This window comes from Salvelinus alpinus, chromosome 5, assembly GCF_045679555.1.
Source record: "Salvelinus alpinus chromosome 5, SLU_Salpinus.1, whole genome shotgun sequence".
Taxonomy (NCBI): domain Eukaryota; kingdom Metazoa; phylum Chordata; class Actinopteri; order Salmoniformes; family Salmonidae; genus Salvelinus; species Salvelinus alpinus.
The window spans coordinates 6,423,186-6,495,274 of record NC_092090.1 but is presented as its reverse complement, the minus strand read 5'-3'; the positions used below and the strand labels follow the sequence as shown (position 1 = coordinate 6,495,274).

The 72,089-nt window shown below is 45.7% G+C and overlaps 1 protein-coding gene across 1 annotated transcript; it reads right to left on the bottom strand.

Moving 5' to 3' along the window:
• Positions 1-23,776: 23,776 nt before the first annotated feature.
• On the bottom strand, positions 23,777-53,888 carry atp6v0d1 (ATPase H+ transporting V0 subunit d1). Its single transcript, XM_071400427.1, has 8 exons — positions 53,620-53,888; positions 48,936-49,107; positions 37,554-37,732; positions 31,781-31,860; positions 30,913-30,990; positions 28,764-28,940; positions 26,343-26,420; positions 23,777-24,051 (listed from the first exon to the last, which is right to left on the bottom strand). Exons 1-8 carry the CDS (start codon positions 53,747-53,749, stop codon positions 23,890-23,892), a joined length of 1,056 nt encoding a protein of 351 aa, XP_071256528.1. The 5' UTR covers positions 53,750-53,888; the 3' UTR covers positions 23,777-23,889.
• Between the last annotated feature and the right edge of the window lie 18,201 nt (positions 53,889-72,089).

The window sequence follows — 72,089 nt, the reverse complement described above, 5'->3', positions numbered from 1 at the left end:
CCCTGTACCCTAGACACCCCCCTGAGAGACCCTGTACCCTAGACACCCACCTGAGAGACCCTGTACCCTAGACACCCCCCTGAGAGACCCTGTAACCTAGACACCCCCCTGAGAGACCCTGTACCCTAGTCACCCACCTGAGAGACCCTGTATCCTAGACACCCCCCTGAGAGACCCTGTACCCTAGACACCCACCTGAGAGACCCTGTACCCTAGACACCCCCCTGAGAGACCCTGTACCCTAGACACCCCCCTGAGAGACCCTGTACCCTAGACACCCCCCTGAGAGACCCTGTACCCTAGTCACCCACCTGAGAGACCCTGTATCCTAGACACCCACCTGAGAGACCCTGTAACCTAGACACCCCCCTGAGAGACCCTGTACCCTAGTCACCCACCTGAGAGACCCTGTATCCTAGACACCCCCCTGAGAGACCCTGTACCCTAGACACCCCCCTGAGAGACCCTGTACCCTAGACACCCACCTGAGACCCTGTACCCTAGACACCCACCTGAGAGACCCTGTACCCTAGACACCCCCCTGAGAGACCCTGTAACCTAGACACCCACCTGAGATACCCTAGACACCCCCCTGAGAGACCCTGTACCCTAGTCACCCACCTGAGAGACCCTGTACCCTAGTCACCCACCTGAGAGACCCTGTACCCTAGACACCCCCCTGAGAGACCCTGTACCCTAAACACCTCCCTGAGAGACCCTGTACCCTAGACACCCCCCTGAGAGACCCTGTACCCTAGACACCCCCCTGAGAGACCCTGTAACCTAGACACCCCCCTGAGAGACCCTGTACCCTAGTCACCCACCTGAGAGACCCTGTATCCTAGACACCCCCCTGAGAGACCCTGTACCCTAGACACCCACCTGAGAGACCCTGTACCCTAGACACCCACCTGAGAGACCCTGTACCCTAGACACCCACCTGAGAGACCCTGTACCCTAGACACCCCCCTGAGAGACCCTGTACCCTAGACACCCCCCTGAGAGACCCTGTACCCTAGTCACCCACCTGAGAGACCCTGTATCCTAGACACCCACCTGAGAGACCCTGTAACCTAGACACCCCCCTGAGAGACCCTGTACCCTAGTCACCCACCTGAGAGACCCTGTATCCTAGACACCCCCCTGAGAGACCCTGTACCCTAGACACCCCCCTGAGAGACCCTGTACCCTAGACACCCACCTGAGAGACCCTGTACCCTAGACACCCACCTGAGAGACCCTGTACCCTAGACACCCCCCTGAGAGACCCTGTAACCTAGACACCCACCTGAGATACCCTAGACACCCCCCTGAGAGACCCTGTACCCTAGTCACCCACCTGAGAGACCCTGTACCCTAGTCACCCACCTGAGAGACCCTGTACCCTAGACACCCCCCTGAGAGACCCTGTACCCTAAACACCCCCCTGAGAGACCCTGTACCCTAGACACCCCCCTGAGAGACCCTGTACCCTAGACACCCCCCTGAGAGACCCTGTAACCTAGACACCCCCCTGAGAGACCCTGTACCCTAGTCACCCACCTGAGAGACCCTGTACCCTAGACACCCACCTGAGAGACCCTGTACCCTAGTCACCCACCTGAGAGACCCTGTACCCTAGACACCCCCCTGAGAGACCCTGTACCCTAAACACCTCCCTGAGAGACCCTGTACCCTAGACACCCCCCTGAGAGACCCTGTACCCTAGACACCCCCCTGAGAGACCCTGTAACCTAGACACCCACCTGAGAGACCCTGTACCCTAGACACCCCCCTGAGAGACCCTGTACCCTAAACACCCCCCTGAGAGACCCTGTACCCTAGACACCCCCCTGAGAGACCCTGTACCCTAGACACCCCCCTGAGAGACCCTGTAACCTAGACACCCCCCTGAGAGACCCTGTACCCTAGTCACCCACCTGAGAGACCCTGTACCCTAGTCACCCACCTGAGAGACCCTGTACCCTAGTCACCCACCTGAGAGACCCTGTACCCTAGACACCCCCCTGAGAGACCCTGTACCCTAAACACCTCCCTGAGAGACCCTGTACCCTAGACACCCCCCTGAGAGACCCTGTACCCTAGACACCCCCCTGAGAGACCCTGTAACCTAGACACCCCCCTGAGAGACCCTGTACCCTAGTCACCCACCTGAGAGACCCTGTATCCTAGACACCCCCCTGAGAGACCCTGTACCCTAGACACCCACCTGAGAGACCCTGTACCCTAGACACCCACCTGAGAGACCCTGTACCCTAGACACCCACCTGAGAGACCCTGTACCCTAGACACCCCCCTGAGAGACCCTGTACCCTAGACACCCCCCTGAGAGACCCTGTACCCTAGTCACCCACCTGAGAGACCCTGTATCCTAGACACCCACCTGAGAGACCCTGTAACCTAGACACCCCCCTGAGAGACCCTGTACCCTAGTCACCCACCTGAGAGACCCTGTATCCTAGACACCCCCCTGAGAGACCCTGTACCCTAGACACCCACCTGAGAGACCCTGTACCCTAGACACCCACCTGAGAGACCCTGTACCCTAGACACCCACCTGAGAGACCCTGTACCCTAGACACCCCCCTGAGAGACCCTGTAACCTAGACACCCACCTGAGATACCCTAGACACCCCCCTGAGAGACCCTGTACCCTAGTCACCCACCTGAGAGACCCTGTACCCTAGTCACCCACCTGAGAGACCCTGTACCCTAGACACCCCCCTGAGAGACCCTGTACCCTAAACACCCCCCTGAGAGACCCTGTACCCTAGACACCCCCCTGAGAGACCCTGTACCCTAGACACCCCCCTGAGAGACCCTGTAACCTAGACACCCCCCTGAGAGACCCTGTACCCTAGTCACCCACCTGAGAGACCCTGTACCCTAGACACCCACCTGAGAGACCCTGTACCCTAGACACCCACCTGAGAGACCCTGTATCCTAGACACCCACCTGAGAGACCCTGTACCCTAGACACCCACCTGAGAGACCCTGTACCCTAGACACCCACCTGAGAGACCCATACACTAAGGAGAAGTCCTTATCTGATTTTATGGGCCAACTGTAAGTAGCCTATACGCAGCCAAGACAAAATGATGAATGTGGTCAGAGACCCACTAAAGCAGCATTGCTCCCTCAAGAGTCTGAGTCTGCCTGGCAGGGTTGGTCCAACAAAGCCAAAGCCCCCTTAAGGGTGATCACAATATACAAAGAATATCTCAAATCTGCTAATGAGAACCTCGATGACCTTGTACCTAGCCGGTGGGGATTCTGGGCCCCACCCAGGTCGTGGCAGTGCTGGCAACACTAGCTACAGTAACCCATGGGGAGGGGGGGTCAAACAGACAATCAGAGAGGGGGAAAATTATTATGGCCCCGGTGGCACAGAATGATCAAAACGTCTGACAACGGGGGGAACCAGTGTGTTCCAGGGGAGAGGAGTGTGTCTGAGATCCATCAGCTGGGACTTGACGTTGGTTAATAACTCAACTCTCTCCATTCTTGCTCCATGTTTCATGGCATTCGCACATCAAGTCCTTCTTGAGTTGGACTCAAGGGATGGAACAACTGTTGAACATCTGAGCTTGTGGTTTGTGGGGGAAGGGGGTGTGTGTGTGTGCATGTGTGTGTGTGTGCGTGTGTTTGTGTCCTACATGTGTTGCTAGGCAGTAATGATGTTAGGGTGAAATATAGCATGAATATAGGATGAAACGATATAGGATGAAAAAAAATGAAATAAAGAAAAGCCTTGAATGAGTAGGTGTGTATATAATGTATATATACAGTAGGTGTGTATATAATGTATATATACAGTAGGTGTGTATTTAATGTATATATACAGTAGGTGTGTATATAATGTATATATACAGTAGGTGTGTATTTAATGTATATATACAGTAGGTGTGTATATAATGTATATATACAGTAGGTGTGTATATAATGTATATATACAGTAGGTGTGTATTTAATGTATATATACAGTAGGTGTGTATATAATGTATATATACAGTAGGTGTGTATTTAATGTATATATACAGTAGGTGTGTATATAATGTATATATACAGTAGGTGTGTATATAATGTATATATACAGTAGGTGTGTATTTAATGTATATATACAGTAGGTGTGTATATAATGTATATATACAGTAGGTGTGTATTTAATGTATATATACAGTAGGTGTGTATATAATGTATATATACAGTAGGTGTGTATTTAATGTATATATACAGTAGGTGTGTATATAATGTATATATACAGTAGGTGTGTATTTAATGTATATATACAGTAGATGTGTATATAATGTATATATACAGTAGGTGTGTATATAATGTATATATACAGTAGGTGTGTATATAATGTATATATACAGTAGGTGTGTATATAATGTATATATACAGTAGGTGTGTATATAATGTATATATATACAGTAGGTGTGTATATAATGTATACATACAGTAGGTGTGTATATAATGTATATATATATGTATTATGGCCCCCAGCCCCCCAACTTCTAAAACTAACATTGCGCCCCTGGTGATATTAATTAACAATCCTCTTTATCTGAATATGCAAACCGTTCAAACAGATCATCAAGGTAGATGGATTATTTAAATCTCTTATTGGACCAGAAACACATTTGGTTCATTCCTCTATACGGTCCAGATAATGAGGATCCACGCTTCTTTGAAAATATATATAATATATAATATATATATATATAATATGTATAATATATATAATGTATATTATAATATATATAATATAAAAGATAATATGTATAATATATAATACATATAATATGTCTTATATATAATATATATCATATATAATATAATATGTATAATATATAATATATAATATGTATAATATATATCATATATAATATGTTTAATATATATCATATATAATATGTATAATATATAATATAATATATATAATATATAATATATATCATATATAATATATATATATGTCATGTCCTGACCTTAGTTCCTTTTTTATGTCTCTATTTTAGTTTGGTCAGGGCGTGAGTTGGGGTGGGCATCCTATGTTTTTCATTCTATTATTTGTATTTCTATGTGTTGGGCCGGGTATGGTTCCCAATCAGAGGCAGCTGTCTATCGTTGTCTCTGATTGAGAACCATACTTAGGTAGCCTTTTCTCACCTGGTGTTTGTGGGTAGTTGTTTTGTGTTGTCACCTTTCAGGACTGTTTCGATTTTCTTTTCTTTCATTCACTTTATTATTTTGTATTTTCGTGTTCAGTTGTAATAAATTATCATGGACACTTACCACGCTGTGTTTTGGTCCGATCTATCCTCTTCATCAGATGAAGAAGATCGTTACAGAACTACCCACCACCAACGGACCAAGCAGCGTGGTAAAGAGGAGCAGAGGGTTCAGGACTCCTGGACTTGGGAGGAGATATTGGACGGTAAGGGACCCTGGAGACAGGCTGGGGAATATCGCCGCCCGAAAGAAGAACTGGAGGCGGCGAAAGCGGAGAGGCGGCGATATGAGGCAAGGCAGCGCAGCAGGCACGAGAGGCAGCCCCAAAACATTTTTTTGGGGGGGGCACACGGGGTGATTGGCGGAGTCAGGCGATAGACCTGAGCCAACTCCCCGTGCTTACCGGAAGCAGCGTAGCACTGGTCAGGCACCGTGTTATGCGGTGAAGCGCACGGTGTCGCCAGTGCGCGCTCATAGCCCGGAGTGCTATAGGCCAGCCCCCCGCAAGTGCCATGCGAGAGTAGGCATCCAGCCAGGGCGGATTGTGCCAGCCCAGCGTGTTTGGTCTCCGGTGCGCCGTTTCGGCCCAGGGTATCCTGCGCCGGCTCTGCATACTGTGTCTCCGGGGCGCTGGGACGGTTCAGTTCGTCCTGCGCTCCGCCCGTGCCGGGTGAAAGTGGACATTGAGTCTAATGGAGAGGTGCGAGCGGTAAGCACCAGATCTCCAGTGCTCCCCCCAGAGCCCGGTTCGACCTGTGCCTGCACTCTGGAGGGGCCGGGCTAAAGTGGGCATCCAGCCTGGAGGAGTGGTGCCAAGGCCGTGCTCCAGGGCTCCAGTGCTCCCCCACAGCCCTGTCTATCCGATGCCTCCTCTACGCACCAGGCCTCCTGTAGGTCTCCCCAGCCTGGTGGGCCCTGTGGCAGCCCCACGCACCAGGCCTCCTGTAGGTCTCCCCAGCCTGGTGGGCCCTGTGGCAGCCCCACGCACCAGGCCTCCTGTAGGTCTCCCCAGCCTGGTGGGCCCTGTGGCAGCCCCACGCACCAGGCCTCCTGTAGGTCTCCCCAGCCTAGTGGGCCCTGTGGCAGCCCCACGCACCAGGCCTCCTGTAGGTCTCCCCAGCCTGGTGGGCCCTGTGGCAGCCCCACGCACCAGGCCTCCTGTAGGTCTCCCCAGCCTAGTGGGCCCTGTGGCAGCCCCACGCACCAGGCCTCCTGTAGGTCTCCCCAGCCTGGTGGGCCCTGTGGCAGCCCCACGCACCAGGCCTCCTGTAGGTCTCCCCAGCCTGGTGGGCCCTGTGGCAGCCCCACGCACCAGGCCTCCTGTAGGTCTCCCCAGCCTGGTGGGCCCTGTGGCAGCCCCACGCACCAGGCCTCCTGTAGGTCTCCCCAGCCTGGTGGGCCCTGTGGCAGCCCCACGCACCAGGCCTCCTGTAGGTCTCCCCAGCCTGGTGGGCCCTGTGGCAGCCCCACGCACCAGGCCTCCTGTAGGTCTCCCCAGCCTAGTGGGCCCTGTGGCAGCCCCACGCACCAGGCCTCCTGTAGGTCTCCCCAGCCTGGTGGGCCCTGTGGCAGCCCCACGCACCAGGCCTCCTGTAGGTCTCCCCAGCCTAGTGGGCCCTGTGGCAGCCCCACGCACCAGGCCTCCTGTAGGTCTCCCCAGCCTGGTGGGCCCTGTGGCAGCCCCACGCACCAGGCCTCCTGTAGGTCTCCCCAGCCTGGTGGGCCCTGTGGCAGCCCCACGCACCAGGCCTCCTGTAGGTCTCCCCAGCCTGGTGGGCCCTGTGGCAGCCCCACGCACCAGGCCTCCTGTAGGTCTCCCCAGCCTGGTGGGCCCTGTGGCAGCCCCACGCACCAGGCCTCCTGTAGGTCTCCCCAGCCTGGTGGGCCCTGTGGCAGCCCCACGCACCAGGCCTCCTGTAGGTCTCCCCAGCCTGGTGGGCCCTGTGGCAGCCCCACGCACCAGGCCTCCTGTAGGTCTCCCCAGCCTGGTGGGCCCTGTGGCAGCCCCACGCACCAGGCCTCCTGTAGGTCTCCCCAGCCTGGTGGGCCCTGTGGCAGCCCCACGCACCAGGCCTCCTGTAGGTCTCCCCAGCCTGGTGGGCCCTGTGGCAGCCCCACGCACCAGGCCTCCTGTAGGTCTCCCCAGCCTGGTGGGTCCTGTGGCAGCCCCACGCACCAGGCCTCCTGTAGGTCTCCCCAGCCTGGTGGGCCCTGTGGCAGCCCCACGCACCAGGCCTCCTGTAGGTCTCCCCAGCCTGGTGGGCCCTGTGGCAGCCCCACGCACCAGGCCTCCTGTAGGTCTCCCCAGCCTGGTGGGCCCTGTGGCAGCCCCACGCACCAGGCCTCCTGTAGGTCTCCCCAGCCTGGTGGGCCCTGTGGCAGCCCCACGCACCAGGCCTCCTGTAGGTCTCCCCAGCCTGGTGGGCCCTGTGGCAGCCCCACGCACCAGGCCTCCTGTAGGTCTCCCCAGCCTGGTGGGCCCTGTGGCAGCCCCACGCACCAAGCTGTCTCTGTGTCTCCTCCCTCCAGAGTCTCCCTCCAGCCCGGAGCCGCCAGAGTCTAATTAATTTTATCAAATCCTTTAATTTTATCAAAGCCTTTTAATTTGATCAAAGCCTTTAATTTGGTCAAAGCCTTTAATTCTATCAAACCTTTAATTTGGTCAAAGCCTTTAATTTGGTCAAAGCCTTTAATTCTATCAAAGCCTTTAATTTGGTCAAAGCCTTTAATTTTATCAAAGCCTTTAATTATATCAAAGCCTTTTAATTTACAATCTGTAGAAACTATGAGAATAGAAAGGTTCAGAACGGTTTGTGAAACAGCACAGTTGAAAAATATATGGCAAACAGAAATCAAAACTGGCATGAAGTAGAAACATATGTTTTGTTGTCCATTAGTTTACTCCAATTAGGGGAGGGGTGGTAGGGTTAGGGGGGGGGGGGGGGAATAATGACTGCCATAGCCCCCAAATAAAAAAGTAAACATTGACTGTTAATTACATTGTTTTCACATGGTTGGGGTCGCGAGAATTTTCTGAAATCAAAATGGGGTCGTGAGCCAAAAACGTTTGGGAACCTCTGTCCTATGTGGACAGCCCGAAGAACCCTTTTGGATCGCTTGTTTCCTGAGTGTAAAGAATACAGTTATATGGACAGGTAGGACCTGATCCTAGATCAGGACTCCTTCTCTGAGACGCTTTATGAATACGGGGCCTGACCAGACAGTTATATAGACAGGGAGGACCTGATCCTAGATCAGCACTTTATGAATATGGGGCCTGACCATACAGTTATATAGACAGGGAGGACCTGATCCTAGATCAGCTCTCCTTCTCTGAGACGCTTTATGAATACGGGGCCTGACCATTTAAGTATAAGCCTTCATTCAAGTAATAAGACAACATATCTAACAAATGACAATGCTTTATTACAATAACTGTTTGTGTGGCTCTACTGCACAGTGCAGTATGTCCCATCATTTTTAACCCATTTGTTCATCATTCTCTTGTCAGGGAATACGTGTTCATTCAGATGTGTTTCTTCTTTCAGAACATTCTCAGCATTCTAATGCTTTCTCAGAATTTTCAGAACATTCTCAGCATTCTAATGCCTTCTCAGAATTTTCAGAACATTCTCAGCATTCTAATGCATTCTCAGAATTTTCAGAACATTCTCAGCATTCTAAAGCTTTCTCAGAATTGTCAGAACATTCTCAGCATTCTAATGCATTCTCAGAATTTTCAGAACATTCTTCCTATACATTGTGATCGTCACATTCCTTTCATCATAGAATGTGGTGGAACACATGGAAACCATGTGACTGCTCTGCTACATGCAAAAAGAAAATCATCAAAGATGTCCAGACATGTTTTCCCAAATGTGAAAAAGACACATCCAAACTGCACCATTCAGACCAGGGTTCAAATACAATTAGATCTAATTTCAAATACTTGATCTGAGCTGGCCTGGCTTAATGGTACAAATCAGCCGGGCTAGATAATCTGGACCCTTTCTTTCTAAAATTATCTGCTGAAATTGTTGCCACCCCTATTACTAGCCTGTTCAACCTCTCTTTCGTGCCGTCTGAGATTCCCAAAGATTGGAAAGCAGGTGCGGTCATCCCCCTCTTCAAAGGGGGGGACACTCTTGACCCAAACTGCTACAGACCTATATCTATCCTACCCTGCCTTTCTAAGGTCTTCGAAAGCTAAGTCAACAAACAGATCACCGACCATTTCGAATCCCACCATACCGTCTCCGCTATGCAATCTGGTTTCAGAGCTGGTCATGGGTGCACCTCAGCCACGCTCAAGGTCCTAAACAATATCTTAACCGCCATCGATAAGAAACAATACTGTGCAGCCGTATTCATTGACCTGGCCAAGGCTTTCGACTCTGTCAATCACCACATCCTCATCGGCAGACTCGACTGCCTTGGTTTCTCAAATGATTGCCTTGCCTGGTTCACCAACTACTTCTCTGATAGAGTTCAGTGTGTCAAATCGGAGGGTCTGTTGTCCGGGCCTCTGGCAGTCTCTATGGGGGTGCCACAGGGTTCAATTCTTGGACCGACTCTCTTCTCTGTATACATCAATGATGTCGTTCTTGCTGCTGGTGAGTCTTTGATCCACCTCTACGCAGACGACACCATTCTGTATACTTCTGGCCCTTCTTTGGACACTGTGTTAACAACCCTCCAGGCGAGCTTCAATGCCATACAACTCTCCTTCCGTGGCCTCCAATTGCTCTTAAATACAAGTAAAACTAAATGCATGCTCTTCAACCGATCGCTGCCTGCACCTGCCCGCCTGTCCAACATCACTACTCTGGATGGCTCTGACTTAGAATATGTGGACAACTACAAATACCTAGGTGTCTGGTTAGACTGTAAACTCTCCTTCCAGACTCACATCAAACATCTCCAATCCAAAGTTAAATCTAGAATTGGCTTCCTATTCCGCAACAAAGCATCCTTCACTCATGCTGCCAAACATACCCTTGTAAAACTGGTGAAATAAAGGTGAAATAAAATAAAATAACTAAAAATGGACCAATAGAATAGTCCCCAAAAACAGTGAATACCACCCACCTGGAATGCCAGGTAGGCTAGAGCAAATTGGAATGCCAGGTAGGCAAGAGCAAATAGGAATGCCAGGTAGGCTAGAGCAAATTGGAATGCCAGGTAGGCTAGAGCAAATTGGAATGCCAGGTAGGCTAGAGCTAATTAGAATGCCAGGTAGGCTAGAGCAAATTAGAATGCCAGGTAGGCTAGAGCAAATTGGAATGCTAGGTAGGCTAGAGCAAATTAGAATGCCAGGTAGGCTAGAGCAAATTGGAATGCCAGGTAGGCTAGAGCAAATTGGAATGCCAGGTAGGCTAGAGCAAATTGGAATGCCAGGTAGGCTAGAGCAAATTGGAATGCCAGGTAGGCAAGAGCAAACAGGAATGCCAGGTAGGCTAGAGCAAATTGGAATGCCAGGTAGGCTAGAGCAAATTGGAATGCCAGGTAGGCTAGAGCTAATTAGAATGCCAGGTAGGCTAGAGCAAATTAGAATGCCAGGTAGGCTAGAGCAAATTGGAATGCTAGGTAGGCTAGAGCAAATTAGAATGCCAGGTAGGCTAGAGCAAATTGGAATGCCAGGTAGGCTAGAGCAAATTGGAATGCCAGGTAGGCTAGAGCAAATTGGAATGCCAGGTAGGCTAGAGCAAATTGGAATGCCAGGTAGGCTAGAGCTAATTAGAATGCCAGGGAGGCTAGAGCTAATTAGAATGCCAGGGAGGCTAGAGCAAATTGGAATGCCAGGTAGGCTAGAGCTAATTAGAATGCCAGGTAGGCTAGAGCAAATTGGAATGCCAGGTAGGCTAGAGCTAATTAGAATGCCAGGGAGGCTAGAGCTAATTAGAATGCCAGGTAGGCTAGAGCAAATTGGAATGCCAGGTAGGCTAGAGCAAATGATATTAGAACCCATGTCTGGTACCCTTTCATCAGATGAAGAGATGTCTCCCTCCAGGGTCTGATCACCTGAATGTAAATGTTCCTGCTCTTCTCAGACTGTCCAGAGGCCAAACGATAAACCTGTGCCAGCGAGACCCACACACAGGTACACTTAAAAGAAGCAATTCAAACTAGACTTCACAGCTTCAAACCGCTCATTCACCCGACATCAAATGAATTCTTAGTTACAGTGAGTTAAACATGTATCTATGTATAAGGCCCAATAAGGAATAGCAACATTCAACTACAGAACGCATGTCCCACATCATGTTTTACAATCATCCAAAGATCTATATTGGTCGATTAGAATGAAACAAAATGCAATGAGGATGCAGTTATGGCAAAGGATTCACTTTGAGTTAATGTCTCTATCAGTATTTCCTGCACAACGGCAAAAGAAAGCCCTAAAAAAGCATAACCCCAGAACTGCGAGGTTCCTTACAAGAGCCAGGCCTCTAGTTTATGTCAAACAGAGGCTGCATTTCCCAAATGGCACCCTATTCCCTATATAGTGCACTACTTTAGACCAGTGCCCTATGGAACCCTATTCCCTACATAGTGCACTACTTTAGACCAGAGCCCTATGGAACCCTATTCCCTATATAGTGCACTACTTTAGACCAGTGCCCTATGGAACCCTATTCCCTATATAGTGCACTACTTTAGACCAGAGCCCTATAGGGAATAAGGTGCCATTTGGGAGAGAGACAATCTCATTCTGTACCTGAGGAAATCAGATAGCGATGCAACGTCTGGAGCCAACAGGACCCTGAACAGCTTCTACCCCCAAGCCATAAGACTGATAACTATGCACAGATCTGGGGAAGGGTACCAAAACATTTCTAAAGCATTGAAGGTCCCCAAGAACACAGTGGCCTCCATCATTCTTAAATAGAAGAAGATTGGAACCACCAAGACTCTTCCTAGAGCTGGCTGTTCGACCAAACTGAGCAATCGGGGGAGAAGGGCCTTGGTCAGGGAGGTGACCAAGAACCCGATGGTCACTCTGACAGAGCTCCAGAGTTCCTCTGTGGAGATGGAGAACCTTCCAGAAAGACACCCGTCTCTGCAGCACTCCACCATTCAGGCCTTTATGGTAGAGTGGCCAGACGGAAGCCATTCCTCAGGGAAAGGCACATGACAGATTGCTTGGAGTTTGGCAAAAGGCACCTAAATGACTCTCATACCATGAGAAACAAGATTCTCTGGTCTGATTAAACCAAGATTGAACTATTTGGCCTGAATGCCAAGCGTCACTTCTGGAGGAAACCTGGCACCATCCCTACGGTGGGGATGTTTTGTCAGCTGCCGGGACTGGGAGACTAGTCAGGATCAAGAGAAAAAATGAACGGAGCAAAGTACAGAGAGATCCTTGTTGAAAACCTGTTCCAGAGTACTCAGGACCTCAGACTGGGGCGAAGGTTCACCTTCCAACAGGACAACGACACTAAGCACACAGCCAAGACAATGCAGGAGTGGCTTCGGGACAAGTCTCTGAATGTCCTTGACAGGGGTCAAGGACATTCAGTCCAGCCAGAGGCCGGACTTGAACCCGATCAAACATCTCCGGAGAGACCAGAAAATAGCTGTGCAGCAACGCTCCCCATCCAACCTGACAGAGCTTGAGAGGATCTGCAGAGAAGAATGGGAGAAACTCCCCAAATAAAGGTGTGCCAAGCTTGTAACGTCATACCCAAGACGATTCAAGGCTGTAATTGCTGCCAAAGGTGCTTCAACAAAGTTAAATACAAATGTAAACATTTCAGTTTATATTATTATATTACAGTTTAAATATTTCTAAAAACCTGTTTTTGCTTTGTCATTATGTGGTATTGTGATGTCATTATGGGGTATTGTGATGTAATTATGGGGTATTGTGATGTCATTATGGGGTATTGTGATGAGTTATGGGGTATTGTGTGTAAATTGATGATGGGGGAAAAAAAACAATTTGATCCATTTTAGAATAAGGCTGCAACATAACAAAATGTGGAAAAAGTCAAGGGGTCTGAATACTTTACGAAAGGCACTGTATCTACCTCAACTACCTCGTACCCCGGTACATGGCCTACCTCGTACCCCGGTGCATGGCCTACCTCGTACCCCGGTGCATGGCCTACCTCGTACCCCGGTGCATGGCCTACCTCGTACCCCGGTGCATGGCCTATCTCGTACCCCGGTGCATGGTCTACCTCGTACCCCTGTGCATGGCCTACCTCGTACCCCTGTGCATGGCCTACCTCGTACCCCTGTGCATGGCCTACCTCGTACCCCTGCGCATGGCCTACCTCGTACCCCTGCGCATGGCCTACCTCGTACCCCTGCGCATGGCCTACCTCGTACCCCTGCGCATGGCCTACCTCGTACCCCTGCGCATGGCCTACCTCGTACCCCTGTGCATGGCCTACCTCGTACTCCTGTAATTGGCCTACCTCGTACTCCTGTAATTGGCCTACCTCGTACCCCTGTGCATGGCCTACCTCGTACCCCTGTGCATGGCCTACCTCGTACCCCTGTGCATGGCCTACCTCGTACCCCTGTGCATGGCCTACCTCGTACCCCTGTGCATGGCCTACCTCGTACCCCTGTGCATGGCCTACCTCGTACCCCTGTGCATGGCCTACCTCGTACTCCTGTGCATGGCCTACCTCGTACCCCTATACATGGTCTACCTCGTACCCCGGTGCATGGCCTACCTCGTACCCATGTGCATGGCCTACCTCGTACCCCTGTGCATGGCCTACCTCGTACCCCTGTGCATGGCCTACCTCGTACCCCTGTGCATGGCCTACCTCGTACATGGACAAATTATTGTTACTCATTGTGTAATTATTCGGCAGGTAGCCTAGTGGTTAGAGCATTGGACTTGTAACCGAAAGCTTAAACGATCGAATCCCTGAGCTGACAAGGTAAAAATCTGTCGTTCTGCCCCTGAACAAGGCAGTTAACCCACTGTTCCTAGACCAGTTAACCCACTGTTCCTAGGCCGTCGTTAAAAATAATAATTTGTTCTTAACTGACTTGCCTAGTAAAATAAAAAATTCCTTGTGTTATCTTTCCATTTTTCTCTCTGCATTGATGGGAAGGGCCCGTCAGTAAGCATGTCACTGTTAGTCTACACCTGTTGTTTACGAAGCATGTGATAAACACAATTTAATTTAACTTCTTGTCGCCGACTCAAATGGCACCCTATAGGGTTCTGGTCAAATGTAGTACACTATGTCAGGAACAGGGTGCCATTTGGGATTCAATCATGCTCTCATACAATACCTGAGGACATCCGGACCTTCTGGACAATACCTGAGGACATCTGGACCTTCTGGACAATACCTGAGGACATATGGACCTTCTGGACAATACCTGAGGACATCTGGACCTTCTGGACAATACCTGAGGACATCCGGACCTTCTGGACAATACCTGAGGACATCTGGACCTTCTGGACAATACCTGAGGACATCTGGACCTTCTGGACAATACCTGAGGACATCTGGACCTTCTGGACAATACCTGAGGACATCTGGACCTTCTGGACAATACCTGAGGACATCTGGACCTTCTGGACAATACCTGAGGACATCCGGACCTTCTGGACAATACCTGAGGACATCTGGACAATACCTGAGGACATCCGGACCTTCTGGACAATACCTGAGGACATCCGGACCTTCTGGACAATACCTGAGGACATCCGGACCTTCTGGACAATACCTGAGGACATCCGGACCTTCTGGACAATACCTGAGGACATCCGGACCTTCTGGACAATACAGACCAGGCAGGTACCTTGTAGACAATACAGACCAGGCAGGTACCTTGTAGACAATACAGACCACTCAGGTACCTTGTAGACAATACAGACCAGGCAGGTACCTTGTAGACAATACAGACCAGGCAGGTACCTTGTAGACAATACAGACCAGTCAGGTACCTTGTAGACAATACAGACCAGTCAGGTACCTTGTAGACAATACAGACCAGGCAGGTACCTTGTAGACAATACAGACCAGACAGGTACCTTGTAGACAATACAGACCAGTCAGGTACCTTGTAGACAATACAGACCAGTCAGGTACCTTGTAGACAATACAGACCAGTCAGGTACCTTGTAGACAATACAGACCAGGCAGGTACCTTGTAGACAATACAGACAAGGCAGGTACCTTGTAGACAATACAGACCAGACAGGTACCTTGTAGACAATAAAGACCAGTCAGGTACCTTGTAGACAATACAGACCAGGCAGGTACCTTGTAGACAATACAGACCAGTCAGGTACCTTGTAGACAATACAGACCAGGCAGGTACCTTGTAGACAATACAGACCAGGCAGGTACCTTGTAGACAATACAGACCAGGCAGGTACCTTGTAGACAATACAGACCAGACAGGTACCTTGTAGACAATACAGACCAGTCATTTATCTATCACTTTAGGAAAGAATGTCACATGGGATGAAGCTGGAGAGAGGGAAGCAGGTACGGGGAGTCAAACATTTAATAAATAACGGACATGTAACGAGACAGGAACAGCATCAGCAAACTAATACTAAAGACAAAAACAATACAATGCAGCAGCGGGGAACAGAGCAGGGAACTGACACATACAGGGGAGGAAAAGAGCAGGTGATAAGTGAATCCAGGTGAGAGTCCAGCAGTGAGGAACAGAGCAGGGAACTGACACATACAGGGGAGGAAAAGAACAGGTGATAAGTGAGTCCAGGTGAGAGTCCAGCAGTGAGGAACAGAGCAGGGAACTGACACATACAGGGGAGGAAAAGAACAGGTGATAAGTGAGTACAGGTGAGAGTCCAGCAGTGAGGAACAGAGCAGGGAACTGACACATACAGGGGAGGTAATAAACAGATGATAAGTGAGTCCAGGTGAGAGTCCAGCAGTGAGGAACAGAGCAGGGAACTGACACATACAGGGGAGGTAATAAACAGATGATAAGTGAGTCCAGGTGAGTCCAATATCGCTGACGCGCGTTACGAGGGAAGGCAGGTGTGCGTAATAGATGGCAGGAGTACGTGATGCAGGGCTGCCTGGCGCCCTCAAGCAGCCAGGGGAGGGAAGAGCGGGAACAGACTTGGCAAAGGAAGGAGTTCCCAGCCCGCTTTGAAATCTTTTTTTTCTCTATTCGTTCCCAGAATCCTTCAATAGAAGTTTTTTATTTATAAAGATGAGTAATTCTTGTTGTTTCTATGCCAGATCAACACCTGTTGTTAGAAAGGAGGTTTCATTCAGTCTTGAAGCATGGTGTACCTTATGTTGAGTTGCGGTAGGCTACTTCAGTAAGGGAGGTTTTCCGTCTAGTTAACATTGCCATCTGGTGGCAAGCTTATGATGGTACCAGTCTTCTATAATAGTCTAATGATGGTACCAGTCTGTTCTAGTCTTCTATAATAGTCTTATGATGGTACCAGTCTGTTCTAGTCTTATGATGGTACCAGTCTGTTCTAGTCTTCTATAATAGCCTTATGATGGTACCAGTCTGTTCTAGTCTTATGATGGTACCAGTCTGTTCTAGTCTTATGATGGTACCAGTCAGTTCTAGTCTTCTATAATAGCCTTATGATGGTACCAGTCAGTTCTAGTCTTATGATGGTACCAGTCTGTTCTAGTCTTCTATAATAGTCTTATGATGGTACCAGTCTGTTCTAGTCTTATGATGGTACCAGTCTGTTCTAGTCTTCTATAATAGTCTTATGATGGTACCAGTCTGTTGTAGTCTTCTATAATAGCCTTATGATGGTACCAGTCTGTTCTAGTCTTCTATAATAGTCTTATGATGGTACCAGTCTGTTCTAGCCTTATGATGGTACCAGTCTGTTCTAGTCTTCTATAATAGCCTTATGATGGTACCAGTCTGTTGTAGTCTTCTATAATAGTCTTATGATGGTACCAGTCTGTTCTGGTCTTATGATGGTACCAGTCTGTTCTAGTCTTCTATAATAGTCTTATGATGGTACCAGTCTGTTCTAGTCTTATGATGGTACCAGTCTGTTCTAGTCTTATGATGGTACCAGTTTTCTATAATAGTCTTATGATGGTACCAGTCTGTTCTAGTCTTCTATAATAGCCTTATGATGGTACCAGTCTGTTCTAGTCTTCTATAATAGCCTTATGATGGTACCAGTCTGTTCTAGTCTTCTATAATAGCCTTATGATGGTACCAGTCTGTTCTAGTCTTATGATGGTACCAGTCTGTTGTAGTCTTCTATAATAGTCTTATGATGGTACCAGTCTGTTCTAGTCTTCTATAATAGTCTTATGATGGTACCAGTCTGTTCTAGTCTTCTATAATAGTCTTATGATGGTAACAGTCTGTTCTGGTCTTATGATGGTACCAGTCTGTTCTAGTCTTCTATAATAGTATTATGATGGTACCAGTCTGTTCTAGTCTTATGATGGTACCAGTCTGTTGTAGTCTTCTATAATAGTCTTATGATGGTACCAGTCTGTTCTAGCCTTATGATGGTACCAGTCTGTTCTAGTCTTATGATGGTACCAGTCTGTTCTAGTCTTATGATGGTACCAGTCTGTTGTAGTCTTCTATAATAGTCTTATGATGGTACCAGTCTGTTCTAGCCTTATGATGGTACCAGTCTGTTCTAGCCTTATGATGGTACCAGTCTGTTCTAGTCTTATGATGGTACCAGTCTGTTGTAGTCTTCTATAATAGTCTTATGATGGTACCAGTCTGTTCTAGTCGTCTATAATAGTCTTATGATGGTAACAGTCTGTTCTGGTCTTATGATGGTACCAGTCTGTTCTAGTCTTATGATGGTACCAGTCTGTTCTAGTCTTATGATGGTACCAGTCTGTTCTAGTCTTCTATAATAGCCTTATGATGATACCAGTCTGTTCTAGTCTTCTATAATAGTATTATGATGGTACCAGTCTGTTCTAGTCTTATGATGGTACCAGTCTGTTGTAGTCTTATGATGGTACCAGTCTGTTCTAGTCTTATGATGGTACCAGTCTGTTCTAGTCTTCTATAATAGCCTTATGATGATACCAGTCTGTTCTAGTCTTCTATAATAGTCTTATGATGGTACCAGTCTGTTCTAGCCTTATGATGGTACCAGTCTGTTCTAGTCTTATGATGGTACCAGTCTGTTCTAGTCTTCTATAATAGTATTATGATGGTACCAGTCTGTTCTAGTCTTATGATGGTACCAGTCTGTTGTAGTCTTCTATAATAGTCTTATGATGGTACCAGTCTGTTCTAGCCTTATGATGGTACCAGTCTGTTCTAGCCTTATGATGGTACCAGTCTGTTCTAGTCTTATGATGGTACCAGTCTGTTCTAGTCTTCTATAATAGTCTTATGATGGTACCAGTCTGTTCTAGCCTTATGATGGTACCAGTCTGTTCTAGTCTTCTATAATAGTCTTATGATGGTACCAGTCTGTTCTAGCCTTATGATGGTACCAGTCTGTTCTAGTCTTCTATAATAGTATTATGATGGTACCAGTCTGTTCTAGTCTTATGATGGTACCAGTCTGTTCTAGTCTTCTATAATAGTCTTATGATGGTACCAGTCTGTTCTAGCCTTATGATGGTACCAGTCTGTTCTAGTCTTATGATGGTACCAGTCTGTTCTAGTCTTCTATACTTGCCTTCATTGAGTGTCATCACAATATCTCCACCATGACACTACTGCTGGAATTCTGAAAAATACAAGAGGCAGAATCTCTTTGATTCCTCATGTCCTCTCACCTTCTACTCGAAACCCACCGGATAGAAGGCGAGGAGAGAAGTCAAGGAATCAAGGAAACACAACAGACAGCGTTCCATATAAGAACTCAATACCGGCATCCATCTGGCTCCCATCACCACTGTAGTAGGGGACAATAACATCTGAACAGCCATAGTCAACCATCACACTGTATTTTCCATTTAAGCAGGGTCTGTATTGTGACACACTACTACAAATACAGTATCTCATGTGTGTAGGCTTTTAGGAAAATAAACCAGTTTACTAAAGATGACCTAAAGCCCAGGTTGTCTTTACTAGTACACGGTAGTGAATACTAGTTGATTAAAGATGACCTAAAGCCCAGGTTATCTTTACTAGTACACGGTAGTGAATACTAGTTGATTAAAGATGACCTAAAGCCCAGGTTATCTGTTTTTACTAGTACACGGTAGTGAATAACTAGTTGATTAAAGATGACCTAAAGCCCAGGTTATCTGTTTTTACTAGTACACGGTAGTGAATAACTAGTTGATTAAAGATGACCTAAAGCCCAGGTTATCTTTTTTTACTAGTACACGGTAGTGAATAACTAGTTGATTAAAGATGACCTAAAGCCCAGGTTATCTTTACTAGTACACGGTAGTGAATACTAGTTGATTAAAGATGACCTAAAGCCCAGGTTATCTTTACTAGTACACGGTAGTGAATACTAGTTGATTAAAGATGACCTAAAGCCCAGGTTATCTTTACTAGTACACGGTAGTGAATACTAGTTGATTAAAGATGACCTAAAGCCCAGGTTATCTTTACTAGTACACGGTAGTGAATACTAGTTGATTAAAGATGACCTAAAGCCCAGGTTATCTTTACTAGTACACGGTAGTGAATACTAGTTGATTAAAGATGACCTAAAGCCCAGGTTATCTTTACTAGTACACGGTAGTGAATACTAGTTGATTAAAGATGACCTAAAGCCCAGGTTATCTGTTTTTACTAGTACACGGTAGTGAATAACTAGTTGATTAAAGATGACCTAAAGCCCAGGTTATCTTTTTTTACTAGTACACGGTAGTGAATAACTAGTTGATTAAAGATGACCTAAAGCCCAGGTTGTCTTTACTAGTACACGGTAGTGAATACTAGTTGATTAAAGATGACCTAAAGCCCAGGTTATCTTTACTAGTACACGGTAGTGAATACTAGTTGATTAAAGATGACCTAAAGCCCAGGTTGTCTTTACTAGTACACGGTAGTGAATAACTAGTTGATTAAAGATGACCTAAAGCCCAGGTTGTCTTTACTAGTACACGGTAGTGAATACTAGTTGATTAAAGATGACCTAAAGCCCAGGTTGTCTTTACTAGTACACGGTAGTGAATACTAGTTGATTAAAGATGACCTAAAGCCCAGGTTATCTTTACTAGTACACGGTAGTGAATAACTAGTTGATTAAAGATGACCTAAAGCCCAGGTTATCTTTACTAGTACACGGTAGTGAATAACTAGTTGATTAAAGATGACCTAAAGCCCAGGTTGTCTTTACTAGTACACGGTAGTGAATACTAGTTGATTAAAGATGACCTAAAGCCCAGGTTGTCTTTACTAGTACACGGTAGTGAATAACTAGTTGATTAAAGATGACCTAAAGCCCAGGTTGTCTTTACTAGTACACGGTAGTGAAGACTAGTTGATTAAAGATGACCTAAAGCCCAGGTTGTCTTTACTAGTACACGGTAGTGAATACTAGTTGATTAAAGATGACCTAAAGCCCAGGTTATCTTTACTAGTACACGGTAGTGAATAACTAGTTGATTAAAGATGACCTAAAGCCCAGGTTATCTTTACTAGTACACGGTAGTGAATAACTAGTTGATTAAAGATGACCTAAAGCCCAGGTTGTCTTTACTAGTACACGGTAGTGAATACTAGTTGATTAAAGATGACCTAAAGCCCAGGTTATCTTTACTAGTACACGGTAGTGAATACTAGTTGATTAAAGATGACCTAAAGCCCAGGTTGTCTTTACTAGTACACGGTAGTGAATAACTAGTTGATTAAAGATGACCTAAAGCCCAGGTTGTCTTTACTAGTACACGGTAGTGAATACTAGTTGATTAAAGATGACCTAAAGCCCAGGTTGTCTTTACTAGTACACGGTAGTGAATACTAGTTGATTAAAGATGACCTAAAGCCCAGGTTGTCTTTACTAGTACACGGTAGTGAATACTAGTTGATTAAAGATGACCTAAAGCCCAGGTTGTCTTTACTAGTACACGGTAGTGAATAACTAGTTGATTAAAGATGACCTAAAGCCCAGGTTGTCTTTACTAGTACACGGTAGTGAATACTAGTTGATTAAAGATGACCTAAAGCCCAGGTTGTCTTTACTAGTACACGGTAGTGAATACTAGTTGATTAAAGATGACCTAAAGCCCAGGTTGTCTTTACTAGTACACGGTAGTGAATACTAGTTGATTAAAGATGACCTAAAGCCCAGGTTATCTTTACTAGTACACGGTAGTGAATACTAGTTGATTAAAGATGACCTAAAGCCCAGGTTATCTTTACTAGTACACAGTAGTGAATACTAGTTGATTAAAGATGACCTAAAGCCCAGGTTATCTTTACTAGTACACGGTAGTGAATAACTAGTTGATTAAAGATGACCTAAAGCCCAGGTTATCTTTACTAGTACACGGTAGTGAATACTAGTTGATTAAAGATGACCTAAAGCCCAGGTTATCTGTTTTTACTAGTACACGGTAGTGAATACTAGTTGATTAAAGATGACCTAAAGCCCAGGTTATCTGTTTTTACTAGTACACGGTAGTGAATAACTAGTTGATTAAAGATGACCTAAAGCCCAGGTTATCTTTACTAGTACACGGTAGTGAATACTAGTTGATTAAAGATGACCTAAAGCCCAGGTTATCTTTACTAGTACACGGTAGTGAATACTAGTTGATTAAAGATGACCTAAAGCCCAGGTTATCTTTACTAGTACACGGTAGTGAATACTAGTTGATTAAAGATGACCTAAAGCCCAGGTTATCTTTTTTTACTAGTACACGGTAGTGAATAACTAGTTGATTAAAGATGACCTAAAGCCCAGGTTATCTTTACTAGTACACGGTAGTGAATACTAGTTGATTAAAGATGACCTAAAGCCCAGGTTATCTTTACTAGTACACGGTAGTGAATACTAGTTGATTAAAGATGACCTAAAGCCCAGGTTATCTTTACTAGTACACGGTAGTGAATACTAGTTGATTAAAGATGACCTAAAGCCCAGGTTATCTTTACTAGTACACGGTAGTGAATACTAGTTGATTAAAGATGACCTAAAGCCCAGGTTATCTTTACTAGTACACGGTAGTGAATACTAGTTGATTAAAGATGACCTAAAGCCCAGGTTATCTTTACTAGTACACGGTAGTGAATACTAGTTGATTAAAGATGACCTAAAGCCCAGGTTATCTTTACTAGTACACGGTAGTGAATACTAGTTGATTAAAGATGACCTAAAGCCCAGGTTATCTTTACTAGTACACGGTAGAGAATAACTAGTTGTACAGGCTTCTCTTTCTTTTTGCACTGAAACCAATTTGTTTCCATATAGTATTTATTACATTTATAAACACATTTCACAAATAAGACACAGAACTCATTTTAAACAGGACCGTGACAGCGAGACATGGATGTTTACATCATGCCCCCAAAAAATAATAATACAAATCATTAAAATAATTCTGAAATATATATAAATCCTTGTATAGTTTTAAACATGACATATTCGCTTCTCTTTTCTTCAATATATAATCACATAACATCTATTTCAACCCAGGATGTAATTTGCAGTAGTACCTGGACTGTTCAGGTCCAGTCATCTCATTTACAATAGGACATCATTCCTACACACGTATTATTTATAAACACATAATCCACACACACGTATCATTATCAGAGAATAACAGAACATGTATCAGGAGGGTGAAAATTATTTCAGTAAACTCTGCTTCTCCATCTATGGATATTATACATGACAGTATCTGGGGGTGTCACAAATGGAACCCTATATAGTGCACTACTTTTGACCAAAACCATATAGATCCCTGGTCAAACTAAGTGTACTACTTAGTGGATAGGGGTCCATGGTCAAACTAAGTGTACTACTTAGTGAATAGGGTTCCATGGTCAAACTAAGTGTACTACTTAGTGAATAGGGTTCCATGGTCAAACTAAGTGTACTACTTAGTGAATAGGGTTCCATGGTCAAACTAAGTGTACTACTTAGTGAATAGGGGTCCATGGTCAAACTAAGTGTACTACTTAGTGAATAGGGTTCCATGGTCAAACTAAGTGTACTACTTAGTGAATAGGGGTCCATGGTCAAACTAAGTGTACTACTTAGTGAATAGGGGGTCCATGGTCAAACTAAGTGTACTACTTAGTGAATAGGGGGTCCATGGTCAAACTAAGTGTACTACTTAGTGAATAGGGGGTCCATGGTCAAACTAAGTGTACTACTTAGTGAATAGGGTTCCATGGTTAAACTAAGAGCACTACTTAGTGAATAGGGGGTCCATGGTCAAACTAAGTGTACTACTTAGTGAATAGGGGGTCCATGGTCAAACTAAGTGTACTACTCAGTGAATAGGGGGTCCATGGTCAAACTAAGTGTACTACAGTAACTGATCCACAGTAACTGTGGATCAGACAGAAGCGACTGTACAGTAACTGTGGATCAGAGAGAAGCTGTGGAAGGATGGATACGTGGGATTAGAAGACAGAGATGAAGAAGTGTGTGTGTGTGTGTTCAGATCAGAATGTAGGGAAGTACTGGTGTGTGTGTGTGTGTGTGTGTGTGTGTGTGTGTGTGTGTGTGTGTGTGTGTGTGTGTGTGTGCGTGTGTGTTCAGATCAGAATGTAGGGAGGTACTGGTGTGTGTGTTCAGATCAGAAGATGGGGATGTAGTTGTCTATCTTGGCGCGGTGCCTCTGTGCGATACACTCAGCGATCCACACGATGTTCCTACACTCCTGCTCCTTCAGCTTGACGTAGGCATAGAACACACTGAAGTGGAATTGGTTCAGGAACGCCAGCTTGTTCAGCTTCACCTGCAGGACACAGCACATCAGGGTGGTGGGTTAACGATCGGGGGTGGTGGGTTAACGAGGACACAGCACATCAGGGTGGTGGGTTAACGAGGACATCGGGGGTCACGTGGGTTAACGAGGACACCGGGGGGGGGTGGAGGATTAACGAGGACACCGGGGACTGGTTATTGAGGTTATCACTAAGCACAGAAGTCCTATATATGTACTGTAAAAATGTCAGAACACGCCATCTACTATTCAATCAAATCCTGACATATCAGGACTAAAATGATCTGGAAAGAAGAGGACTTATTTTAGTTCAACACCACGTGGTGTAATATGTGAAACAACTAGTGATCCCTGAAGACTGGGTTCAACACCACGTGGTGAAATATGTGAAACAACCAGCGATCCCTGAAGACTGGGTTCAACACCACGTGGTGTAATATGTGAAACTAGCGATCCCTGAAGACTGGGTTCAACACCACGTGGTGTAATATGTGAAACAACTAGTGATCCCTGAAGACTGGGTTCAACACCACGTGGTGAAATATGTGAAACAACTAGTGATCCCTGAAGACTGGGTTCAACACCACGTGGTGTAATATGTGAAACAACTAGTGATCCCTGAAGACTGGGTTCAACACCACGTGGTGTAATATGTGAAACAACTAGTGATCCCTGAAGACTGGGTTCAACACCACGTGGTGTAATATGTGAAACAACTAGTGATCCCTGAAGACTGGGTTCAACACCACGTGGTGTAATATGTGAAACAACCAGCGATCCCTGAAGACTGGGTTCAACACCACGTGGTGTAATATGTGAAACAACTAGCGATCCCTGAAGACTGGGTTCAACACCACGTGGTGTAATATGTGAAACAACCAGCGATCCCTGAAGACTGGGTTCAACACCACGTGGTGTAATATGTGAAACAACTAGTGATCCCTGAAGACTGGGTTCAACACCACGTGGTGTAATATGTGAAACAACTAGTGATCCCTGAAGACTGGGTTCAACACCACGTGGTGTAATATGTGAACTAGTGATCCCTGAAGACTGGGTTCAACACCACGTGGTGTAATATGTAACCTAGTGATCCCTAAAGACTGGGTTCAACACCACGTGGTGTAATATGTGGAACAACCAGCGATCCCTGAAGACTGGGTTCAACACCACGTGGTGTAATATGTGAAACAACTAGTGATCCCTGAAGACTGGGTTCAACACCACGTGGTGTAATATGTGAAACAACTAGTGATCCCTGAAGACTGGGTTCAACACCACGTGGTGTAATATGTGAAACAACCAGTGATCCCTGAAGACTGGGTTCAACACCACGTGATGTAATATGTGAAACAACCAGCGATCCCTGAAGACTGGGTTCAACACCACGTGGTGTAATATGTGAAACAACTAGTGATCCCTGAAGACTGGGTTCAACACCACGTGGTGTAATATGTGGAACAACTAGCGATCCCTGAAGACTGGGTTCAACACCACGTGGTGTAATATGTGGAACATCCAGCGATCCCTGAAGACTGGGTTCAACACCACGTGGTGTAATATGTGAAACAACTAGCGATCCCCGAAGACTGGGTTCAACACCACGTGGTGTAATATGTGAAACAACTAGCGATCCCCGAAGACTGGGTTCAACACCACGTGGTGTAATATGTGAAACAACCAGTGATCCCTGAAGACTGGGTTCAACACCACGTGGTGTAATATGTGAAACAACCAGTGATCCCTGAAGACTAGGTTCAACACCACGTGGTGTAATATGTGGAACATCCAGCGATCCCTGAAGACTGGGTTCAACACCACGTGGTGTAATATGTGAAACAACTAGCGATCCCCGAAGACTGGGTTCAACACCACGTGGTGTAATATGTGAAACAACCAGTGATCCCTGAAGACTGGGTTCAACACCACGTGGTGTAATATGTGAACTAGCGATCCCTGAAGACTGGGTTCAACACCACGTGGTGTAATATGTGGAACAACTAGCGATCCCTGAAGACTGGGTTGAGAAACAAGGGACTATAGTTCAGCCCATTCTAAAAACCAATGACAATATGAACAAAGCCAACAAACCCCCCCCTAAAAACTAGTCTACACCTTCAAAAGCCTGATTCATACTGTATGCTCATACCTTACACCCCCCCCCCCCACCCGGGCCTTGGGGGGGGTTCAGTTAATACTATGATGAGGGGAGTGTGTGTGTGCTCTGTTTGTGTGTGTGTGTGTGTGTGCTCTGTGTGTGTGTGTGTGTGTGTGTGTGTGTGTGTAGGAGTCGCGCTGCTCACCTCATGCTCAAAGAACCTGTCCTCCAGTGTCTTGTCCCCTGGGTTGCTGCCGGCTCCCTCAAACAGGAGCTTGTATTCCTGAGGAGAGAGGGAGAGGAGTTAGCTGGTCTGAGCTGGGTCACCATATGTTTGGACTATCAGAAGGAGGATGACTAAGAGAGGGTAGATGTATTCCTGAGGAGAGAGGAAGAGGAGTTAGCTGGTCTGAGCTGGGTCACCATATGTTTAGACTATCAGAAGGAGGATGACTAAGAGAGGGTAGATGTATTCCTGAGGAGAGAGGAAGAGGAGTTAGCTGGTCTGAGCTGGGTCACCATATGTTTGGACTATCAAAAGGAGGATGATTTAAGAGGGTGGATGTAATGCTGGGGGATTGAGAGCATTTTTCATTGGTCCTCTGCTTCAGATCAACGGTTCTACAAACTTATACCATGTCCTTATAGCAGGTGACCTCTCTAAATACAGTCACAGAACACAGTCAGTCACAGAACACAGTCACAGAATAGAAAGAGACTTGGTGAAGGTGCTCAGTATCACGCCCGGTTCTACAAACTGATACCATGTCCTTCTCTAAATACAGTCACAGAACACAGATATGTCTGGTCAGGTTAGACTTAGTATGAAACCTGGCCTCAGAAGTGGAAAAACAAAAGTGTGAGTCTTTAGGCCAAGCACTGGTGTAATACTGGGTGGTGTAACACCGGGTGGTGTATTACCGGGTGGTGTATTACCGGGTGGTGTGATAGTGACATTAGTATCCAGTAGGCAGACTCCCACGTTGGCTAGGCTAGCCAGTGGGAAGCTTTGACTTGCTGTGGAAGCCCTTTATGATCTGGAATACCTGACATTATGTCAACTTTTATTTTGTCTGATATTAAGGACCAGTAACTGACAGGGTGTTAGCCAGCAGGCTAGGCTAGTAGAAGCAGTAGTAAGGCCCAGTAAATGATAGGGTGGTAGCCAGCAGGCTAGGCTAGTAGTAGCAGTAGTAATGACCAGTAACTGACCGGGTAGTAGGCTAGTAGTAGCAGTAGTACGGCCCAGTAACTGACAGGGTGTTAGCCAGCAGGCTAGGCTAGTAGAAGCAGTAGTACGGCCCAGTAAATGATAGGGTGGTAGCCAGCAGGCTAGGCTAGTAGTAGCAGTAGTAATGACCAGTAACTGACCGGGTAGTAGGCTAGTAGTAGCAGTAGTACGGCCCAGTAACTGACAGGGTGGTAGCCAGCTGGCTAGGCTAGTAGTAGCAGTAGTAAGGCCCAGTAAATGATAGGGTGGTAGCCAGCAGGCTAGGCTAGTAGTAGCAGTAGTAATGACCAGTAACTGACCGGGTAGTAGGCTAGTAGTAGCAGTAGTACGGCCCAGTAACTGACAGGGTGGTAGCCAGCTGGCTAGGCTAGTAGTAGCAGTAGTAAGGCCCAGTAAATGATAGGGTGGTAGCCAGCTGGCTAGGCTAGTAGTAGTAGTAATGGTAGTATAACTGACAGGGTAGTAGTAATGGTAGTATAACTGACAGGGTAGTAGTAATGGTAGTATAACTGACAGGGTAGTAGTAATGGTAGTATAACTGACAGGGTAGTAGTAATGGTAGTATAACTGACAGGGTAGTAGTAATGGTAGTATAACTGACAGGGTAGTAGTAATGTTAGTATAACTGACAGGGTAGTAGTAATGGTAGTATAACTGACAGGGTAGTAGTAATGGTAGTATAACTGACAGGGTAGTAGTAATGGTAGTATAACTGACAGGGTAGTAGTAATGGTAGTATAACTGACAGGGTAGTAGTAATGGTAGTATAACTGACAGGGTAGTAGTAATGGTAGTATAACTGACAGGGTAGTAGTAATGGTAGTATAACTGACAGGGTAGTAGTAATGTTAGTATAACTTACAGGGTAGTAGCAATAGTAGTATAACTTACAGGGTAGTAGTAATGGTAGTATAACTTACAGGGTAGTAGTAATGGTAGTATAACTTACAGGGTAGTAGTAATGGTAGTATAACTTACAGGGTAGTAGTATAACTTACAGGGTAGTACTAATGGTAGTATAACTTACAGGGTAGTAGTAATGGTAGTATAACTTACAGGGTAGTAGTAATGGTAGTATAACTTACAGGGTAGTAGTAATGGTAGTATAACTTACAGGGTAGTAGCAATAGTAGTATAACTTACAGGGTAGTAGTAATGGTAGTATAACTTACAGGGTAGTAGTAATGGTAGTATAACTTACAGGGTAGTAGTAATGGTAGTATAACTTACAGGGTAGTAGTATAACTTACAGGGTAGTACTAATGGTAGTATAACTTACAGGGTAGTAGTAATGGTAGTATAACTTACAGGGTAGTAGTAATGGTAGTATAACTTACAGGGTAGTAGTAATGGTAGTATAACTTACAGGGTAGTAGCAATAGTAGTATAACTTACAGGGTAGTAGTCGGCCACAGCTTTGACCTGTTCGTAGTCGTCAGCGCGGGCAAGCTGAGCCAGCCCCTCAGGGTACAGCTTGCCACAGTGGGGGAACAGCTTGGCACGGTCCTCCTTAGACAGTTCGGTACCAAATGAGTTGATGGTGATGATGAAGGCCCTCCTGTCCGCCTCAAACTGGACACAGACAGGGAGGGGAAATAGGAAACTGATTAATTGACAGGTGACAGATTAATATACTAGAATACACTTCAAGGTGTGGGTACAATTTTTCTTTCAATTGGATGGTCCAGTATAAATGACTAAAGAGAACCACGGTGCATTTTGAAAGTGTTCAGACCCCTGGACTTTTTCCACATTTGTTACGTTACAGCCTTATTCTAACATGGATTAAATGGTTTTCTTTTCTCATCACTACGCACACACACACACAATATCCCTAATGATAAAGCAAAAACAAGTTGACATTTGCAAATATATATAAAAAATAAAAACATTTTACTCAGTACTTTGTTGAAGCACCTTTGGCAGCTATTACACCCTCCAGTCTTCTTGGGAATGACGATACAAGCTTGGCATATCTGTATTCTGAGAGTTTTTATTTTGATTTAACTAGGCAAGTCAGTTAAGGACAAATTCTTATTTACAATGATGGCCTACACCCGGCCAAACCCGGACGACGCTGGGCCAATTGTGCACCGCCCTATGGGACTCCCAATCACGGCCGGTTGTGATACAGCCTGGAATCGAACCAGGGTGTCTGTAGTGACGCCTCAAGCACTGAGATGCAGTGCCTTAGACTGCTGCGTCACTCGGGAGCCTAGAGTTTCTCCCATTCTTCTCTGCAGATCCTCTCAAGCTCTGTCAGGTTGGATGGGGAGCGTTGCCACACAGCTATTTTTAGGTCTCTCCAGAGATGTTTGATCGGGTTCAAGTCCGGGCTCTGGCTGGATCACTCAAGGACATTCAGAGACTTGTCCCGAAGCCACTCCTGCGTTGTCTTGGCTGTGTGCTTAGGGTCATTGTCCTGTTGGAAGGTGAACCTTCGTCCCAGTCTGATGTCCCGAGCGGGTTTTCATCAAGGATCTCTGTACTTTTCTCCGATCATCTTTCCCGCAATCCTGACTAGTCTCCCAGTCCCTGCCGCTGAAAAACATCCCCACAGCATGATGCTGCCACCACCATGCTTCACTGTAGAGATGGTGCCAGGTTTCCTCCAGACGTGACACATGGTATTCAGGCCAAAGAGTTCAATCTTGGTTTCATCAGACCAAAGAATCTTGTTTCTCATGGTCTGAGAGTCCTCTAGGTGTCTTTTGGGAAACTCCAAGCGGGCTGTCATGTGCCTTTCCCTGAGGAATGGCTTCCGTCTGGCCACTCTACCATAAAGGCCTGAATGGTGGAGTGCTGCAGAGATGGGTTGTCCTTCTGGAAGGTTCTCCATCTCCACAGAGAAGGTCTGGAGCTCTGTCAGAGTGACCAACGGGTTCTTGGTCACCTCCCTGACCAAGGCCCTTCTCCCCCGATTGCTCAGTTTGGCCGAACAGCCAGCTCTAGGAAGAGTCTTGGTGGTTCCAAACTTCTTCCATTTAAGAATGATGGAGGTCACTGTGTTCTTGGGGACCGTCAACGCAGCAGAAATGTTTTGGTACCCTTGCCCTGATCTGTGCCTCGACACAATCCTGTCTTAGAGCTCTACGGACAATTCCTTTGACCTCATGGCTTGGTTTTTGCTCTGACATGCACTGTCAACTGTGGGACCTTATATAGACAGGTGTGTGCCTTTCCAAATCATGTCCAATCAAATGAATTTTGCACAGGTGTACTCCAATCAATTTGTAGAAACATCTCAAGGATGATCAACGGAAACAGGATGCACCTGAGCTCAATTTCAGGTCTCATAGCAAAGGGTCCCAAAATTTCTAAAAGCCTGTTTTTGCTTTGTCATTATGGGGTATTGTGATGTCATTATGGGGTATTGTGATGTCATTATGGGGTATCGTGTGTAGATGAATGAGTTTCTTTTGTAATCCATTTTAGAACAAGGCTGTAACGTAACAAAAATGTGGAAAAAGTCAAGGGGTCTGAATACTTTCCCGAAGACACTGTATATCAAGTTAACCTTCTAATAAGGGACACGCTCACAGACCTCTAGAATAGGGCACATGGTGTCACCAGTGGTTCCTCCCAGAGTGGAGCAGAACTTGTAGAAAGCCTCCAGATAAGCCTGGAAATGGAGACACGGATAAAGTCAATGACTATCTTCTGATGCATGTTGTTGTTTAACATTGTGAATTAAAAATGTGAATGAAATCCCTTGCCCGCTTATACAGAGTATTACAGGTGAATGGAATCCCTTGCCCGCTTATACAGAGTATTAAGTTTGAATGAAATCCCTTGCTCACCTTATACAGAGTATTACGGGTGAATGAAATCCCTCGCTCACCTTATTACAGAGTATTACGGGGAATGAAATCCCTTGCTCACCTTATACAGAGTATTACGGGTGAATGGAATCCCTTGCCCGCTTATACAGAGTATTAAGGTTGAATGAAATCCCTTGCTCACCTTATACAGACTATTACGGGTGAATGAAATCCCTCGCTCACCTTATTACAGAGTATTACGGGGAATGAAATCCCTTGCTCACCTTATACAGAGTATTACGGTTGAATGAAATCCCTTGCTCACCTTATACAGAGTATTACGGGTGAATGAAATCCCTTGCCCGCTTATACAGAGTATTATGGGTGAATGAAATCCCTTGCCCGCCGTATACAGAGTATTACGGTTGAATGAAATACTTTGCTCACCTTATACAGAGTATTAAGTGTGAATGAAATCCCTTGCTCACCGTATACAGAGTATTAATGGTGAATGAAATCCCTTGCTCACCTTATACAGAGTATTACGGGTGAATGAAATCCCTTGCTCACCTTATACAGAGTATTACGGGTGAATGAAATCCCTTGCCCGCTTATACAGAGTATTACGGTTGAATGAAACCCCTTGCTCACCTTATACAGAGTATTACGAATGATCTCGATGTTCATCTCATCCAGATCCTGCTCAGATATGCAGTCTTGGAAGAAAGCAGCTGAAGAAATGATCAGACGTTAAAACAGGATTTAGAGGATGACACTTTATGAGTTGAGTTTTAGCGCCATCTAGTGTTCGCTACAGGATATAAAAACCCTCCGGTCTGTTGTTCAAAGACTCTTCTTCCTTGCATTCTCAATTCCATGAGTTTCATTAGTAAAACCACCCAGGATGGGTAACAGTTCCATTAGTAAAACCACCCAGGATGGGGAACAGTTCCATTAGTAAAACCACCCAGGATGGGGGAACAGTTCCATTAGTAAACCACCCAGGATGGGGGAACAGTTCCATTAGTAAAACCACCCAGGATGGGTAACAGTTCCATTAGTAAACCACCCAGGATGGGGAACAGTTCCATTAGTAAAACCACCCAGGATGGGGAACAGTTCCATTAGTAAACCACCCAGGATGGGGGAACAGTTCCATTAGTAAAACCACCCAGGATGGGTAACAGTTCCATTAGTAAAACCACCCAGGATGGGGGAACAGTTCCATTAGTAAAACCACCCAGGATGGGGGAACAGTTCCATTAGTAAACCACCCAGGATGGGGAACAGTTCCATTAGTAAAACCACCCAGGATGGGGGAACAGTTCCATTAGTAAAACCACCCAGGATGGGGGAACAGTTCCATTAGTAAACCACCCAGGATGGGGGAACAGTTCCATTAGTAAAACCACCCAGGATGGGTAACAGTTCCATTAGTAAAACCACCCAGGATGGGGAACAGTTCCATTAGTAAAACCACCCAAGATGGGGAACAGTTCCATTAGTAAAACCACCCAGGATGGGGAACAGTTCCATTAGTAAAACCACCCAGGATGGGGGAACAGTTCCATTAGTAAAACCACCCAGGATGGGGGAACAGTTCCATTAGTAAAACCACCCAGGATGGGGGAACAGTTCCATTAGTAAACCACCCAGGATGGGGGAACAGTTCCATTAGTAAACCACCCAGGATGGGGGAACAGTTCCATTAGTAAAACCACCCAGGATGGGGAACAGTTCCATTAGTAAAACCACCCAGGATGGGGGAACAGTTCCATTAGTAAACCACCCAGGATGGGGGAACAGTTCCAATAGTAAACCACCCAGGATGGGGAACAGTTCCATTAGTAAAACCACCCAGGATGGGGAACAGTTCCATTAGTAAAACCACCCAGGATGGGGAACAGTTCCATTAGTAAACCACCCAGGATGGGGAACAGTTCCATTAGTAAAACCACCCAGGATGGGGGAACAGTTCCATTAGTAAAACCACCCAGGATGGGGGAACAGTTCCATTAGTAAACCACCCAGGACGGGTAACAGTTCCATTAGTAAAACCACCCAGGATGGGGAACAGTTCCATTAGTAAACCACCCAGGATGGGGAACAGTTCCATTAGTAAAACCACCCAGGATGGGGAACAGTTCCATTAGTAAACCACCCAGGATGGGGGAACAGTTCCATTAGTAAAACCACCCAGGAGGGGGAACAGTTCCAATAGTAAAACCACCCAGGATGGGGGAACAGTTCCATTAGTAAACCACCCAGGATGGGGAACAGTTCCATTAGTAAACCACCCAGGATGGGGAACAGTTCCATTAGTAAACCACCCAGGATGGGGAACAGTTCCATTAGTAAACCACCCAGGATGGGGAACAGTTCCATTAGTAAACCACCCAGGATGGGGGAACAGTTCCATTAGTAAACCACCCAGGATGGGGGAACAGTTCCATTAGTAAAACCACCCAGGATGGGGGAACAGTTCCATTAGTAAAACCACCCAGGATGGGGGAACAGTTCCATTAGTAAAACCACCCAGGATGGGGAACAGTTCCATTAGTAAACCACCCAGGATGGGGGAACAGTTCCATTAGTAAACCACCCAGGATGGGGAACATTTCCATTAGTAAACCACCCAGGATGGGGAACAGTTCCATTAGTAAAACCACCCAGGATGGGGAACAGTTCCATTAGTAAAACCACCCAGGATGGGGAACAGTTCCATTAGTAAAACCACCCAGGATGGGGGAACAGTTCCATTAGTAAAGCACCCAGGATGGGGGAACAGTTCCATTAGTAAAGCACCCAGGATGGGGGAACAGTTCCATTAGTAAAGCACCCAGGATGGGGGAACAGTTCCATTAGTAAAACCACCCAGGATGGGGGAACAGTTCCATTAGTAAAACCACCCAGGATGGGGGAACAGTTCCATTAGTAAAACCACCCAGGATGGGGGAACAGTTCCATTAGTAAAACCACCCAGGATGGGGGAACAGTTCCATTAGTAAACCACCCAGGATGGGGGAACAGTTCCATTAGTAAACCACCCAGGATGGGGGAACAGTTCCATTAGTAAACCACCCAGGATGGGGGAACAGTTCCATTAGTAAACCACCCAGGATGGGGAACAGTTCCATTAGTAAAACCACCCAGGATGGGGGAACAGTTCCATTAGTAAAACCACCCAGGATGGGGGAACAGTTCCATTAGTAAACCACCCAGGATGGGGGAACAGTTCCAATAGTAAACCACCCAGGGTGGGAAACAGTTCCAATAGTAAAACCACCCAGGATGGGGGAACAGTTCCATTAGTAAAACCACCCAGGATGGGGAACAGTTCCATTAGTAAAACCACCCAGGATGGGGGAACAGTTCCAATAGTAAACCACCCAGGATGGGGAACAGTTCCAATAGTAAACCACCCAGGATGGGGAACAGTTCCAATAGTAAACCACCCAGGATGGGGAACAGTTCCAATAGTAAACCACCCAGGATGGGGGAACAGTTCCAATAGTAAACCACCCAGGATGGGGGAACAGTTCCATTAGTAAACCACCCAGGATGGGTAACAGTTCCATTAGTAAACCACCCAGGAGGGGGAACAGTTCCATTAGTAAAACCACCCAGGAGGGGGAACAGTTCCATTAGTAAACCACCCAGGATGGGGGAACAGTTCCATTAGTAAACCACCCAGGATGGGGGAACAGTTCCATTAGTAAACCACCCAGGATGGGGGAACAGTTCCATTAGTAAACCACCCAGGATGGGGAACAGTTCCATTAGTAAACCACCCAGGATGGGGAACAGTTCCATTAGTAAACCACCCAGGATGGGGAACAGTTCCATTAGTAAACCACCCAGGATGGGGAACAGTTCCATTAGTAAACCACCCAGGATGGGGAACAGTTCCATTAGTAAACCACCCAGGATGGGGAACAGTTCCATTAGTAAACCACCCAGGATGGGGAACAGTTCCATTAGTAAACCACCCAGGATGGGGAACAGTTCCATTAGTAAACCACCCAGGATGGGGAACAGTTCCATTAGTAAACCACCCAGGATGGGGAACAGTTCCATTAGTAAACCACCCAGGATGGGGAACAGTTCCATTAGTAAACCACCCAGGATGGGGAACAGTTCCATTAGTAAACCACCCAGGATGGGGAACAGTTCCATTAGTAAACCACCCAGGATGGGGAACAGTTCCATTAGTAAACCACCCAGGATGGGGGAACAGTTCCATTAGTAAAACCACCCAGGATGGGTAACAGTTCCATTAGTAAAACCACCCAGGATGGGTAACAGTTCCATTAGTAAAACCACCCAGGATGGGGAACAGTTCCATTAGTAAAACCACCCAGGATGGGGGAACAGTTCCATTAGTAAAACCACCCAGGATGGGGGAACAGTTCCATTAGTAAAACCACCCAGGATGGGGGAACAGTTCCATTAGTAAAGCACCCAGGATGGGGGAACAGTTCCATTAGTAAAACCACCCAGGATGGGGGAACAGTTCCATTAGTAAAACCACCCAGGATGGGGGAACAGTTCCATTAGTAAAACCACCCAGGATGGGGGAACAGTTCCATTAGTAAACCACCCAGGATGGGGGAACAGTTCCATTAGTAAACCACCCAGGATGGGGGAACAGTTCCATTAGTAAACCACCCAGGATGGGGAACAGTTCCATTAGTAAAACCACCCAGGATGGGGGAACAGTTCCATTAGTAAAACCACCCAGGATGGGGGAACAGTTCCATTAGTAAACCACCCAGGATGGGGGAACATTTCCAATAGTAAACCACCCAGGATGGGGAACAGTTCCATTAGTAAAACCACCCAGGATGGGGGAACAGTTCCATTAGTAAACCACCCAGGATGGGGAACAGTTCCATTAGTAAAACCACCCAGGATGGGGGAACAGTTCCATTAGTAAACCACCCAGGATGGGGAACAGTTCCATTAGTAAAACCACCCAGGATGGGGGAACAGTTCCATTAGTAAACCACCCAGGATGGGTGAACAGTTCCATTAGTAAAACCACCCAGGATGGGGAACAGTTCCATTAGTAAACCACCCAGGATGGGGAACAGTTCCATTAGTAAAACCACCCAGGATGGGGAACAGTTCCATTAGTAAACCACCCAGGATGGGGGAACAGTTCCATTAGTAAAACCACCCAGGAGGGGGAACAGTTCCAATAGTAAAACCACCCAGGATGGGGGAACAGTTCCATTAGTAAACCACCCAGGATGGGGAACAGTTCCATTAGTAAACCACCCAGGATGGGGAACAGTTCCATTAGTAAACCACCCAGGATGGGGAACAGTTCCATTAGTAAACCACCCAGGATGGGGAACAGTTCCATTAGTAAACCACCCAGGATGGGGGAACAGTTCCAATAGTAAACCACCCAGGATGGGGAACAGTTCCATTAGTAAAACCACCCAGGATGGGGGAACAGTTCCATTAGTAAACCACCCAGGATGGGGGAACAGTTCCATTAGTAAACCACCCAGGATGGGGAACAGTTCCATTAGTAAAACCACCCAGGATGGGGGAACAGTTCCATTAGTAAACCACCCAGGATGGGGGAACAGTTCCATTAGTAAACCACCCAGGATGGGTGAACGGTTCCATTAGTAAACCACCCAGGATGGGTGAACGGTTCCATTAGTAAACCACCCAGGATGGGGAACAGTTCCATTAGTAAACCACCCAGGATGGGGAACAGTTCCATTAGTAAACCACCCAGGATGGGGAACAGTTCCATTAGTAAACCACCCAGGATGGGGAACAGTTCCATTAGTAAAACCACCCAGGATGGGGAACAGTTCCATTAGTAAACCACCCAGGATGGGGGAACAGTTCCATTAGTAAACCACCCAGGATGGGAACAGTTCCATTAGTAAACCACCCAGGATGGGGAACAGTTCCATTAGTAAACCACCCAGGATGGGGGAACAGTTCCATTAGTAAACCACCCAGGATGGGGGAACAGTTCCATTAGTAAACCACCCAGGATGGGGAACAGTTCCATTAGTAAACCCACCCAGGATGGGGGAACAGTTCCATTAGTAAACCCACCCAGGATGGGGGAACAGTTCCATTAGTAAAACCACCCAGGAGGGGGAACAGTTCCATTAGTAAAACCACCCAGGATGGGGAACAGTTCCATTAGTAAAACCACCCAGGATGGGGAACAGTTCCATTAGTAAAACCGCCCAGGATGGGGAACAGTTCCATTAGTAAACCACCCAGGAGAGGGAACAGTTCCATTAGTAAACCACCCAGGATGGGGAACAGTTCCATTAGTAAACCACCCAGTATGGGGAACATAGGGAATAGGGCTCTGGTCTATAGTAGTAAACTATATAGGGAATACGGTGCCATTTGGCATGCAGCAGTCACAGTCCTGCCTTACCCAGAGGGGTGTCGACCAGGATGGCGTTGTAAAGTTCTGCTGGAGTCTGGGCGATGTTGACTGCCTCCATCTGTTCAAAGCTGCCCAGCGGGTGGCACTTAGGCACCAGCTCAGAGATGGACCGCTGGTGCAGGGTGCCCGTGATCAGCAGGATCACATTGTCTATCATGTAGCTGTACCTGTGAAGATGGGAGGAGAGAGAGTGTGTTTCAGTGATGACTTGGGTAGTTAAGAGCATAGCAAATAGTACATTTCATTTTGCAAGATGGTGAGAGCCGGTGCGAGGGTTCTCTCTCATGGTTCTCATAACACACCTGCTGGACATAACAGACCCAAACCTCATGTCTTCATCAATACTGTAATAACACCTGCTGGGCATAACAGACCCGAGCCTCATGTCTTCATCAATACTGTAATAACACCTGCTGGGCATAACAGATCCAAACCTCATGTCTTCATCAATACTGTAATAACACCTGCAGGACATAACAGACCCAAACCTCATGTCTTCATCAATACTGTAATAACACCTGCAGGACATTACAGACCCAAACCTCATGTCTTCATCAATACTGTAATAACACCTGCAGGACATTACAGACCCAAACCTTATGTCTTCATCAATACTGTAATAACACACCTGCAGGACATAACAGACCCAAACCTCATGTCTTCATCAATACTGTAATAACACACCTGCAGGACATTACAGACCCAAACCTCATGTCTTCATCAATACTGTAATAACACCTGCAGGACATAACAGACCCAAACCTCATGTCTTCATCAATACTGTAATAACACACCTGCTGGACATAACAGACCCAAACCTCATGTCTTCATCAATACTGTAATAACACCTGCTGGACATTACAGACCCAAACCTCATGTCTTCATCAATACTGTACTAACACCTGCTGGACATAACAGACCCAAACCTCATGTCTTCATCAATACTGTAATAACGCACCTCCAGGACATTACAGACCCAAACCTCATGTCTTCATCAATACTGTAATAACACCTGCAGGACATTACAGACCCAAACCTCATGTCTTCATCAATACTGTAATAACACCTGCTGGACATTACAGACCCAAACCTCATGTCTTCATCAATACTGTAATAACACACCTGCAGGACATTACAGACCCAAACCTCATGTCTTCATCAATACTGTAATAACACCTGCAGGACATAACAGACCCAAACCTCATGTCTTCATCAATACTGTAATAACGCACCTCCAGGACATTACAGACCCAAACCTCATGTCTTCATCAATACTGTAATAACACCTGCTGGACATAACAGACCCAAACCTCATGTCTTCATCAATACTGTAATAACACACCTGCTGGACATAACAGACCCAAACCTCATGTCTTCATCAATACTGTAATAACACACCTGCAGGACATTACAGACCCAAACCTCATGTCTTCATCAATACTGTAATAACACACCTGCTGGACATTACAGACCCAAACCTCATGTCTTCATCAATACTGTAATAACACCTGCAGGACATAACAGACCCAAACCTCATGTCTTCATCAATACTGTAATAACACCTGCAGGACATTACAGACCCAAACCTCATGTCTTCATCAATACTGTAATAACACACCTGCAGGACATAACAGACCCAAACCTCATGTCTTCATCAATACTGTAATAACACCTGCTGGACATTACAGACCCAAACCTCATGTCTTCATCAATACTGTAATAACACACCTGCTGGACATAACAGACCCAAACCTCATGTCTTCATCAATACTGTAATAACACACCTGCTGGACATAACAGACCCAAACCTCATGTCTTCATCAATACTGTAATAACACCTGCAGGACATTACAGACCCAAACCTCATGTCTTCATCAATACTGTAATAACACCTGCAGGACATTACAGACCCAAACCTCATATCTTCATCAATACTGTAATAACACCTGCTGGACATAACAGACCCAAACCTCATGTCTTCATCAATACTGTAATAACACCTGCAGGACATAACAGACCCAAACCTCATGTCTTCATCAATACTGTAATAACACACCTGCAGGACATTACAGACCCAAACCTCATGTCTTCATCAATACTGTAATAACACCTGCAGGACATAACAGACCCAAACCTCATGTCTTCATCAATACTGTAATAACACCTGCAGGACATAACAGACCCAAACCTCATGTCTTCATCAATACTGTAATAACACCTGCAGGACATTACAGACCCAAACCTCATGTCTTCATCAATACTGTAATAACACCTGCAGGACATTACAGACCCAAACCTCATGTCTTCATCAATACTGTAATAACACCTGCAGGACATAACAGACCCAAACCTCATGTCTTCATCAATACTGTAATAACACCTGCAGGACATTACAGACCCAAACCTCATGTCTTCATCAATACTGTAATAACACCTGCAGGACATAACAGACCCAAACCTCATGTCTTCATCAATACTGTAATAACACACCTGCAGGACATTACAGACCCAAACCTCATGTCTTCATCAATACTGTAATAACACCTGCTGGACATAACAGACCCAAACCTCATGTCTTCATCAATACTGTAATAACACACCTGCTGGACATAACAGACCCAAACCTCATGTCTTCATCAATACTGTAATAACACCTGCAGGACATTACAGACCCAAACCTCATGTCTTCATCAATACTGTAATAACACCTGCAGGACATAACAGACCCAAACCTCATGTCTTCATCAATACTGTAATAAGACACTTGCTGGACATAACAGACCCAAACCTCATGTCTTCATCAATACTGTAATAACACACCTGCAGGACATTACAGACCCAAACCTCATGTCTTCATCAATACTGTAATAACACACCTGCAGGACATAACAGACCCAAACCTCATGTCTTCATCAATACTGTAATAACACACCTGCAGGACATTACAGACCCAAACCTCATGTCTTCATCAATACTGTAATAACACCTGCAGGACATAACAGACCCAAACCTCATGTCTTCATCAATACTGTAATAACACCTGCTGGACATTACAGACCCAAACCTCATGTCTTCATCAATACTGTAATAACACCTGCTGGGCATAACAGACCCGAGCCTCATGTCTTCATCAATACTGTAATAACACCTGCTGGACATAACAGATCCAAACCTCATGTCTTCATCAATACTGTAATAACACACCTGCAGGACATAACAGACCCAAACCTCATGTCTTCATCAATACTGTAATAACACACCTGCAGGACATAACAGACCCAAACCTCATGTCTTCATCAATACTGTAATAACACACCTGCAGGACATAACAGACCCAAACCTCATGTCTTCATCAATACTGTAATAACACACCTGCAGGACATTACAGACCCAAACCTCATGTCTTCATCAATACTGTAATAACACCTGCAGGACATTACAGACCCAAACCTCATGTCTTCATCAATACTGTAATAACACCTGCAGGACATTACAGACCCAAACCTCATGTCTTCATCAATACTGTAATAACACCTGCAGGACATAACAGACCCAAACCTCATGTCTTCATCAATACTGTAATAACACACCTGCAGGACATAACAGACCCAAACCTCATGTCTTCATCAATACTGTAATAACACACCTGCAGGACATTACAGACCCAAACCTCATGTCTTCATCAATACTGTAATAACACACCTGCAGGACATTACAGACCCAAACCTCATGTCTTCATCAATACTGTAATAACACACCTGCAGGACATTACAGACCCAAACCTCATGTCTTCATCAATACTGTAATAGCACACCTGCAGGACATTACAGACCCAAACCTCATGTCTTCATCAATACTGTAATAACACACCTGCAGGACATTACAGACCCAAACCTCATGTCTTCATCAATACTGTAATAACACACCTGCAGGACATTACAGACCCAAACCTCATGTCTTCATCAATACTGTACTAACACCTGCTGGACATAACAGACCCAAACCTCATGTCTTCATCAATACTGTAATAACATACCTGCTGGACATAACAGACCCAAACCTCATGTCTTCATCAATACTGTAATAACACACCTGCAGGACATAACAGACCCAAACCTCATGTCTTCATCAATACTGTAATAACGCACCTCCAGGACATTACAAACCCAAACCTCATGTCTTCATCAATACTGTAATAACACCTGCAGGACATTACAGACCCAAACCTCATGTCTTCATCAATACTGTAATAACACCTGCTGGACATTACAGACCCAAACCTCATGTCTTCATCAATACTGTAATAACACCTGCAGGACATAACAGACCCAAACCTCATGTCTTCATCAATACTGTAATAACACCTGCTGGGCATAACAGACCCAAACCTCATGTCTTCATCAATACTGTAATAACACCTGCTGGACATAACAGACCCAAACCTCATGTCTTCATCAATACTGTAATAACACACCTGCAGGACATTACAGACCCAAACCTCATGTCTTCATCAATACTGTAATAAGACACTTGCTGGACATAACAGACCCAAACCTCATGTCTTCATCAATACTGTAATAACACCTGCTGGGCATTACAGACCCAAACCTCATGTCTTCATCAATACTGTAATAACACACCTGCAGGACATAACAGACCCAAACCTCATGTCTTCATCAATACTGTAATAACACACCTGCAGGACATTACAGACCCAAACCTCATGTCTTCATCAATACTGTAATAACACCTGCAGGACATAACAGACCCAAACCTCATGTCTTCATCAATACTGTAATAACACACCTGCTGGACATAACAGACCCAAACCTCATGTCTTCATCAATACTGTAATAACACACCTGCAGGACATTACAGACCCAAACCTCATGTCTTCATCAATACTGTAATAACACACCTGCAGGACATTACAGACCCAAACCTCATGTCTTCATCAATACTGTAATAGCACACCTGCAGGACATTACAGACCCAAACCTCATGTCTTCATCAATACTGTAATAACACACCTGCAGGACATTACAGACCCAAACCTCATGTCTTCATCAATACTGTAATAACACACCTGCAGGACATTACAGACCCAAACCTCATGTCTTCATCAATACTGTAATAACACACCTGCAGGACATTACAGACCCAAACCTCATGTCTTCATCAATACTGTAATAACACACCTGCAGGACATTACAGACCCAAACCTCATGTCTTCATCAATACTGTAATAACACACCTGCAGGACATTACAGACCCAAACCTCATGTCTTCATCAATACTGTAATAACACACCTGCAGGACATTACAGACCCAAACCTCATGTCTTCATCAATACTGTAATAACACACCTGCAGGACATTACAGACCCAAACCTCATGTCTTCATCAATACTGTAATAACACACCTGCAGGACATTACAGACCCAAACCTCATGTCTTCATCAATACTGTAATAACACACCTGCAGGACATTACAGACCCAAACCTCATGTCTTCATCAATACTGTAATAACACACCTGCAGGACATTACAGACCCAAATCTCATGTCTTCATCAATACTGTAATAACACACCTGCAGGACATTACAGACCCAAACCTCATGTCTTCATCAATACTGTAATAACACACCTGCAGGACATTACAGACCCAAACCTCATGTCTTCATCAATACTGTAATAACACACCTGCAGGACATTACAGACCCAAACCTCATGTCTTCATCAATACTGTAATAACACACCTGCAGGACATTACAGACCCAAACCTCATGTCTTCATCAATACTGTAATAACACACTTGCAGGACATTACAGACCCAAACCTCATGTCTTCATCAATACTGTAATAACACACCTGCAGGACATTACAGACCCAAACCTCATGTCTTCATCAATACTGTAATAACACACCTGCAGGACATTACAGACCCAAACCTCATGTCTTCATCAATACTGTAATAACACACCTGCAGGACATTACAGACCCAAATCTCATGTCTTCATCAATACTGTAATAACACACCTGCAGGACATTACAGACCCAAACCTCATGTCTTCATCAATACTGTAATAACACCTGCTGGACATAACAGACCCAAACCTCATGTCTTCATCAATACTGTAATAACACCTGCAGGACATAACAGACCCAAACCTCATGTCTTCATCAATACTGTAATAACACCTGCAGGACATAACAGACCCAAACCTCATGTCTTCATCAATACTGTAATAACACCTGCAGGACATAACAGACCCAAACCTCATGTCTTCATCAATACTGTAATAACACACCTGCTGGACATAACAGACCCAAACCTCATGTCTTCATCAATACTGTAATAACACCTGCTGGACATTACAGACCCACACCTCATGTCTTCATCAATACTGTACTAACACCTGCTGGACATAACAGACCCAAACCTCATGTCTTCATCAATACTGTAATAACACCTGCTGGACATTACAGACCCAAACCTCATGTCTTCATCAATACTGTAATAACACACCTGCAGGACATTACAGACCCAAACCTCATGTCTTCATCAATACTGTAATAACACACCTGCAGGACATTACAGACCCAAACCTCATGTCTTCATCAATACTGTAATAACACACCTGCAGGACATTACAGACCCAAACCTCATGTCTTCATCAATACTGTAATAACACCTGCTGGACATTACAGACCCAAACCTCATGTCTTCATCAATACTGTAATAACACCTGCAGGACATAACAGACCCAAACCTCATGTCTTCATCAATACTGTAATAACACACCTGCAGGACATTACAGACCCAAACCTCATGTCTTCATCAATACTGTAATAACACCTGCTGGACATTACAGACCCAAACCTCATGTCTTCATCAATACTGTAATAACACCTGCAGGACATAACAGACCCAAACCTCATGTCTTCATCAATACTGTAATAACACACCTGCAGGACATTACAGACCCAAATCTCATGTCTTCATCAATACTGTAATAACACACCTGCAGGACATTACAGACCCAAACCTCATGTCTTCATCAATACTGTAATAACACACCTGCAGGACATTACAGACCCAAACCTCATGTCTTCATCAATACTGTAATAGCACACCTGCAGGACATTACAGACCCAAACCTCATGTCTTCATCAATACTGTAATAACACACCTGCAGGACATTACAGACCCAAACCTCATGTCTTCATCAATACTGTAATAACACACCTGCAGGACATTACAGACCCAAACCTCATGTCTTCATCAATACTGTAATAACACACCTGCAGGACATTACAGACCCAAACCTCATGTCTTCATCAATACTGTAATAACACACCTGCAGGACATTACAGACCCAAACCTCATGTCTTCATCAATACTGTAATAACACACCTGCAGGACATTACAGACCCAAACCTCATGTCTTCATCAATACTGTAATAACACACCTGCAGGACATTACAGACCCAAACCTCATGTCTTCATCAATACTGTAATAACACACCTGCAGGACATTACAGACCCAAACCTCATGTCTTCATCAATACTGTAATAACACACCTGCAGGACATTACAGACCCAAACCTCATGTCTTCATCAATACTGTAATAACACACCTGCAGGACATTACAGACCCAAACCTCATGTCTTCATCAATACTGTAATAACACACCTGCAGGACATTACAGACCCAAACCTCATGTCTTCATCAATACTGTAATAACACACTTGCAGGACATTACAGACCCAAACCTCATGTCTTCATCAATACTGTAATAACACACCTGCAGGACATTACAGACCCAAACCTCATGTCTTCATCAATACTGTAATAACACACCTGCAGGACATTACAGACCCAAACCTCATGTCTTCATCAATACTGTAATAACACACCTGCAGGACATTACAGACCCAAATCTCATGTCTTCATCAATACTGTAATAACACACCTGCAGGACATTACAGACCCAAACCTCATGTCTTCATCAATACTGTAATAACACCTGCTGGACATAACAGACCCAAACCTCATGTCTTCATCAATACTGTAATAACACCTGCAGGACATAACAGACCCAAACCTCATGTCTTCATCAATACTGTAATAACACCTGCAGGACATAACAGACCCAAACCTCATGTCTTCATCAATACTGTAATAACACACCTGCAGGACATAACAGACCCAAACCTCATGTCTTCATCAATACTGTAATAACACCTGCAGGACATAACAGACCCAAACCTCATGTCTTCATCAATACTGTAATAACACCTGCAGGACATTACAGACCCAAACCTCATGTCTTCATCAATACTGTAATAACACCTGCAGGACATAACAGACCCAAACCTCATGTCTTCATCAATACTGTAATAACACCTGCAGGACATTACAGACCCAAACCTCATGTCTTCATCAATACTGTAATAACACCTGCAGGACATAACAGACCCAAACCTCATGTCTTCATCAATACTGTAATAACACCTGCTGGACATTACAGACCCACACCTCATGTCTTCATCAATACTGTACTAACACCTGCTGGACATAACAGACCCAAACCTCATGTCTTCATCAATACTGTAATAACACCTGCTGGACATTACAGACCCAAACCTCATGTCTTCATCAATACTGTAATAACACACCTGCAGGACATTACAGACCCAAACCTCATGTCTTCATCAATACTGTAATAACACACCTGCAGGACATTACAGACCCAAACCTCATGTCTTCATCAATACTGTAATAACACACCTGCAGGACATTACAGACCCAAACCTCATGTCTTCATCAATACTGTAATAACACCTGCTGGACATTACAGACCCAAACCTCATGTCTTCATCAATACTGTAATAACACCTGCTGGACATTACAGACCCAAACCTCATGTCTTCATCAATACTGTAATAACACACCTGCAGGACATAACAGACCCAAACCTCATGTCTTCATCAATACTGTAATAACACACCTGCAGGACATTACAGACCCAAACCTCATGTCTTCATCAATACTGTAATAACACCTGCAGGACATAACAGACCCAAACCTCATGTCTTCATCAATACTGTAATAACACCTGCAGGACATAACAGACCCAAACCTCATGTCTTCATCAATACTGTAATAACACCTGCAGGACATTACAGACCCAAACCTCATGTCTTCATCAATACTGTAATAACACACCTGCAGGACATAACAGACCCAAACCTCATGTCTTCATCAATACTGTAATAACACACCTGCAGGACATTACAGACCCAAACCTCATGTCTTCATCAATACTGTAATAACACACCTGCAGGACATTACAGACCCAAACCTCATGTCTTCATCAATACTGTAATAGCACACCTGCAGGACATTACAGACCCAAACCTCATGTCTTCATCAATACTGTAATAACACACCTGCAGGACATTACAGACCCAAACCTCATGTCTTCATCAATACTGTAATAACACACCTGCAGGACATTACAGACCCAAACCTCATGTCTTCATCAATACTGTAATAACACACCTGCAGGACATTACAGACCCAAACCTCATGTCTTCATCAATACTGTAATAACACACCTGCAGGACATTACAGACCCAAACCTCATGTCTTCATCAATACTGTAATAACACACCTGCAGGACATTACAGACCCAAATCTCATGTCTTCATCAATACTGTAATAACACACCTGCAGGACATTACAGACCCAAACCTCATGTCTTCATCAATACTGTAATAACACACCTGCAGGACATTACAGACCCAAACCTCATGTCTTCATCAATACTGTAATAACACACCTGCAGGACATTACAGACCCAAACCTCATGTCTTCATCAATACTGTAATAACACACCTGCAGGACATTACAGACCCAAACCTCATGTCTTCATCAATACTGTAATAACACACCTGCAGGACATTACAGACCCAAACCTCATGTCTTCATCAATACTGTAATAACACACCTGCAGGACATTACAGACCCAAACCTCATGTCTTCATCAATACTGTAATAACACACCTGCAGGACATTACAGACCCAAATCTCATGTCTTCATCAATACTGTAATAACACACCTGCAGGACATTACAGACCCAAACCTCATGTCTTCATCAATACTGTAATAACACACCTGCAGGACATTACAGACCCAAACCTCATGTCTTCATCAATACTGTAATAACACACCTGCAGGACATTACAGACCCAAACCTCATGTCTTCATCAATACTGTAATAACACACCTGCAGGACATTACAGACCCAAACCTCATGTCTTCATCAATACTGTAATAACACACCTGCAGGACATTACAGACCCAAATCTCATGTCTTCATCAATACTGTAATAACACACCTGCAGGACATTACAGACCCAAACCTCATGTCTTCATCAATACTGTAATAACACACCTGCAGGACATTACAGACCCAAACCTCATGTCTTCATCAATACTGTAATAACACACCTGCAGGACATTACAGACCCAAACCTCATGTCTTCATCAATACTGTAATAACACACCTGCAGGACATTACAGACCCAAACCTCATGTCTTCATCAATACTGTAATAACACACCTGCAGGACATTACAGACCCAAACCTCATGTCTTCATCAATACTGTAATAACACACCTGCAGGACATTACAGACCCAAACCTCATGTCTTCATCAATACTGTAATAACACACCTGCAGGACATTACAGACCCAAACCTCATGTCTTCATCAATACTGTAATAACACACTTGCAGGACATTACAGACCCAAACCTCATGTCTTCATCAATACTGTAATAACACCTGCTGGACATAAGAGACCCAACAGGTGCAAGCAGATAGTCAGAGACTGGCGAATAGGGAGTCAATGCATTTAGCAGATAGATAGATACTGTTAATTTTGTATTGTTTATTTCACTTTTGTATGATATCTACCTCACTTGCTTTGGCAATGTTAACACATGTTTCCCATGCCAATAAAGCCCATTGAATTGAATTGAATTGAATAGATAGATAGATAGATAGATAGATAGATAGATAGATAGATAGATAGATAGATAGATAGAAGAGTATGAAACATGGACCATTCAGATGTCACAACTGAAGAGAGATGGGAGACAGACAAATACAGTTCGACTAATAGCTGATTGTTTCAGGTAATAATAAAGACAAGGTGATATTCTAATCCTAAATCCCCCCCCCCCCCCAAAATGCATGGGAAAGATAGGCTCAATTTAATTAGTCAAAATGGGCACTCATCTTGCCCCTTCATTTGAGATAGAGGCTGGCAAGACGCCAGAGAGCCTGTGAATGACTTACGTGATGAAGTCCATGAAGCTTGCCAGCGGTTCATAGGACTGGTTCCTCATGTGACGAAACTCCACCACCATCTTCTCTTTGAGCTTGTCGTCGATGACGGACACGGTGAGGGGCGATGGCTCGTTGGCCAGGAAGCTGCCATAGTCCGTGCTCTGCAGATGGAGCTTCAGGTCTGCATGGGGGGGGGGGGGGGGGGACACACACGACGTCTTCAGATACTAGGTAACAGCGGCTTTCAACAGACAATAATAACACAGGACAAGTACAAGCTCATATTAATGCCGCTGTGAGAGGGCATGATGCTAATGGTACATTAGAGACCCATGAACAAGGGACGAGGCTAGCTAGCTATGTGTCTAGAATGCCTCCATTTTACATGATGTGAAAGCTAATTAGAGACCCTTACACAAGGGAAGAGGCTAGCTAGCTGTGTCTAGAATGCTTCCATTTTACATGATGTGAAAGCTAATTAGAGACCCTTACACAAGGGAAGAGGCTAGCTAGCTGTGTGTCTAGAATGCTTCCATTTTACATGATGTGAAAGCTAATTAGAGACCCTTACACAAGGGAAGAGGCTAGCTAGCTGTGTGTCTAGAATGCCTCCATTTTACATGGTGTGAAAGCTAATTAGAGACCCTTACACAAGGGAAGAGGCTAGCTAGCTACGTGTCTAGAATGCCTCCATTTTACATGGTGTGAAAGCTAATTAGAGACCCTTACACAAGGGAAGAGGCTAGCTAGCTGTGTCTAGAATGCTTCCATTTTACATGATGTGAAAGCTAATTAGAGACCCTTACACAAGGGAAGAGGCTAGCTAGCTGTGTGTCTAGAATGCTTCCATTTTACATGATGTGAAAGCTAATTAGAGACCCTTACACAAGGGAAGAGGCTAGCTAGCTACGTGTCTAGAATGATTCCATTTTACATGATGTGAAAGCTAATTAGAGACCCTTACACAAGGGAAGAGGCTAGCTAGCTATGTGTCTAGAATGCCTCCATTTTACATGATGTGAAAGCTAATTGAGCAATACTCTGAGCAATAGTTTCAGTTCCTCATAGAAATCCCTCTGTTGATCAACCTGATGTGATTTATTTAACCTTTTATGTCGGCAGCCTGGTAATGAAGAATTCATGAATCGCTGCTAATGGTTCTTGCTAACGGTTCTTAAAAAAAAAAAAAAACTCATGCTACTAGCTTGTTAATACACTGCACAAAGAAATAAAGGGAACACTTAAACAACACAATGTAACTCCAAGTCAATCACACTTCTGTGAAATCAAACTGTCCACTTAGGAAGCAACACTGATTGACAATAAATGTCACATGCTGTTGTGCAAATGGAATAGACAAAAGGTGGAAATTATAGGCAATTAGCAAGACACCCCCAATAAAGGAGTGGTTCTGCAGGTGGTGACCACAGACCACTTCTCAGTTCCTATGCTTCCTGGCTGATGTTTTGGTCACTTTTGAATGCTGGCGGTGCTTTCACTCTAGTGGTAGCATGAGACGGAGTCTTCAACCCACACAAGTGGCTCAGGTAGTGCAGCTCATCCAGGATGGCACATCAATGCGAGCTGTGGGAAGAAGGTTTGCTGTGTCTGTCAGCGTAGTGTCCAGAGCATGGAGGCGCTACCAGGAGACAGGCCAGTACATCAGGAGACGTGGAGGAGGCCGTAGGAGGGCAACAACCCAGCAGCAGGACCGCTACCTCCGCCTTTGTGCAAGGAGGAGCACTGCCAGAGCCCTGCAAAATGACCTCCAGCAGGCCACAAATGTGCATGTGTCAGCATATGGTCTCACAAGGGGTCTGAGGATCTCATCTCGGTACCTAATGGCAGTCAGGCTACCTCTGGCGAGCACATGGAGGGCTGTGCGGCCCCCCAAAGAAATGCCACCCCACACCATGACTGACCCACCGCCAAACCGGTCATGCTGGAGGATGTTGCAGGCAGCAGAACGTTCTCCACGGCGTCTTCAGACTCTGTCACGTCTGTCACATGTGCTCAGTGTGAACCTGCTTTCATCTGTGAAGAGCACAGGGCGCCAGTGGCGAATTTGCCAATCTTGGTGTTCTCTGGCAAATGCCAAACGTCCTGCACGGTGTTGGGCTGTAAGCACAACCCCCACCTGTGGATGTCGGGCCCTCATACCACCCTCATGGAGTCTGTTTCTGACCGTTTGAGCAGACACATGGCACAAATGGCTCAGCCTGGTCCGTTTGGCCCGGGGTAGGCCATATACATATATATATATATATAAAGTCGGAAGTTTACATACACCTTAGCCAAATATATTTCAACTCAGTTTTTCACAATTCCTGACATTTAATCCTAGTAAAAATTCCCCATCTTTGGTCAGTTAGGGTTACCACTTTATTTTAAGAAAGCGAAATGTCAGAATAATAGTAGAGAGAATGACTTTTCAGCTTCTTTTTTTTTTCTTTCATCACATTCCCAGTGGTTCAGAAGTTTACATACCCTCAATTAGTATTTGGTAGTATTGCCTTTAAATTGTTTAACTTGGGTCAAATGCCTCGGGTAACCTTCCACAAGCTTCCCACAATAGGTTGGGTGAATTTTGGCCCATTCCTCCTGACAGAGCTGGTGTAACTGAGTCAGGTTTGTAGGCCTCCTTGCTCGCACACGCTCTTTCAGTTCCGCCCACACATTTTCTATAGGATTGAGGTCAGGGCTTTGTGATGGCCACTCCAATACCTTCACTTCGTTGTCCTTAAGCCATTTTGCCACAACTTTGGAAGTATGCTTGGGGTCATTGTCCATTTGGAAGACCCATTTGTGAGCAAGCTTTAACTTCCTGACTGTTGTCTTGATGTTGCTTCAATATACACATATTTTTCATCCCTCATGATGCCATCTATTTTGTGAAGTGCACCAGTCCCTCCTGCAGCAAAGCACCCACACTACATGATGCTGCCACCGCCGTGCTTCACGGTTAGGATGGTATTCTTCGGCTTGCAAGCCGCCCCCTTTTTCCTCCAAACATAACGATGGTCATGATGGCCAGTTATATTTTTGTTTCATCAGATCAGAGAACATTTCTCAAAAAAAGTACAATCTTTGTCCCCATGTGCAGTTGCAAACCGTAGTCTGGCTTTTTTATGGCGGTTTTGGATCAGTGGCTTCTACCTGCTAAGCGGCCTTTCAGGTTATGTCCATATAGGACTCGTTTTACTGTTGATATAGATATTTTCGTACCCGTTTCCTCCAGCATCTTCACAAGGTCCTTTGCTGTTGTTTTGGGATTGATTTGCACTTTTCGCACCAAAGTACGTTCATCTCTAGGAGACAGAACATGTCTCCTTCCTGAGCGGTATGACGGCTGCGTGGTCCCATGGTGTTTAGACTTGCGTACCAAAGTTTGTACAGATGAACGTGGCACCTTCGGGTGTTTGGAAATTGCTCCCAAGGATGAACCAGGAGGTCTATATTTTTTTCCCTGAGGTCTTGACTGATTTATTTTGATTTTCCCATGATGTCAAGCAGAGAGGCACTGCGTTTGAAGGTAGGCCTTGAAATACATCCACAGGTACACATCCAATTGACTCAAATTATGTAAATTAGCCTATCAGAAGCTTCTAAGCCATATAATTTTCTGGAATTTTCCAAGCTGTTTAAAGGCACAACTTAGTGTATGTAAACTTCTGACCCACTGGAATTGTGACACAGTGAATGATAAGTGAAATAATATGTCTAAACAATTGTTGGAAAAATGACTTGTGTCATGCACAAAGTAGATGTCCTAACCGACTTGCCAAAACTATAGTTTGTTAACAAGACATTTGTGGAGTGGTTGAAAAACGAGTTTTAATGACTACAACCTAAGTGTATGTAAACTTCCGACTTCAGCTGTGTGTGTGTGTGTGTGTGTGTGTGTGTGTGTATAGCTGACATCGTCTTAACTCTCGCTGCATTTTATTAATTATGACAGAAAAATAAAGCCACGCCAACATTATTTACAAGGTAACGTTAATGGTGAGCTGACAGAAAATAACTTCCTGTCAGTATGACGTTACAGGAGCATCATGTTACAGGAGGATTTGAGCTGGTTGCTGTGACAGTCGCAGATAAAAAAAATTTAGGAAACTGACAGTCGCATGTCGTTCGAACAATTATAAACTGTCCTTTAAGAGTAACGTCAACCTCCTTTAGTCCACTATTGGGCTACCTGGCACGCTAGCTTCCCAGCTTCTTACATTTAGCTAGGTAAATTAACGTTAGCTAGCTAATTCAAAGAATAATAATATCGGTTGAGACCCAATTTCATCTAAAAATCTAGCTAATTTACAAGCCCATTTAACTCTAATTAACGTTACTGACATCCATATACCAAACTGATAATTAATCAGCTACTATTCATGAGAAAGTAACCTTATGTAACGTTAGCTAGCTAAATAGATAATACAAGGACCCATCACGAGATACTAGTTAGTAACCTACTGTTATAGCTGGCTAGAGTTGTCATTAACGTTAGCCTGCAAATAGTTAGTATAGGTACAGTAGTAGCATGGCGACTGGCCATGTCGTCAGAAACGCCACATTTTTTATCCAGTAACGTTTTGTAACGTTAGCAATACCATTTGAAACGGCACTCTGTACATTTGACAACATAGCTAGCCAGATGACCAGCTGGCTAGCTAGCTCGCTAACGTTAGCACTGACTCACCTTCCAGGGTTTCACACTGGACGAGATTTAGATAGTCTCCCTGTGAAAGAATTCCAGCCTTAAAACCCCTGACCAACCCTTCCAAGTAACCATTATCCACATTAAAATACAGCTCCGAGAAAATAGGCATTTTGAGGCCTCAAAATATATCCGTATATTGATGAAATACAACCGTTTCAGGGAAAAGATTCTGGACAGCTGAGCGCAGATACCCGGCTGTAGAAAGACACGTGATCACTCGCCACCAATATCATGTGACTCAATCTGCTTTCGATGACGTTGAGTGCAAGACGTAATGCCGCGTTCCGATCTACTGGAAACTCGGAAATATCCGACTTCAGCGCGTTCACGATTACTGGGAACTCGGGAAATAAACGAGCTCCAACTGGGAAAATCGTTTTGAAGGACCTGAAGATCACTGACGTCATGATTTTACCTAGTTCTTTTCGAGGTCCCAGTTGTCTTGAAAGCACCAGGAGGAGGAGCTGCGGAGAGGGCTTGACAACATGCTCGGGATGATAATGGCAGCAAGTAGTGTGGACGAAATGGAGAAAAGGTTAGAGAAGCAACAGCTGTGCTGGAATGCCAACAATATGGGTGTCAGTTCTGATGATATGGTGGGGAGGATGAGGGTCAAGGACTTGAATGGTCGGTAGTGGAAAGACACAGGAAGAAGAGAGATCATGATACTGAAAGACACATGAAGAAGAGAGATCATTATACTGAAAGACACAGGAAGAAGAGAGATCATGATACTGGAAGACACAGGAAGAAGAGAGATCATTATACTGAAAGACACAGGATGAAGAGAGATCATTATACTGAAAGACACAGGAAGAAGAGACATCATGATACTGAAAGACACAGGAAGAAGAGAGATCATGATACTGAAAGACACAGGAAGAAGAGAGATCATGATACTGAAAGACACAGGAAGAAGAGAGATCATGATACTGAAAGACACAGGAAGAAGAGAGATCATGATACTGAAAGACACAGGAAGAAGAGAGATCATGATACTGAAAGACACAGGAAGAAGAGAGATCATGATACTGAAAGACACAGGAAGAAGAGAGATCATGATACTGAAAGACACAGGAAGAAGAGACATCATGATACTGAAAGACACAGGAAGCAGAGAGATCATGATACTGAAAGACACAGGAAGCAGAGAGATCATGATACTGAAAGACACGGGAAGAAGAGAGATCATGATACAGAAAGACACAGGAAGAAGAGAGATCATGATACTGAAAGACACAGGAAGAAGAGTGATCATGATACTGAAAGACACAGGAAGCAGAGAGATCATGATACAGAAAGACACAGGAAGCAGAGAGATCATGATACAGAAAGACACAGGAAGCAGAGAGATCACGATACAGAAAGCAGTGGAGCGTCTAGTAAAGAAAGCATAAAGATTATTAATATTTTGTGGCGGTCAGGTTCAGCAAGGGAAGATTGTGCAAATGGAAAAGCTTAATGGGAAGAAGATGAAAAGCCATGTCCCTGGTGCTTATGCCAGGTGGAGGGGAGTCGTCACCGGTGTCCCGTTATCCACAGATGATATTAAAGAAAATGTGACTGGAAGGCAGAGTGATTGAGGCCAAAAGGTTGATCAGTAGGAAAAGAAGGGTCACATGACTGAAAGCCTATCAGTGATGCTGAGGTTTGAGAAGGTTTTACCTGGGAAAAAGTACAGAGAGGATTCCTTAGTTTCAGTGTGAGAGAATTTGTCCCATCCCCATTGTTCTAAATGCTAAAGAATGAGACATGTAGCTGTTCACACCAGGTGTCTTAGGCTTCGTTGTAGTGAAACACGTCACTCCCGGTCTGCATTTTGACAGTTCGTAGGCAAACGTTATATATCTTGGTATTTTAGTAGTAAATCTAGCTGTTTTGCCCCTAGCGGTTCAACTGTACACTTGAAATCATGATGTAGTGGCACCATGTCATCTCCAGGGAGGGTTCAGTATGAAAGACCCTTCTAGATGTGCTGGGTGGTACCCATAGACATTAAAACCACTAGATGTGCTGGGTGGTTCCCATAGACATTAAAACCACTAGATGTGCTGGGTGGTTCCCATAGACATTAAAACCACTAGATGTGCTGGGTGGTTCCCATAGACATTAAAACCACTAGATGTGCTGGGTGGGACACATAGACATTAAAACCACTAGATGTGCTGGGTGGTTCCCATAGACATTAAAACCACTAGATGTGCTGGGTGGTTCCCATAGACATTAAAACCACTAGATGTGCTGGGTGGTTCCCATAGACATTAAAACCACTAGATGTGCTGGGTGGTACACATAGACATTAAAACCACTAGATGTGCTGGGTGGGACACATAGACATTAAAACCACTAGATGTGCTGGGTGGTTCCCATAGACATTAAAACCACTAGATGTGCTGGGTGGTTCCCATAGACATTAAAACCACTAGATGTGCTGGGTGGTTCCCATAGACATTAAAACCACTAGATGTGCTGGGTGGTTCCCATAGATATTAAAACCACTAGATGTGCTGGGTGGTTCCCATAGACATTAAAACCACTAGATGTGCTGGGTGGTTCCCATAGACATTAAAACCACTAGAGGTGCTGGGTGGTACCCTGTTAAAAGATTTTATAAAGGTTTAAGATAAATTATTAAATAAGTCCTCCACGTATCGAAAACTCCCGATGGCGCAGGATGATGATGCTGGAAGTATTTACATTTGTGTTTGAAGAGCCAAGCTGAACCGCTTTGATAAATGTTTAAAGGGCATGTATCATTTAATGATGTATTTTGTTTCCTTAAAGGAGACGAGATTAATGGGTATGGTCCACACTCCAGGCCACCTGGTGGCGCTAATACACCTTCAAGTTGGTTGTCAACTGCCATAAAAAAAATACACAGTATTTTTCCTTTCAAAATCACTGATATTTCAAAATCGACTTTGACTGAGACGTGAGATACTGATATTCGATTTCAACATACAGCCAATAGAACATTTAATTAAATTAATTCATTAATTCAAATTCCTCATCAGCTAGAGTTGAGAGAAATTCAATATTTGTTCTTTTTATCATGGAATTGTATGAAATATCCCCTGAGGTGAGATCTTCATATATATATATATATATATATATATATATATATATATATATATATATATATATATACATATATATGAGTGGTCAGGAGAAAGCAACCGACTGTAGTTGAAAGTCGAGGAGGTGCATCTGCGACAGCCGAAAGTCAGACACTAATGTGGTTTTCCAACAGCAAGCCTCAGATCAACATGGCACTGTTGCCTTTGTTTCTAAAATGTTTTCCAACTGACATCAACGGTTTCTTAATGAGTAGCAGCCATATGTAGCTGCTCAGTGAAACAACTTGTTCTCACTTGAAGGATGGAACCCAAGGAGCACTCAGTTCTATTCCAGAACCCGGGTAAAGAACACCAAGGAGCACTCAGTTCTATTCCAGAACCCAGGTAAAGAACACCAAGGAGCACTCAGTTCTATTACAGAACCCAGGTAAAGAACACCAAGGAGCACTCAGTTCTCTTGTTCTCACTTAGAGGATAGAACCCAGCCTGAGTGGTGTTTATCTGAATGCTGAGAACCTAAGAACAACAGATATTTTGCCCGACTAGAACTTGAAATAAGTTGTGTTTCTTTGGGTCAGTAGATAAAGGGCCTCATCTGACTCTGGGTCAGTAGATAAAGGACCTCATCTGACTCTGGGTCAGTAGATAAAGGACCTCATCTGACTCTGGGTCAGTAGATAAAGGACCTCATCTGACTCTGGGTCAGTAGATAAAGGGCCTCATCTGACTCTGGGTCAGTAGATAAAGGACCTCATCTGACTCTGGGTCAGTAGATAAAGGACCTCATCTGACTCTGGGTCAGTAGATAAAGGACCTCATCTGACTCTGGGTCAGTAGATAAAGGGACTCTGACTCTGGGTCAGTAGATAAAGGACCTCATCTGACTCTGGGTCAGTAGATAAAGGGACTCTGACTCTGGGTCAGTAGATAAAGGACCTCATCTGACTCTGGGTCAGTAGATAAAGGACCTCATCTGACTCTGGGTCAGTAGATAAAGGACCTCATCTGACTCTGGGTCAGTAGATAAAGGACCTCATCTGACTCTGGGTCAGTAGATAAAGGGCCTCATCTGACTCTGGGTCAGTAGATAAAGGGACTCTGACTCTGGGTCAGTAGATAAAGGACCTCATCTGACTCTGGGTCAGTAGATAAAGGACCTCATCTGACTCTGGGTCAGTAGATAAAGGGTCTCATCTGACTCTGGGTCAGTAGATAAAGGACCTCATCTGACTCTGGGTCAGTAGATAAAGGGCCTCATCTGACTCTGGGTCAGTAGATAAAGGGCCTCATCTGACTCTGGGTCAGTAGATAAAGGGCCTCATCTGACTCTGGGTCTGTAGATAAAGGACCTCATCTGGCTCTGGGTCAGTAGATAAAGGGCCTCATCTGACTCTGGGTCAGTAGATAAAGGACCTCATCTGACTCTGGGTCAGTAGATAAAGGGCCTCATCTGACTCTGGGTCAGTAGATAAAGGACCTCATCTGACTCTGGGTCAGTAGATAAAGGGCCTCATCTGACTCTGGGTCAGTAGATAAAGGACCTCATCTGACTCTGGGTCAGTAGATAAAGGGCCTCATCTGACTCTGGGTCAGTAGATAAAGGACCTCATCTGACTCTGGGTCAGTAGATAAAGGGCCTCATCTGACTCTGGGTCAGTAGATAAAGGACCTCATCTGACTCTGGGTCAGTAGATAAAGGGCCTCATCTGACTCTGGGTCAGTAGATAAAGGGCCTCATCTGACTCTGGGTCAGTAGATAAAGGGCCTCATCTGACTCTGGGTCAGTAGATAAAGGACCTCATCTGACTCTGGGTCTGTAGATAAAGGGCCTCATCTGACTCTGGGTCAGTAGATAAAGGACCTCATCTGACTCTGGGTCAGTAGATAAAGGGCCCCATCTGACTCTGGGTCAGTAGATAAAGGACCTCATCTGACTCTGGGTCAGTAGATAAAGGACCTCATCTGACTCTGGGTCAGTAGATAAAGGGCCTCATCTGACTCTGGGTCAGTAGATAAACGGCCTCATCTGACTCTGGGTCAGTAGATAAACGGCCTCATCTGACTCTGGCTCAGTACATAAAGGGCCTCATCTGACTCTGGGTCAGTAGATAAAGGGCAAGCAGAACCCCCCCTAAGCAGAACCCCCCCCGCCCCATGCTGATGCTCACTAGTCCCTGGCCTCCAGCCTCCCCCTCCCCCCCACTGGTTGACCTACTGTATACCGTCATCCAAATTGATGATTGTTTGCTTTCATGTGTCACTTCCGTACTGACTTAAAGCTAACCACCATAAATAACCACTGCCAGGAATTCCCATTAAAAAATGTTCTATGAAACATTACATAAATAAAATTTAAAAAATCTATTAAATTAAATATGTCCCTAAAAGCAATGCAGAGTTCACCAAGATGCGTTGTGAGATGTATTTGAAGAGGTTACGGCTACTCACCAATTCCAGGAAATGCATCAGGACTCTCCCTATCAGCCCCATTCTGAGTATATTACATCTTAATGAGCTCTGCTACTACATACATTAGACCACAAAGGGACCAGATCCAGAAGTGGATTTGTACTAAATTGATGTTTTTCAAAAAACATTTACTGAGAAATATATTGAATCAAAAATAACAACAGGTTTAATTGGTACTTCCTGTTTACCAAATAAAATAAAGCAGTGTTCTTTATTTTATAATAGATTGTTACACGTAGACCTATGCACAATATTCTGTACTTACACTTTTCGGCCGACTGAGAATTATTATGCATTATTACAAATACTATAAACAATCATCTAGATAAGTGACACGTTAAAAACAAACTATATTTCCTTACATGAACCCCCCCCCCCCCCCCCCCCCCCCCCCCCCCCCAAGTACAAACGGTTCATGGAATCAGACGTCAGAGCTCTGTGAAGTACTGAACAACTATGTCGAGAGTCGTTGGTTACCGTGAGGTCAAAGGAATGACAAAACTATGACTTCTGGGTATTTCCCTTCACATTAAGTGCTAAACCAGCCAACTGTACTCAGCGACTTATTAATGATGATCCAGCCTCTACAACATACTGTGTGTCTAGGTGATGTATCTATATAGGAAGGGTTGGATATAGGAGGGGTTAGGTAATGTGTCTATAGGAGGGGTTGGGTAATGTGTCTATATAGGAGGGATTGGGTAATGTATCTATATAGGAGGGGTTGGGTAATGTATCTATATAGGAGGGGTTGGGTAATGTGGCTATATAGGAGGGGTTGGATAATGTGTCTATATAGGAGGGGTTGGGTAATTTGTCTATATAGGAGGGGTTGGGTAATGTGGCTATATAGGAGGGGTTGGATAATGTGTCTATATAGGAGGGGTTGGGTAATGTGGCTATATAGGAGGGGTTGGATAATGTGTCTATATAGGAGGGGTTGGGTAATGTGTCTATATAGGAGGGGTTGGGTAATGTGGCTATATAGGAGGGGTTGGATAATGTGTCTATATAGGAGGGGTTGGGTAATGTGTCTATATAGGAGGGGTTGGGTAATATGTCTATATTAGAGGGGTTGGGTAATGTGTCTATATAGGAGGGGTTGGGTAATGTGTCTATATAGGAGGGGTTGGGTAATGTGTCTATATTAGAGGGGTTGGATATAGGAGGGGTTGGGTAATGTGTCTATATAGGAGGGGTTGGATAATGTGTCTATATAGGAGGGGTTGGGTAATGTGTCTATATAGGAGGGGTTGGGTAATGTGTCTATAGGAGGGGTTGGGTAATGTGTCTATATAGGAGGGGTTGGGTAATGTATCTATACAGGAGGGGTTGGGTAATGTGTCTATATAGGAGGGGTTGGATAATGTGTCTATATAGGAGGGGTTGGGTAATGTGTCTATATAGGAGGGGTTGGGTAATGTGTCTATAGGAGGGGTTGGGTAATGTGTCTATATAGGAGGGGTTGGGTAATGTGTCTATATAGGAGGGGTTGGGTAATGTGTCTATATAGGAGGGATTGGGTAATGTGTCTATAGGAGGGGTTGGGTAATGTGTCTATATTGGAGGGGTTGGGTAATGTGTCTATATAGGAGGGGTTGGGTAATGTGTCTATATAGGAGGGGTTGGGTAATGTGTCTATATAGGAGGGGTTGGGTAATGTGTCTATAGAAGGGGTTGGGTAATGTGTCTATAGGAGGGGTTGGGTAATGTGTCTATATAGGAGGGGTTGGGTAATGTGTCTATATAGGAGGGGTTGGATAATGTGTCTATAGGAGGGGTTGGGTAATGTGTCTATAGGAGGGGTTGGGTAATGTGTCTATATAGGAGGGGTTGGGTAATGTGTCTATAGGAGGGGTTGGGTAATGTGTCGATATAGGAGGGGTTGGGTAATGTGTCTATATTAGAGGGGTTGAGTAATGTGTCTATATAGGAGGGGTTGGGTAATGTGTAGATATAGGAGGGGTTGGGTAATGTGTCTATATTAGAGGGGTTGGGTAAAGTATCTATATAGGAGGGGTTGAATATAGGAGGGGTTGGGTAATGTGTCTATATAGGAGGGGTTGGGTAATGTGGCTATATAGGAGGGATTTGTGTAATGTGTCTATAGGAGGGGTTGGGTAATGTGTCCATATAGGAGGGGTTGGAGAATGTGTCTATAGGAGGGGTTGGGTAATGTGTCGATATAGGAGGGGTTGAATATAGGAGGGGTTGGGTAATGTGTCTATAGGAGGGGTTGGGTAATGTGTCTATATAGGAGGGGTTGGGTAATGTGTCTATAGGAGGGGTTAGGTAATGTGTCTATATAGGAGGGGTTGGGTAATGTGTCTATATAGGAGGGGTTGGGTAATGTGTCTATAGGAGGGGTTAGGTAATGTGTCTATATAGGAGGGGTTGGGTAATGTGTCTATATAGGAGGGGTTGGGTAATGTGTCTATATAGGAGGGGTTGGGTAATGTGTCTATAGGAGGGGTTAGGTAATGTGTCTATATAGGAGGGGTTGGGTAATGTGTCTATATAGGAGGGGTTGGGTAATGTGTCTATAGGAGGGGTTGGGTAATGTGTTTATATAGGAGGGGTTGGGTAATGTGTCTATATAGGAGGGGTTGGGTAATGTGTCTATAGGAGGGGTTGGGTAATGTGTCTATATTGGAGGGGTTGGGTAATGTGTCTATAGGAGGGGTTGGGTAATGTATCTATATAGGAGGGGTTGGGTAATGTGTCGATATAGGAGGGGTTAAGTAATGTGTCTATATTAGAGGGGTTGGGTAATGTTTCTATATAGGAGGGGTTGGGTAATGTGTCTATATTAGAGGGGTTGGGTAATGTGTCTATATTAGAGGGGTTGGGTAATGTGTCTATAGGAGGGGTTGGGTAATGTATCTATATAGGAGGGGTTGGGTAATGTGTCGATATAGGAGGGGTTAAGTAATGTGTCTATATTAGAGGGGTTGGGTAATGTGTCTATATTAGAGGGGTTGGGTAATGTGTCTATATTAGAGGGGTTGGGTAATGTATCTATATAGGAGGGGTTGGATAATGTGTCTATATTAGAGGGGTTGGGTAATGTGTCTATATAGGAGGGGTTGGGTAATGTGTCTATATAGGAGGGGTTGGGTAATGTGTCTATATAGGAGGGGTTGGGTAATGTGTCTATAGGAGGGGTTGGGTAATGTGTCTATATAGGAGGGGTTGGGTAATGTGTCTATATTAGAGGGGTTGGGTAATGTGTCTATAGGAGGGGTTGGATAATGTGTCTATATAGGAGGGGTTGGGTAATGTGTCTATATAGGAGGGGTTGGATAATGTGTCTATATAGGAGGGGTTGGGTAATGTGTCTATATAGGAGGGGTTGGGTAATGTGTCTATAGGAGGGGTTGGGTAATGTGTCGATATAGGAGGGGTTGGGTAATGTGTCGATATAGGAGGGGTTGGGTAATGTGTCTATATTAGAGGGGTTGGGTAATGTGTCGATATAGGAGGGGTTGGGTAATGTGTCTATATAGGAGGGGTTGGGTAATGTGTCTATATTAGAGGGGTTGGGTAATGTGTCTATATAGGAGGGATTGGGTAATGTGTCTATATTAGAGGGGTTGGGTAATGTGTCGATATAGGAGGGGTTGGGTAATGTGTCTATATTAGAGGGGTTGGGTAATGTGTCGATATAGGAGGGGTTGGGTAATGTGTCTATAGAAGGGGTTGGGTAATGTGTCTATATAGGAGGGGTTGGGTAATGTTTCTATATAGGAGGGGTTGGGTAATGTGTCTATATTAGAGGGGTTGGGTAACGTATCTATATAGGAGGGGTTGGATAATGTGTCTATATTAGAGGGGTTGGGTAATGTGTCTATATAGGAGGGGTTGGGTAATGTATCTATATATGAGGGGTTGGGTAATGTGTCTATATTAGAGGGGTTGGGTAATGTGTCGATATAGGAGGGGTTGGGTAATGTGTCTATATGAGGGGTTGGGTAATGTGTCTGTAGGAGGGGTTGGGTAATGTTTCTATATAGGAGGGGTTGGGTAATGTGTCTGTAGGAGGGGTTGGGTAATGTGTCTATATAGGAGGGGTTGGGTAATGTGTCTATAGGAGGGGTTGGGTAATGTGTCTATATGAGGGGTTGGGTAATGTGTCTATATAGGAGGGGTTGGGTAATGTGTCTATAGGAGGGGTTGGGTAATGTGTCTATATTAGAGGGGTTGGGTAATGTGTCTATATTGGAGGGGTTAGGTAATGTGTCTATAGGAGGGGTTGGGTAATGTGTCTGTAGGAGGGGTTGGGTAATGTGTCTATATAGGAGGGGTTGGGTAATGTGTCTATAGGAGGGGTTGGGTAATGTGTCTATATAGGAGGGGTTGGGTAATGTGTCTATATAGGAGGGGTTGGGTAATGTGTCTATAGGAGGGGTTGGGTAATGTGTCTATATAGGAGGGGTTGGGTAATATGTCTGTAGGAGGGGTTGGGTAATGTGTCTATAGGAGGGGTTGGGTAATGTGTCTATATAGGAGGGGTTGGGTAATGTGTCTATATAGGAGGGGTTGGATAATGTGTCTATAGGAGGGGTTGGGTAATATGTCTGTAGGAGGGGTTGGGTAATGTGTCTATATGAGGGGTTGGGTAATGTGTCTGTAGGAGGGGTTGGGTAATGTGTCTATATAGGAGGGGTTGGGTAATGTGTCTATAGGAGGGGTTGGGTAATGTGTCTATATAGGAGGGGTTGGGTAATGTGTCTATAGGAGGGGTTGGGTAATGTGTCTATATAGGAGGGGTTGGGTAATGTGTCTATAGGAGGGGTTGGGTAATGTGTCTATATAGGAGGGGTTGGGTAATGTGTCTATATAGGAGGGGTTGGGTAATGTGTCTATATAGGAGGGGTTGGGTAATGTGTCTATAGGAGGGGTTGGGTAATGTGTCTATATAGGAGGGGTTGGGTAATGTGTCTATATAGGAGGGGTTGGGTAATGTGTCTATATAGGAGGGGTTGGGTAATGTGTCTATATAGGAGGGGTTGGATAATGTGTCTATATAGGAGGGGTTGGGTAATGTGTCTATATAGGAGGGGTTGGGTAATGTGTCTATATAGGAGGGGTTGGGTAATGTGCCCATTAAGTAATTTTTGTTATGTGCACATTAAGACTAAAGTACGTACACACAGAGTGAGGTCAAGTCAACAATCCAAAACAAAAAAGCATCCCAAATGCCAGCCTATATCCTGTTTAGTGCACTGCATTTGACTGGTCATAGGTAGTGCACTACATTTGACTGGTCATAGGTAGTGCACTACATTTGACTGGTCATAGGTAGTGCACTACATTTGACTGGTCATAGGTAGTGCACTACATTTGACTGGTCATAGGTAGTGCACTACATTTGACTGGTCATAGGTAGTGCATTACATTTGACTGGTCATAGGTAGTGCACTACATTTGACTGGTCATAGGTAGTGCACTACATTTGACTGGTCATAGGTAGTGCACTACATTTGACTGGTCATAGGTAGTGCACTACATTTGACTGGTCATAGGTAGTGCACTACATTTGACTGGTCATAGGTAGTGCATTACATTTGACTGGTCATAGGTAGTGCACTACATTTGACTGGTCATAGGTAGTGCACTACATTTGACTGGTCATAGGTAGTGCACTACATTTGACTGGTCATAGGTAGTGCACTACATTTGACTGGTCATAGGTAGTGCACTACATTTGACTGGTCATAGGTAGTGCACTACATTTGACTGGTCATAGGTAGTGCACTACATTTGACTGGTCAGAGGTAGTGCACTACATTTGACTGGTCATAGGTAGTGCACTACATTTGACTGGTCATAGGTAGTGCACTACATTTGACTGGTCATAGGTAGTGCACTACATTTGACTGGTCATAGGTAGTGCACTACTGTAACGGCTGTCGCTCTCCTCATCCTCGGATGAGGTGAGGAGAGAAGGATCCTCAGACCAAAACGCAGGCTCAGGGAAATAAGCCATCTTTATTATAAATATTGATGGCACACGAAACGAAACAAAACACTTTCCAAACTACAAAATAACAAAACGACGTTGACGCAACCTGAACATAAACTTACATAACTAAACATAAACTTACGTACAGGAAAACAGACGACATCGAAACGAAACGAAACAAACAAACGCTACAGTCCCATGTGGTACGAACAGACATACGGACACAGGAGACAATCACCCACCAACAAACAGTGAGAACGCCCTACCTAAATATGACTCTTGATTAGAGGAAAACGCAAACCACCTGCCTCTAATCAAGAGCCATACCAGGCAAACCAAAACCAACATAGAAACGAATAACATAGACTGCCCACCCAAAACACATGCCCTGACCATAAACACATAAAAACAACATAAAACAGGTCAGGACTGTTACAGTACCCCCCCCTCAAGATGCGCACGCCGGGCGCACAAGCACAAAGTCCAGGGGAGGGTCCGGGTGGGCAGTTGACCACGGTGGTGGTTCCGGCTCAGGACGCTGTCCCCATACCACCATAGTCACTCCCCTCCTCTGTCTACCCCTTCTACTGACCACCCTAACACTACCTTCCCCTAAATAAACAGCTAGCACCGGGACAAGGGGCAGCACCGGGACAAGGGGTAGCACCGGGACAAGGGGCAGCACCAGAACAAGGGGCAGCACCAGGATAAGGACCAGCACCGGAATAAGGGGCAGCACCGGGACAAGGGGCAGCACCGGGACAAGGGGCAGCACCGGGACAAGGGGTAGCACCGGGACAAGGGGCAGCACCAGAACAAGGGGCAGCACCAGGATAAGGACCAGCACCGGAATAAGGGGCAGCACCGGGACAAGGGGCAGCACCGGGACAAGGGGCAGCACCGGGACAAGGGGCAGCACCGGGACAAGGGGCAACACCGGGACAAGGTGCAACACCGGGACAAGGGGCAACACCGGGACAAGGGGCAACACCGGGACAAGGGGCAGATCCCGGCTGAAGGACTCTGGCAGGTCCTGTTTGGACGGCTCTGGCAGGTCCATGCAGGCTGACGGCTCTCGACGCTCATGGCAGACTGACGGCTCTCTACGCTCATGGCAGGCTGACGGCTCTCGACGCTCATGGCAGGCTGACGGCTCTCGACGCTCATGGCAGGCTGACGGCTCTCGACGCTCATGGCAGGCTGACGGCTCTCGACGCTCATGGCGCTCTGACGGCTCTGGCTGCTCATGGCTCACTGACGGCTCTGGCTGCTCATGGCTCACTGACGGCTCTGGCTGCTCATGGCTCTCTGACGGCTCTGGCTGCTCATGGCTCTCTGACGGCTCTGGCTGCTCATGGCTCTCTGGCGGCTCTGGCAGATCCTGTCTGGTTGGCGGCTCTGGCAGATCCTGTCTGGTAGGCGGCTCTGGCAGATCCTGTCTGGTAGGCGGCTCTGGCAGATCCTGTCTGGTTGGCGGCTCTGGCAGATCCTGTCTGGTTGGCGGCTCTGGCAGATCCTGTCTGGTTGGCGGCTCTGGCAGATCCTGTCTGGCTGACGGCTCTAGCGGCTCCTGTCTGGCTGACGGCTCTGTAGGCTCATGGCAGACGGGCGGCTTTGCAGGCTCATGGCAGACGGGCGGCTTTGCAGGCTCCTGGCAGACGGATGGCTCAGATGGCGCTGGGGAGACGGATGGCTCAGATGGCGCTGGGGAGACGGATGGCTCAGATGGCGCTGGGGAGACGGATGGCTCAGATGGCGCTGGGGAGACGGATGGCTCAGATGGCGCTGGGGAGACGGATGGCTCAGATGGCGCTGGGGAGACGGATGGCTCAGATGGCGCTGGTGAGACGGATGGCTCTGGCCGGATACGGCGCACTGTAGACCTGGTGCGTGGTGCCGGAACTGGAGGCACCGTGCTAATGATAAGCACCTTCCTACTAGTGCGGGGAGCAGGGACAGGGCACACTGTATTCTCAAAGCCTACTCTATCCCTGATGCGTGGTACCGGCACTGGTGACACCGGGCTGAGGACAAGCACATCAGGATTAGTAGGGGGAGAAGATACAGTGGGTTCAGGGCTCTGGAGACGCACAGGTAGCTTCGTGCGTGGGGCCGGAACTGGAGGCACCGGGCTAGATACACGCACTACAGGGAGAGTGCGTGGAGGAGGAACAGGGCTCAGGATACGCACTGGTAGCCTAGTGCGTAGTGTAGACACTGTAGGTACTAGGCTGGGGCGGGGAGGTGGTGCCGGAAATACCGGACCGTGGAGGCGTACTGGCACTCTTGAGCATTGAGCTTGCCCAACCTTACCTGGTTGAATACTCCCGGTTGCCCGACCAGTGCGGGGAGGTGGAATAACCCGCACCGGGCTATGTAGGCGAACCGGGGAAACCATGCGTAAGGCAGGTGCCATGTATGCCGGCCCGAGGAGACGCACTGGAGACCAGACGCGTTGAGCCGGCCTCATGACACCTGGCTCAATACTCAATCTAGCCCTACCAGTGCAGGGAGGTGGAATAACCCGCACTGGGCTATGCACTCGTACAGGAGACACCGTGCGCTCTACTGCGTAACACGGCGCCTGCCCGTACTCCCGCTCTCCACGGTAAGCCTGGGAAGTGGGCGCAGGTCTCCTACCTGCCCTTGGCCCACTATCTCCTAGCCCCCCCCCAAGAAATTTTTGGGAATTACTCACGGGCTTTTTTGGCTTCCGTGCCAGACGCGTTCCCTCATAGCTCCGGTTCCTCTCCCAGGTAGCCTCTGCTCTCCTCAATGCCTCCACCTGTTCCCATGGGAGGCGATCCCTCCCAGCCAGGATCTCCTCCCAAGTGTAGCAACCCTTTCCATCCAAAACATCGTCCCATGTCCATTGCTCCTTTCTCTCCTGTCCCTTACTCCGTTTCGTTTTCCCTTGCCGCTTGGTCTTAGCGTGTTGGTGGGTGATTCTGTAACGGCTGTCGCTCTCCTCATCCTCGGATGAGGTGAGGAGAGAAGGATCCTCAGACCAAAAACGCAGGCTCAGGGAAATAAGCCATCTTTATTATAAATATTGATGGCACACGAAACGAAACAAAACACTTTCCAAACTACAAAATAACAAAACGACGTTGACGCAACCTGAACATAAACTTACATAACTAAACATAAACTTACGTACAGGAAAACAGACGACATCGAAACGAAACGAAACAAACAAACGCTACAGTCCCATGTGGTACGAACAGACATACGGACACAGGAGACAATCACCCACCAACAAACAGTGAGAACGCCCTACCTAAATATGACTCTTGATTAGAGGAAAACGCAAACCACCTGCCTCTAATCAAGAGCCATACCAGGCAAACCAAAACCAACATAGAAACGAATAACATAGACTGCCCACCCAAAACACATGCCCTGACCATAAACACATAAAAACAACATAAAACAGGTCAGGACTGTTACAACTACATTTGACTGGTCAGAGGTAGTGCACTACATTTGACTGGTCATAGGTAGTGCACTACATTTGACTGGTCATAGGTAGTGCACTACATTTGACTGGTCATAGGTAGTGCACTACATTTGACTGGTCATAGGTAGTGCACTACATTTGACTGGTCAGAGGTAGTGCACTACATTTGACTGGTCAGAGGTAGTGCACTTCCTATGAAATAGGGTTCCGTTTGTGCTGCCAACTTGTTTTTTGACTGATGACTTGATTGAAGTCTTTATAAATAAACACGTCAATGAAGAACACTTCTGGGAACAGTACGTTTGTTACGTTCACCAATCAGAAGCATGCAAAACATGGTAACGGTGTACTTCCTGTTCATTACCTGGAAGGCTGCTATTTGGAGTTTCATTGATGTTGAAGAAATGGCTTTAATGCAAAATAACTTGGATTAGAGAATTCTTGTATTTCCCATTCATTAGGCTGTATATTATGCATAGTACACATCTTTATATTATGCATAGTGCCCATTCATTAGGCTATAAATTATGCATAGTTGTCACGTTCCTGACCTGTTTTCTGTTAGTTTTGTATGTGTTAGTTGGTCAGGACGTGAGTTTGGGTGGGCAGTCTATGTTTTCTGTTTCTATGTTGGTTTAAAGGGTGACCTGATATGGCTCTCAATTAGAGGCAGGTGGTTTTCATTTCCTCTGATTGAGAGTCATATTAAGGTAGGTGTTTTCACACTGTTTGTTTGTGGGTGGTTGTCTTCCGTGTCTGTGTATGTTGCGCCACACGGGACTGTTTTCGGTATGTTTGTTCGTTCGGTTTTTGTGTAGTCTGTTTTCCCGGTTCGTGCGTTCTTCGTGTTACATGTAAGTTCTTACGTTCAGGTCAGTCTACGTTGTTTTGTTATTTTGTAATCCTTCCAAGTGTTTGTTTTCGTGTTTCGTCGTTTGCTTTAATAAATCATTATGTATTCACAACCCGCTGCATTTTGGTTCAATCCCTGCTCCTCCTCTTCGGATGAAGAGATATGAAGGTACGCGGCTAGCAAGGAAGCCCGAGAAGAAACCCCAAAAATTTCTTGGGGGGGGCTAAGAGGTAGTGGGCCAAGGGCAGGTAGGAGACCTGCGCCCACTTCCCAGGCTAACCGTGGAGAGCGGGAGTACGGGCAGACACCGTGTTACGCAGTAGAGCGCACGGTGTCTCCTGTACGTGTGCATAGCCCGGTGCGGGTTATTCCACCTCCCCGCACTGGTAGGGCTAGATTGAGCGTTGAGCCGGATGTCATGAAGCCGGCCCTACATATCTGGCCACCAGTACGTCTCCTCGGGCCGGCTTACATGGCACCAGCCTTACGCATGGTGTCCCCGGTTCGCCTACATAGCCCGGTGCGGGTTATTCCACCTCCCCGCACTGGTCGGGCGACGGGGAGCATTCAACCAGGTAAGGTTGGGCAGGCTCAATGCTCAAGGGAGCCAGTACGCCTGCACGGTCCGGTATTTCCGGCGCCACCTCCCCGCCCCAGCCCAGTACCACCAGTGCCTACACTACGCACCAGGCTTCCAGTGCGTCTCCAGAGCCCTGTTCCTCCTCCACGCACTCTCCCTATGGTGCGTGTCTCCAGCCCAGTGCCTCCAGTTCCGGCACCACGCACCAGGCCTACAGTGCGTCTCAGCCGGCCAGAGTCTGCCGTCTGCCCAACGGCGCCTGAACTGTCCGTCTGCCAAGCGCCGCATGAACTGCCCGTCTGTATTGAGCCTTCAAAGCCGCCCGTCTGCCATGAGCCTGCAAAGCCGCCCGTCTGCCATGAGCCTACAGAGCCTTCCGCCAGACAGGAGCCGCTAGAGCCTTCCGCCAGACAGGAGCCGCTAGAGCCTTCCGCCAGACATCCGTCTCCTCAGCGCCATCTGAGCCATCCGTCTCCCCAGCGCCGTCTGAGCCATCCGTCTCCCCAGCGCCGTCTGAGCCATCCGTCTCCCCAGCGCCGTCTGAGCCATCCGTCTCCCCAGCGCCGTCTGAGCCATCCGTCTGTCCCGAGCCATTAGAGCCGCCCGTCTGTCCCGAGCCGTCAGAGCCGTTAGTCAGTCAGGAGCCACTAGAGCCATTCGTCAGTCAGGATCTGCCAGAGCCGCCAACCAGTCAGGATCTGCCAGAGCCGCCAACCAGACAGGATCTGCCAGAGCCGCCAACCAGACAGGATCTGCCAGAGCCGCCAACCAGACAGGATCTGCCAGAGCCGCCAACCAGACAGGATCTGCCAGAGCCGCCAACCAGACAGGATCTGCCAGAGCCGTCAGCGAGCCATGAGCGTCCAGAGCCGTCAGCCAGCCATGAGCGTCCAGAGCCGTCAGCCAGCCATGAGCGTCCAGAGCCGTCAGCCAGCCATGAGCGTCCAGAGCCGTCAGCCAGCCATGAGCGTCCAGAGCCGTCAGCCAGCCATGAGCGTCCAGAGCCGTCAGCCAGCCATGAGCGTCCAGAGCCGTCAGCCAGCCATGAGCGTCCAGAGCCGTCAGCCAGCCATGAGCGTCCAGAGCCGTCAGCCAGTCATGAGCTGCCCCTCAGCCCAGAGCGGCCATTTATCCAGAACTGCCCCTCAGTCCAGAGCTGTCTCTCTGTCCGGAGCTGCCCTTCAGTCCGGAGTTGCCCCTCTATCCTGAGCTACCTCTCTATCCTGACCTACCTCTCTGTCCTGTGCTATATCTCTGTCCTGAGCTACCTTCTCCCGGTGCTGCCCCTTGTCCCGGTGCTGCCCCTTATATTAAGGTTACCATTAAAATTAAGTGGGTGTAAGATGAGGGTGGTCATTCTAAGGGGGAGACGTAAGCTGGGATTGACTATGGTGGGGTGGGGACCTCGCCCAGAGCCTGAGCCACCACCATGGTCAGATGCCCACCCAGACCCTCCCCTAGACTTTGTGCTGGTGCGCCCGGAGTTCGCACCTTGAGGGGGGGGGTTATGTCACGTTCCTGACCTGTTTTCTGTTAGTTTTGTATGTGTTAGTTGGTCAGGACGTGAGTTTGGGTGGGCAGTCTATGTTTTCTGTTTCTATGTTGGTTTAAAGGGTGACCTGATATGGCTCTCAATTAGAGGCAGGTGGTTTTCATTTCCTCTGATTGAGAGTCATATTAAGGTAGGTGTTTTCACACTGTTTGTTTGTGGGTGGTTGTCTTCCGTGTCTGTGTATGTTGCGCCACACGGGACTGTTTTCGGTATGTTTGTTCGTTCGGTTTTTGTGTAGTCTGTTTTCCCGGTTCGTGCGTTCTTCTTGTTACATGTAAGTTCTTACGTTCAGGTCAGTCTACGTTGTTTTGTTATTTTGTTATTTTGAAATCCTTCCAAGTGTTTGTTTTCGTGTTTCGTCGTTTGCTTTAATAAATCATTATGTATTCACAACCCGCTGCATTTTGGTTCAATCCCTAACGGAAAGCCGTTACAATAGTACACATCTTTATATTATGCATAGTGCCCATTCATTAGGCTATAAATTATGTAT

What these genes read in the sequence shown, in the direction of transcription:
- atp6v0d1 (XM_071400427.1), bottom strand. Translation starts at nt 53,749, where the DNA reads ATGCCTATTTTCTCGGAGCTGTATTTTAATGTGGATAATGGTTACTTG. An exon ending in CCAGTGTGAAACCCTGGAAG is followed by an intron (nt 49,108 to 53,619) that starts GTGAGTCAGTGC and finishes CCCCCCATGCAG; the next exon opens with ACCTGAAGCTCCATCTGCAG. An exon ending in CCATGTGCCCTATTCTAGAG is followed by an intron (nt 28,941 to 30,912) that starts GTCTGTGAGCGT and finishes GTCTGTGTCCAG; the next exon opens with TTTGAGGCGGACAGGAGGGC.